The sequence below is a fragment of the Dermacentor andersoni genome, chromosome 5, assembly GCF_023375885.2.
Source record: "Dermacentor andersoni chromosome 5, qqDerAnde1_hic_scaffold, whole genome shotgun sequence".
NCBI classification, from domain to species: Eukaryota; Metazoa; Arthropoda; class Arachnida; order Ixodida; family Ixodidae; genus Dermacentor; species Dermacentor andersoni.
This window is the reverse complement of record NC_092818.1, coordinates 16415349-16487437: the sequence shown is the minus strand read 5'-3', so window position 1 is coordinate 16487437 and position 72089 is coordinate 16415349. Positions and strand designations below refer to the sequence as shown.

Below are 72089 nucleotides of genomic sequence, written 5' to 3'. Positions count from 1 at the left end.
CTGCCCTCGGTGGGCTTTCTCTCGTAAACTCGGCACGGTCGCCCGCTGTGTCCATGCACCACCGGCGTTGTATGCGTAGACCTTAAGCGTAGACCTTAAGCAAATATGCGTAGACCTTAAGATGGCGATGCGCACCAGCTCCGACAATTAGACCGAAAGCTCTTTGCTGCAATGAATGAATGTAGTGACAGTCTACCGGAGAATCCACACCAAGAATGACCGAGGGCAGTCTTAAAAGCATACCGGTTTTCATCAGCCTCCCCAAGAAAGGTTTCGTATTCGCCGCAGGAAGGCAAGAAGGCGGAGAGCGTTGTTCTCCCTCGCCAACGTTCCGTGCAGATCACGTGCTGTATCACGGTTCCCCTATTCGGATTTTTATATGCGTGATTGACAGTTCCCGCGCGAGCGCTCCGCGGGAAGTTAAGCGTGTGATTTGCGTTTCTCACGTGCAAGCGACTCGTTCACGCTCAAAGACTGAACCATGGCACACAGACTTGTCTTCACGCTTACATAAAAGAACATCACGCTTATTTCCGCTCACGTGGTGCCTGAAATGTCATCCACACCTCATTGACATGCGTGTAACGCTTGGGATTAGTTTAGCGTGGGATTAAGCGTGGGATTTTTGCAGAGTGTACGGACGATTGTGCTCAGCGTATGATTCTTCTTCACCTTGCAGTAAATGCAATGAAGCGCGTAATATAGAGCACTTCATCGGGTCCTGCAAGCGCTTTTGTCCTTTGTAAGAAGGAGGCTTCGGTGTACTGCATGAAAAGAAGGTTTCCCCGCGAACGTCTAGAACAGTTAGTCTTCCCGGAAGAACCACCGTTCGATCGCAAGGAAGTGTCGCGCATAGTTCTCACATTTCTGTGAGAGACGGCACTGACTATTTCATTTCATTTCATTTCATTTATTTGTACCCTCAAAGCCCGAGGGCATTACAGAGGGGAGTGCTAGGATTGAGAAAGACGATTGAAATTTCTGGTTATACAGCACTAGCTAATTACTCACCACTAATCATGTCTTGCATGAAGTTCGTGGTTGTATATGAAAATTTCTGGTTATTGAATGTTAGCTAATGATTCACGAAAACGAGCAACGTCTCGTATGGAGGAGATACCTTCGGGAGGGTGATTACAGTCCTCCAAAGTCCGTGGAATGAATGAATAGCAGGAAGATTTAGTGCTACATGTGTTGATGCTGACTTTATTACTATGGTCAAAGTGTGAAGAAATAAATGTCGGAGGGGAAAGTAGATTAAATCTGAGCTATGGGATATAGTAATAGATTTTGTGAACTAAGGAAAGCATGAAGAGCTTGCTGCGGCATGCAATTGAGGTCAGTTCGAGGGCCTTTTTGCACGAACGTGGCACTTGCTATGGTGTTATAGTTGGTTAATGGCAAATCTAGCAGCGTTACTCTGAACAAGTTCAATTACATTAACAAATTTACTAATAAATGGATCCCATATAGACATTGCATATTCAAGTTAACTTCTGACAAGAGTTTTGTTGAGGAGTTATTTGAGAGAAGGGGCAGAATTTACGGCGAAGGTGACCTAACATCTGGTTAGAAGTTAAGTTAGAAGGGGGGGGGGGGGGGGTTAGAAGTATCAACAAAATCATTAGAGAGTTTTAGAATAGGGGCCCCAAACGTTTTGGGGCCCCAAAGAAATAGCGTCGAAGCCACTGCGCATGCGCGAGACGCAAACTGCGTTTCGGTTTTGCGTTGGCAACGCTATTTCACCGATTTAGCAGGAGATCAAATAGCGTTCCCAAAAGCTTTGCGTCAACAAACATGGCGGCACCCATCGAAGCGACGGCTCTAACCTAGCACCAAACCGGGTTCGATTCGCGGTAACGCGTGAAGTTCGCAAGCTAGGAGAAGTGACTGCAGTTATCGCTTTCTCTCAACTAACGTGTGTTATGAAGATTGATTCATTAGACGCCGCTGATTCCGAATTCGTGTGTGGATGTTATGGCTCGTAGGCCTAACACGGCTAAGCTTGGCTGGTGAAGGCACGTAAAGTTGGTTTTGTTGCTCAAAACTAAGCACAACTAATTGTTTGCTGCTTGAAGAATAACCTCTACATTGTAATTAAACGTGAAAACACGCAAGTCAAATTTACTATTCATATCATAAAATTGTATATTTTATTTAATTATTTCTAATAGCTTTTCTTTGACGCCGTAGTGGCGCTCTCAGCGCAAGACGCTATCCGCAAACGTAAAACCCTATTCACTCCTGCGTGCCCCAACGCTAACACCCGCAAAGCTCTTTGGGGCCCCAAAATATTGGGGCCCCTATTCTAAAACTCTCTATTACAAAATGCATTGTTAAGACTAGACGGACATTCGCCTTCCGGTTTAAGGTTTTCAGCAGAAACACACGGCTCATATTGTCATCAGCAGAAAGAATAAGTACGTGCCAAAGTTTGTAGACTGTAAACATGGATGGTAATGTCGCGTTTAGGAAGTTATTTTTTCCTAGCTTTACAGAATTTACGTAAGTGCGATTGGCGCTGTTGTAGACGCTCCAATGGGCTTCTGACGTGGAATTCCTGGCGGTGCGAAATGCGCGTTTCTTTATTTCAGCTAGTTGTTTTAAATTCACGTTGTACCAGGGGACTTCTTTACATTGCAATAGATGTTGCGCAGGGGGACACACTCGTTTGTGTGTTAGTGCACCTTATATTTAAATAATTACGAGTTGGCATTAAATCCGTCCAAGTTGTCAAGAAGCAGATCAAGCGATTGGGAGAACAAGTGGTTGATGCTGTACAAATAATCTTTATTATAGCTTTAGTGCAACAGGCTTTGAAATAGAAATATTAATCCTGAATTCTAATGAAAAATTATCACTCCGGCTTGGCATGTACAAAATATCAGACACTAGTTTGGGGCCTGGTGTACGTAGTAAATCTTAAGTGTTTGCCGTCTCTCCCGAAATTCAGGCCGGTTGGGAGATCAACTTTGTTAGCGGGGATAATGAACAAAGGTTAAAAAAATTACTGGCTTCAGCCGAGGGTGAAATAGAATCAGGAAGCACAGAAGACCACGATCTCTTGGGAAAATTGAAATCACCCGTATGGAAAACGGGAGCATTCGCAAATTGCGTACGACTAAAGTTAAGGACATCATGTAGTTCCTTAATAAACTCAGATTAGGAAGGCGGGTCGTAGCATGTAGGAAAATTTTCCAACGACGACTCGAGCCGGCGCCTGCCGAGACATATTTACGCTGGGAATTGATATGAATAAGGGAGATGTAAAGGATTGTTAAAGGCCAACAACCACCCCCAACATGTGTAGTTCGATCCCAACGATGAATTGTGAAACGCGAAGCATCATTAAAAATTTCATGGTGTAACCAAGGTTGGGTTAGGGCAATAATGTCTGCTTCACAAGAATCGAATAAAGAGTTGAAAACATCCCGTTTGATCAGTACACTGCGTGCATTGCCAAGAAATGCACTGACGTGTGTGAAGGATAGAGAGGCCCCACGTCCCTTCGCGCAATCCTGTTGAGATGCATTGAGCGATTGCGTATGTTCCCGTGTGTGGCTAGATTTGCAAAGTGCGCGTGGGTGGCCGGAAGGCTCCTCGGCCTCTTTGACACTATCCTACGCCGAGCCAAACATGAATGAATTGAATAAATTCTGGGGTCTTACGTACCAAAGCAACGACTTGATTATGAGGCATGCCGTAATGTGGGACTCCGGATTAATTTTGGCCGATTGGGAATCCCTAGGGCACCACCTGGCGACCTCATCGAAATGAAACGAAGTAAGCAGAGCAGGTGAAAGGGAGCAGCTGCTGCCGTGCTAGGCGTTGCACGAGGGGCCATCGCTGCGACGCCCCGTCACCCTCGCTCTCGGAAACCTGTGTTATCCGCGCGTTTATTGTCCGCGCAAGCTGTCGCCTGCGTTCTAACTTCGCCTAGGTAATTGCTGTGAAGAAATTAATATATATATAAAACAGAATATATTCGAGAGGGAAAAGTTGGTGGTAGTATGTTATGAATATACGACCCCACGCTCAGAAGCCGAGTGCCTCCCCCACTGGGCTAAACCAGTGCCTTCTGGACAGCAGCCTTGCGCACCCTGCCTTATGACATCGTGATACTTGGAGCGAAATTTTCATTGCCAAGCCTGCGTGACGAAAGCGGGGACGTAAAAATCTTCGCGGCTTTCTCGGGAGCATCCCCATTAGATGGCAGTCGGGCAAGCTAACATGACATCACGAATCAAAGTGAACCGGCTTTTGCTATCGAGGAGGCATTGAACATGCGTCTCAACGTGCTCACTTGCCAGCGAGTTCATAACTCGAAGGACCGCCCAGCGGCGTTCAATTGGACGTCAATGAGGTGTCCTCGGACTTTTTTTTTTTTTATTGCGAAAATGCTCAGACACAGAAACGTTTAGTGGTTTCAGTTTGAATCCCTGTGAGCGTAAAATTTTCTTTGTTTTAATATCTTTGAATTTCGGGGTAACTGGGCGGCATTTCGTATTCGTGAACACACCCCAGCGATGAGCACATTCAACGGCACTGGAAGGCAAGCCATTTCCCAGGACCGAAGAAATCGCCGCAATAATGTTTTGTTCGTCTGTCGTCAGGACTCGCGGAAATCAGGAATGGCATAAAAAATCAAATTGTTACGCCTTTAGTGGTCTTCAAAATAGCACATCGAGATTCAAGTCTATCTCGCCGCAATTTCAGGTGATCAGTCAAGTCCCTCCTAACATCATCGAGCAGCTGCGTCTGGATTTCGAGCAAATCGAGGCATTCGAATATGTTTATTATTTTGAGTTGAATGGCTTCCTGCCTCGACTTAACACTAACATCAGACTTTAGGTCTGTCTGACCTCGGGGACGTTCTGTCTTCTGTTTTTAATGTCTTTTAACAATTGAAACAATTCCGCTATTTGTTCGGGTGCATCTGCGCTATCAATTGACAGTGTAGGATTCGATCGAGGGCCAAGGCTTCTCTCGATCGACGTTACCTGACTTAAGCAACAAGAGAGCGACATCAACAAACTCCAACAAAGTAAAAAAAAAGGAAAAAAAAAAAAAACTTGGACATGGTAGCAACAATAAAAACGATGGTCTTATCGGTTAACGTAAAGTGCAGTCGACTGGTTACTCACCTGCGGAGCGTAGAACTTCAAAACATGAGACATGCTGGCAGAATAGCCGTTCTCATGCCCACTGAAGCATGGACTAAGCGCCGGCAACTTAAAAGCCAGTCGAGTGCGGAGTGTGCTGTCGAGCTGATGACGTCAAGACGACGGGCAGGTCAGCGATGGTCCAAGCGTTGACATCAGCCTTGCATGATGGTGACACATAATGGTTGAAGCATGGTTTACGCATGGTGACATAGTTCCCAAAGAATGGCAAGTGAATGAAAACAAAAACAAACATGGCTTAAGTGACGCGGTATATTGTTTTCTTCATTCTAGCATTACCCTGAACCAGACTTCACAATCTCTAGTAGAAAAGATGGCTGTACGTCACTGGGCATAATGAGCGCTAAAGAAACATGTCGGCGCAGCACCGTTCATACGAGTTTATGTCACATTGTTTTCCACCAGAACAGCAGAGGCATGATCTCTCATGAAAACGGAATATTAACCACGTTTTTAGGGCCTATTTGCGCAGTCGTTAAAGCTCCCGCTATAAATGTAGGCATGGTGTAAATGAAACCTGCTAAGTTTAAGTTCTAATGCGTGTCGTCGATTGCCCGCACTTTCTCTTCCTCCAGCATGCATTATTTTCAACGGTTGGCCTTACAACGTGTGTCCGCTTCACGTACCCGTGGACGCATGGCAGATAGGGACATAGTGGCGAATACACAGAAAAGGATGGCTTTCCCCCCAAAGTGCTCTTTTTAACAGCGGACGCTCTTGAATTTATTTTATTTCGTGGGGCTTATCTGTGTGCTAGTTTGGGCCAGTCGGTGCTTTCGGCGTTAAAAGATTGCGGGACGCTGTATGTAAATAGTACTATCGTAGCCTTGGCGTGCAGTTTCTTATAGTAATTTCCGGTCGCTACTAGTATACTCGAACATTAGCTGATACAGTTGCGAAGACATGTTGTTCGGAAATGTAACTTTTCTTGAAGCCCACGACCCATAGTGTTTGACACTGACTACGTACTTGGGGGAAGAAGCAGACATCCCTTCAGAACAAGGCGTCCATCCAACCATAGATTGTCTTCTGTTGTATGTCGTAGATGGCACAGTCTTTCATCGCCGCATGTCTTGTTCTGAAATGTTGCTTTCATCCTACCCCCCCACCCGCACCCCATGTATATTCTCACTATATTCTCTCTAACATTCTGCACTTTTCCCGACTCTTGGTTTACGGCGAAATCACGCTGTCAGATCAATGTGACGACACTATAATCACCGCGCCATTGTCATCAGTAGAGCTATATGCACCCAAACGCACCAATTATAAATAAATGTAAAATAAACGCAGGTTGTGCGCTGATCGCTTTGTGTTTGACCCTCTGAATCACCGTGCACATGCCTGCTTCCAGATAAATTTTTATGGGTCAAGTTCGTTGGCTTGGAAATTGGTGCTAGTTCCTTAGACAGGCTCATTATTCTGATCGAACACGCGCATGTACAAGCAGAGGAACTGTTGGTTTGTTCGATGCCACTGTTCTCTGCCAGCCCTGAGATGTCAGCAATGCGAAGCTTTACATTAATTTTTATTCACGTTCTGCAAGACGTTTTTGCATTCCGAGTACTGTCAAATACCATCCCTCTTTCTTAAACACAAGCTTGGAGAAAGAAAGAGGGGAAGCGGAGTGGATTGGCGAGGCATGGTGTTTACAGTTGAGCAAATCGAATAAGTAGTGCAGGTAGGCAAAGCAATATATTTGCAACGATCAAAACTTTCTGAAGCGCACACGCTGAATAGGTGCCTGGAAAGTGGCGTAACTGCCCTATGCCAGCTCGGCGCCAGTTTTCTGGATCAAGGTTTCTCACTTCTTACATCTTCGTGCACCCAGAGGCACTTCTTCATTGCTTCACGTCAGAGTTCCGGTGAGCTGACGTGAAGCAATGCGTGAGCGATATCGCACCATTCCGCGCGCTGTGGAAAGGACACTTGTACCCGCGAGCTACCCCGCTGATATCGGAAATAATATCGTATTGCTGCTTTTTAAGAAGAAATGCCATTCGAATGCAGCGGTCATAATGAGTCCAGACTCCGTATTTGACGATTCCTGAACATTACGTATTTCTCTTAGGTATCGAACAAGGGCCATGAATTCAGAGCTGGTGGACGTTAGTGCCACTTCCCGCCTTAGAAGGAAACCACTGGGAGAAGAAAAAAATTGCACCAGCAATTGTAGAAATGATTGAAAGAGGTGACCAAACTGGGCGAAGTGAGAGAATACAAAAGAGCTATACGTTGTGATTCTGTCAGCGTGCGTCTGTTGGCGGCGGTGATCGGGAAGAAGAAAAGCACCGGACAGTGCTGCTCAGAGGTACGCAGGCCGAAAGCGATTATGCGCATCGACACGCCGAGCAGCATCACGGCGCCGTTGGCGGCGTCGACGCAACGGGCACTGCATACGAGATGAGGGCGCGGAAAAGAAGAGGAAGCATATCGTCTATGAGCGCACTGGACGATCGCCCAAGGTTCCTTTCTTTTTTGCTTCCAAAAGAATGGAAAAGAGAGGAAAAAGAACGCTCGAGGAGTAGAGGCCATGAACGAGATTATAAGACCCGTAGCAGCAGCCGGGACAATCTCGGTGAGATCTGGCTGGGCGGGAGAAAGAGAAGCGTGATGTATTCGGTCCCGTTGCATCTGTTTCTTCTCTTTGCAGCTTCTCGACGGCGCCCAACAGGGCCGCCATCGCTTTCCTGAAGTGCAGCGTCTTCCGAAAAGCAACTGCTCTCCCTCTTCTCAACCTCACGTAGGCACGTGGAACAGCAGCCAATGCATCGCACGCGTCCGTCGCTGATGATTTTAGTTTCCGCAATTTATCGCCACTGTCGCCCTTTCTTCTTTCGGCCCTGAAGTTATGAACGCCGATGTCGGGCGGGTGTTCCGTTATCGCCTCAACTTGGCGTGTTTACTGTGAAGCCGTTCGTAGGACTATTGAAGCCGCAGCCGAAAACGCTCACTTGGACAATCCTTAAGCTTTTCTTGTTTTTGCTTCCAATGAGATCTGCATTTTGATCGGACTTCAGCTCTCTTAGCTACTAGCCTGCAAGTCTGGATGATGAATTAAAAGAGACAATGAGAGGTTTATTATGATTAAATATCTGAGTGGTCACCCTGAATTGAATTTCGGAACAAATGCTGAGCATTCGGGAAGAAAAACTGGATTAATAGGAGAGAGAAAGGTGGTGATGGCGGGGAGGAAACTGGTCGTTTGAATGAACATAAACGCCGAGATATTTCCTCTGAACTCTAGACTACTCCCGTGAAGGAATTTGGTGATTGAATTGGACGTGGTTACGTGGAGTTAATGCGACTCATCGAGTCTCCAGGCTGTGCAATGTGCATGAGTCAATAAAGCGTGTACCATATGCCTTCAGTACTTGGAGCAGCGACAGAGTATAACTAATGATCTTGCCGGCCTCGCCAACCACCGTTGTCAAAGAAGTTATATGGGGCCATTGGCGTGGCTACGGAACTAATTTAAAGGCCATTAAAGCCTTACTTCACTTTTTTAAAAAGTACGCGTCTGAACTTTAGGCTATCAGTTGATTAGCCCATTGTGTGTTTTTAATTTTATTTCTGTCTGTCGTCATCGTCGCCCATCATGTTTTTCTTTTTTTCTTTCTCTCTTCACCTTTTCCCAGTGCAGAATAGCTAGCTAGCCCTTTACTGACGAGTGTTGCCTACCGGCCACACACACACACAAAAAAAAAAAATTATTTTATTGCAGAGTTTCAGATCTGAGTACGAAGTTTCTGGCTAAATGTATTTGACCACCCCTGAATTACAGGTAGCAAGCGCCATTTGTTGGTTTAGAGCAGGAACATTGGATGAGGAAGAAGTTTGACACCCGACTAACCGTCTTGCGGGAGCAAGGCCAGTGGAGAGAGGCCGGTGCAACATATCCAGCTGAAATGGCGTGACACATGTGATGTAAAGCAAATGAAATGTACACCTAGGGTTCACTTGATGAGAGCTGTCTATATAAATGAAAAACAAAGCCTGAGGTGGCTTGGAGTGAAGCCCACTTCCAGTTTGCTGCCGGGGGTTTCCCCCTAATACTGAAACAATTTCCGCAATATATTATTTTAAGCATGAAATAATTTTATCTACTATTGTTGGCGACCTTCAAAAGACCTTGAGCGAAATCCAGAGCCGTTATCCAGGCACTAAAGACGAGAATGGGAGAGCGAAACAAAAACATCCGGGCATCGTTGCGAGAGCAAAACGATATCATCCGGGCAACCAGACAAAACTCAAGAAAATGCTGTCTCTGGGCCCCAACCACATCTGCAGCACCGCATCACATACGCCAGTTACTGCCCCCAGTTACTGCCCAAACAAGTTACAAAAATATTGCTTCCGATTTCTTCCTAATGATTGCCCATAATATCACTCAAGCTGTAACTTCTATAGTACGCTGAAGATTAATTTGTCATTTCCAATAGCGACGTTCAAAAGGCAGACCCAGTGCACCATACACTTGATTGCCATCTTTTGGTGCTCAGACAGGGTTGCCTGTGCTCTTTTCAACGCCAGTGGTCCATGAGTTCCGCGGCGCGGGCTTTGCGCCTCTTCCAATCGACAGATCGCACCACGCTATGTGACCAGGTAGGGCGCCTCGTTGTAGCGCACTGCTGTAAAGGGTGGTGGCACCTTTTGGCCTGCGCCGCGCCGCCGTTCCGCCGTTTTGCTCCTCGGTCGCCATATTGGGGTGAGTCGCTTGCTGCGCCCGTTCCTTCCAGCGTTGGTAAAGCAGCATTGTTGGCGAGTTTGCGAAACTGCTGTATTGTTGGCCAGGTGCCGGGCGAGTGAACTGTGTTCAGTCTCACAAAGCAGCATGCCAGGGTGTTGTGTACCGCTGTGTGCCGGCTCGACAACGAAAGGCATGCGATGTCATCGCTTTCCACAGGATAAGGAACGGAGAAAAGTATGGGAGGCTAAAGTGAGGCGTGAAGACTGGAATGCGAATGATAACTCGAAGATCTGCGTAGTAAGCCGTAACACCTATGCTGCTTGTTATAAGACTATTGCACCTGTCCGCTTTTAGGTACCAGCATTGTGTGGTTAAAATAATGCCGCGAAGCTTGCTTTTATTTGTTTGATCATTCTTAAAGCGTCCGGCACGCCGCATTATCAATTTTTCGGTGATGCGAGATGCGACCAGATTTATCTGGGTTGATCCGAGCCACACGCGCCTATGTCGGGTTCCAGAATTTTGTCGTTGCCCTTAGCATATTATCTCGAAGTTTCCTTACCGGCTTCAAATAGAGCTCACCCGAGAGCGGCGGGCATCGTGTTTATCGATGACCTCCGAGCACGTTTGCTGCTATCGCCACCGCGAAAGTGCGCAGTTCTTAGAAGGCGCAAGTTAGCCTAATAAAGCGTTTCTTTCAATAATGTATTTGTTCTCTCATTTATTTGCGTGCGCACGACATTAGGCGTAAAGTGACACTTTCTTTGCCTCTCATATTAGCGAGTAAATGTGCAAGACTTTTATACACCTGAATTTGGTGGCGCAAGCGCATGCTGAACAAGAATATCGGCCGACGCTCCATTGCCCGCCCTATCTGCGCTCGCCCCAATATGGCGGTCACGAAGGCAGTGTCTCCACCCTGTACGGCGGCGCGATACATCGAGGCACCCAATGACCAGCCCGACTGCGTCCGGCGCGTCGCAGATGGTTGTGAGATGGTTGCGAGTAATCGTAGTTGTTACTCTAACAAATCTTTGCCGGTAGCCATTCCATGCTTACTTCTACTCTCGATTGCGGGAGAGCCAGTTTTTGTTGATTATGCTTATTCTTGATGTGCTTTGCATATTTAGATAAAAAATATACATTTTGTCTCGGTATTTAAATGTCTCGTCATTAAAGGACCAGAGGAGTGTATCTCAGGCCAACGCCTCTGCCTTTCATATCGTTAAACTTCTTTTTTTCTCTCTTTAAGAACGTAAAAATTTTTAAGATAGAGAAGCCTTTAGGTAATCCTGCTGGCGTCATGGATCCGGTCAAGGCCCCAAGACTACCTCATCAAGCGAACGTTGACTGTAGAAATTCGACAAATGCACTGACAGAGACTACCTTTCCACTGCATACAGCGGGGACGACATGAAGAGCACGCATTTTTCATTCACGGGTGTAACACATTTCTCAAGGTCAGTGCTGCTCCCAAAGGAAACAGGACGTAGCTAGCGCCATGCAAAGGCCACAGCCAGCCCAAATTTTTGCAGCAGGCTTGCGAGATTTCTTCTGATGACGGGCAGCAACACAAGTACGACGCGTGGTGCAGTGCTAAGCGGGACAAGCGACACATAAAAAACAAGGACAGGCGCTTTACAAGCAGGATGTTTGGTTCGAAACCCCGAAGACGATGATAATGGTGAGTTGACGGGAAACAGGAGGAGGCAGAGGCTTCAGGAGGGCACATTTTTTGTAGTAACTTTTCTCGGCAAATATTAACCTACTTCAATAAAAAAATGTCGCCTTGTGCATGTTGCTATTACAGAATGTCTTGTGAACGCAGCACGTTTGCATTTACAATAGGATGCCGCTTCGTTGAAGAGAGTGGCTACTGCATTCTATAAGAAATAATGGAATAAAACAACCTTCTCGCTTAGTTGGTGTATGGCGAGACCTGGACAAGTAACGCTTTAGAGCACAGTGTCATCGCAATCTTCCTTTCATTTTATAGTCGAGGGTCTCGTGAAAGGGGCAAGACATTATCTTGCGTGAGAGCTATCTGCGAAAAAATTGTCAGTTTCGCCCGAAGGCGATGCATTGTACACGATTGCAAGGTTTAGCGTTGCGCTGAAGGCGTCTGAGAGAGCTAGCGTGATAAGGAGAACCGCCAACGGCGTTGAAGGCGTCGCGTCCCGATGGTGCGCGAGATGTAACCGAAGAAAAACCATCGGCTTTCGCCAGCGCCACAAGAAAGGAAGATACAGATCTACCTTGACGTTTATTGTCAGTTCCGCTCAGCACAGTGTATAAGCACTGCGGTATGGTTTGCGCCCAGCTGCTCAGTAGGAACGCTAATGTGTGCGGGCACAGCGTTGAAGCCAGCAATGTAAGCAGATACGCTTTCTTGTTTCTAGCGGAGCAGATTGAGCGCAGCTTAACGCTGCGTCCACTTGGCTTTCCCACTTTTGCAGCCAAAAAGACCGCACATCTCTGGAGGCCTTTTCAGCTGCGGAGTGCACATACGCGTCGAAACTGACAGCACGAGAATGCCAACGGCAATGGCGAAAACGCACCTTGAGCGTCTGTACAAATGGTACTACAATAAAATATGACCTGCTGGAGAAAGCAGGCATTCCTTAGCAGGACTCGGCCACGAGCGGAGCATGCCGGGGCTGCTGGACGGAGCAGGAGAGGAATGTATACACTGCTTTATCTCCCTAACGGTTTCAGTGCGCTTGAAATAAGCGTCCTCAGTTCTCAACCACCACAGCTGAATTCTTGGGACGCTGCAGAGGCTGTATTGCGGTACTCAGAACATGGAAAGTTAAAGCATATAGTAGCACAAGTGGTGGTGTGCTATAGTAATTATTGGATTGGAAATGGAGGAGACGTAGAAGACTGGAAATACACACGGGACGCAAAAGGACGCTTGCATCAGAAAAAAATATGGTTCATCCTCTTTCATAGGAATCTGTAGAATACGAAAGTGAAACGTGTCTCCACAGAAGTTGCTGCATGTTTGCTTTGGGAACTGACCGTCCGCCGCAGCGAAAGGCGCACGATTCGCGCATCGGCGACTGTGTTGCAGGATTGCATGGCGTGCGACGTCCTGCGAGCGGCTGCCGAGTCGCTTCGGCGAAAGTACGAGCATTTTCGTCCGGCTCCGTTGTGTCTTGGGCAGCCAGTTGAGCTAAGACGTGCTCAGATTCAGGACCACGTGTGGCGAAGTTTCCAGCGTGCGCCGCCAACGGGCAAAGGCGTTCTGTTCCATGCTGTCGCGCCTCTCGCCGGACCAAAGCCTGTCGACGTCGTCGCCTTTCTACCGCGCTTAGCGCAGCAGGTTTCTTAGTTGGTGTCATCGCAAGGGAAGCAGTAGGAGGCGTGTAGGCACTGCTGATACATCTTGAAGCTGCACTCCATAGGTGACGATGCGTCACATGATAGTCGGACGGGGAAGACAAACAATGTGCGGAAACTGCGTCGACACGTCAGCAGGTCTACACCACCAACTCCTGGCTATACCTAGCTATACCGAGTTTGAGCGTCCGCTGCGGATGGGTGGAAGGAAGGTAGGAGCGTGCACTTTGAAACGGGATGATGGCAGTTGCCACCATGCTCAGCTTTTTATTTTTGTTTAACTGTGTTGTAAGTTATTAAAATTCGCCATTTTCTTTAAGTACGTCTTCCTACGCTTTTAGCCTTATGTCACCTCTCTGCTTTTGAGCCACCAAACCTCCAATCGCTTTTTGCTAATTTCCACCGCATATTTATTTACATGGCTATTGTTATCTCTGAACCCTAGGCCTCAGGAAGCGTGACTGTGCCCGCATCGACATCGGTATGGATACCATCACATTTTAATATGAGGTGTTCTATTGTTTCTACAGATTTACCACACACAGTACATGTGTCTTCGTCTTCGTTAATTTCTTTTTATAGCTCCGCGTTCTAAGACATCCTGACCTAGCTTCAAAGAGTAGGGCAATTCCTCTTGAGTTATCATAAAACGCTTCCTTCCTGATCTGCTGTTTCCAGACTCGATATAGTTCAACACTATGCTTCTTTTCCATTCAATTTATCCAATTCTTTACCTTTCGCGTTTTTAATCTATCGTTTAATGCTCTGTCTTTCTCCGTCCTCGTGTCTGGCATACTTACTGGTTAGCTTCCTAGTTCTTTTCCGCCATTGTGAGCCAACGCTCTTTCTGTATAGGTATTTAAATACCTTAGCGGCCCACCTGTTATCGTCCAATTTCCCCAGACTACCAAAGCCCTCACTGTCGGTGTCCGTTGTTATGATGCAGTACTTCGTTTAACCGCTCCTAGATGGCAGCGCCATCCTGTCAAGAGAGCACATTTTACGCATTCGCGCCGACGTCACATCCGTTACAGGAAGTTGATGGTGCACCCCGGCATAAAACACTTTCGTGTGAAAAAGAATCTTAAAAGAGCAACAGTTATTTTACGCTCATTTATGCCGACGTGAGCCTGGTCTCTGTCCTTCTGAAACCCAAAGTGATGTTGCGTGAAATGCACATGGCCAGCGGCGTTGCGTTGTGCCGCCGACATTGGCACTAAATCTGTGGTGGTGGAAAAACGTCTTTATTTAAACAGATGTGCTTCTGGGGGTTTATGAAAAAAACAGTGAGCATAGGTAACGCAAAGCAAACGTTCTGTACAAGCATTCCATTATTACGTGGTGTACAGCTTGAAGTGTCTTGCGCAGTTTTTCTCGTCGCCAAGCAAGCTACAGAATTGGCTCTCGGTCGTCTGCCAATAGCATAAAACGCCCCTCACCAAGCCCCATAGCAAATTTTAGTTGTACGCTGGAAGTTGTTACGCGTCCTCTAGGGAGAGTTCTGTCGCAAACATTATTCAAATCGGCTCATTAATAGCCGAGATAGAAATATTTCAGTGCCGCGAACCCACGATTTCAGCAGGCGCGCTCCTCTTCCAAGCAAGGCGCTCTGTCCACTCGCCCCGTCTAGCCTACGCAGGCGAAATTCCTTCGCTGCGTTCTCCCGATCATCAGCACATCATCGCCACCTAGGGGCCCAAACTGTTAGACAACTTTGTTCACTGTGTAGGCGTGAAAGATGTGACGACGACAGCATGGCGGAAGTCAGACGACGAAACTGGAATGATGATGATACAATGACGACGGCGGCATCACGACCACGAGTATACTTAGTGGCCCAAGCTTGTAGGCAACTTGGGGCGCTGGGTTGGCGTAAGGCAGGCATTTCAGTGTCTTTGTGTGCTGCCCTCCGAAAGTCGTGCCTGCATGCCAGTGGCGTACCAACTATTTCTCGAGGGGGCGCAAGCTGCAAAGAATCTCAGACTCCCCCTCGTGCTCTCCCTGCATATATTCTTACGGTGAAAGGAAAGAAGAAGGTGACATGAACTAAAGGAAGACGACGGCTGGCCGTTGCCTGAATGCCATGTACACCAACCTTAAATATACATAATTTTACACTCGCGGCCCTCCTTTCTTCCTGCAACATTTTGGTGGAGGTGCGGGGTACAATCACGGAACTTCGCAGCGGACGTCATCTACCTGCCGCTACAATGGCAAATCAACCCACACAAGCGACACCGCCTCAGCAGCCCGTGCCAACGGTCATCCTCAATCATCCGTGGGACCTGGGGACATTTTGTGGCACGGACAACGCCGACGTCGAGGACTGGCTTACGATGTACGAGCGAGTGTGCAATAATAAGAGGTGGGATCCAACAATGATGCTAGCAAATCTGATATTTTATCTGAGAGGAACTGCGAAGCAATGGTACGATACACATGAAGCTGACCTAACGAGCTGGCATGTCTGTAAAGACAAAATGCGAGACCTCTTTGGCAGACCTGTCGGTGGTCCGCTGGCAGCAGAAAAAGAACTTACGTGCCGCGTTCAGACGTCCATAGAATTCTATGTCGTGTACATACAGGATGTGCTGGCCCTCTGCCGCAAGGCTGATAACAACGTGACTGAGGCAGGCAAGATTCGTCACATACTAAAAGGTATTGCAGACGATGCCTTCAATCTCCTGATGTGTAAGGATTTTGCCATTGTGTATGCAATTATAAAGTAGTTTCGGCGCTTCGAACAAGGGAAGGGCCACCGCGTTGCTCAAACTTTCCACAGATTGCCCAATACCGCCGTGACATCGTTATGCGAAGATCCGCCGCGGTTCGTTCAGCCGACAGGACCGGAAGATATAACGCACATCGTTCGCCGTGAGCTTGAGGCCATGGCGCGGGCTCCAGTTCTTTCCGACTGTCGGGAAAGCGTGCCCGCTATCTCCCTTATACAAGCGGTCGTTCGGGAGGAAATAGCAAGTTTGGGCATTCCATCTCTCTGCTCAGTCCGCCATACAAACACCTACCAGATTTCTCGTGCCGCTCGCTCCCAGACGCAAAGCTTGCCGCCACTCTGTCGCAACCCAGCTGACTGGCACACAGCGGATGATAGTCCCATCTGTTTTAATTGTTCCCGTATTGGACACATCGCCCGTCATTGCCGCAACCACTGGTCGTCGCTTCCTCGGTGGTCGTCTCCGATAAGGAAAACCACTTCAATAAGGAAATCTGGACACCGGGTGGAAAACTACCCACAGAATGGACACTGGCACAGATCGTACTGATACCCAAACCAGGAAAGCGGAAAAGCTTTGATCAGCTACGACCAATCTCACGAACATCCAGTATGGGCAAAATCTTTTAAAAAGTCGTACTACCTCGCCTCGAACAATTAACAGAAGGAGGGCTCCTACTAACATCTATGTACGGATTCAGACGAGGGATGTTTCTCCAGGACATAGTCTTATTGCTCGAGGAGGAGGTGCTTAACCCACCTCCAGGTAGCCCCAACAACTTACTCCTTGGGGTTGACATCGCAAAAGCCTTCGACAACATCGCGCATTCTACCTACTAGATGGTCTCACAGCCACTGGATGCGGGGTACGCATATTCAACTATGTATCTGCATTCCTTCGCAAAACACAGATCGCAAAGCACAGATTGGCATGGCCCACACTAAGTCACCACCATACGACCTCCTACTGAAAGGCACGCCACAGGGTTCCATCCTGTCCCCATTCCTTTTTAACATCGGGCTCCGAAAACTAGTCTACAACTGGAGGATATACCGAACCAGGCTGTGGTTTTTACGCGGACATCACACTATGGGCAACCAAGGGCTCCTATGGAGAACGGCAATATGTACTGCAAACCGCTATAGACAACATTCAAGGCTACCTTCTGGCAGCAGACCTGCGCCCCAAACAAATTCGAATACCTGCAAATAAGACAACCGCGCACCCAGTCCAACCATGCACTCCTCTTCACCTGACGATTGCCGGACAGGGCATCAACAGGGCCCCGGTAGCACGAATCCTGGGCATGCATGTACAAAAAAGTAACAGCATAAAACGGCAATAGACAAACTCAAACACACCGTCAAGAGCATTACAACGCTCATAGTTAGAATAGCAAGAACTAAAAATGGGATGACAGAGGTCGAGACACTACGCCTCGTACAGGCCTTCGTCCTCAGCCGAATCTTCTTCGCCCTACCCTTTCAAACTACGCGCAAGACCGAAATAGAACACTTCGACAAGCTCATATGAATTGCATACAAAGCTGCACTGCATCTTCCGAACACCATGAGACTCATGTCGACGGCATAAATAACACAAACTGGCAGCCGCCACGCTAATCGCACAAACAGAACGACTGCAAACACTGGGATACCCCCTCACCCCCAATACTGGGGAGACGATATGGCCATCGTACTGATGCACCTACGGGCACGCATAATCATGGAACCGGTCCCCAAGAACATGCATCCGCTCTACAACCAAAAGCGGCGGCAAGCGCGAGCACGAAAACTCCTCCAGAGAACGAACGATCCTGATACCTACTACGCCGACACTACCCTTTACTCCACACCACCACAGGTCCCCAGGAAACAGGCATATGCAACGCCAGTAACCAACCAAAATAAGCTGGTGGCCTGCGCGTCTATACGGACCAGATCAAGCGCCACCACAGAGACAGTGGCCATAGCCCTCGCAATCAGAAAAGCAGAAGGAAAGGGTCGCTCCGCACACATCCTGACGGATTCACAAGCCGCCTGTCGGTTATATCTCAGCGGCAAAGTACCCAGGTGTGTCACCGATATCCTGGGCCCCAGATTGATTGAGGACCATGCCATCGTCTTGTGCCCAGGGCACACGGACCTGGGTGGCAACGAGGAGGCGGACTGCTGGGTCACGGACTTGCTGGCTGAGCTGCAGAAACCTCCTCGGGACCCCCCACAGATCACCATGAAGAAACCATCACGAGCAGGTAGATTTTGAAGAACCAGCGCGTGACCAGACGGAAGTGCGCTCCTCCCGATCCCAAGTTTCTTAAGCTGCACTAAAGGTTTCAGTTTCTTGTAATTATATCGCGTACTTTAAGAAGTTGCCCGTATATATATGACTGTACCATTTTAAAACTTGCCCGCATGTAAAGCTTTTGAGCACTTGGTAGGAATTTTCAAAAAGCCAGTGATTCATCAATGCACGTGTTACCTCGCGATAGCATTTACCATAGTCAAGAGATTTAGATGTGTAGCCTACCTACGCTATGCAGGCTATCTCTGGACAGAAATAAATAGTTGCCGCATTTGATAATCCAACTATTTCATGCCGTAAGGCACACCAACTGTTGGTTGCGGCTGATTATAATACTTTATCCGGACCTCCCCTCACCCACAGGTTAAATGTAGCAAGGTGATTCGAATACGGAATTAGCGGTCCCAAAAAGCTGGGCATGATGCAAGTTGCGCAAGCTGACATTTGTTACGGCAGGAACTGCCCAGCAACGCGAGCGTGTATAGCCAATCCCGTGCGTCGTCCGCTGCAGGGCGTCCCGAGAAGGCACAAAAGACAATCCTCGCTGTCCAAGCAGGGGATGCGTATTAAAGGTAAACATTACTTATGTGGTAATTGCATTTAGAAAGAAAATTTTGCTACAGCTGTACTTTTGTTGGACTTTCTAGTGTGAAACCGAGAGTGCGCGCTATGAAAAGTGAGGGAGTGTGCAAATGACGAATTTTTCCCCGCCCCCCACTTTTGACAGTGGGGGAGCAGCTGCCCCCCTCGTCCCCTCGGTAGATACGCCTATGCTACATGCAACGCCGCACAGCTTCGAACATCAGATTAGTCACCTATTGGCAGCGGAATTCTTTGAGTTGCTTGTTGGTGGGGTGGCCAAATCTCTCCTGCAGAAGGTAAAGAACAGAGCTGGAAAGGAAGGGGCCCAGACCCAGTCACAGACGGTGAGACCCTTAATCATGCCTTATATGCATAAGGTCTCGCACAACTAGAAGGTCGTGAACAGGCATCGCATTCCTGTGGTCTTCACGGCTCCTAATAAGCTTTCTAGGCTCTGCCCTCGAATTTGCAGGGACAGCAAACGAGGTTGGCAAACTAGGCATGAATGCCCCTACGTAAGGTGGGCGAGCATGCGCTAAAAGCTAAGGAGAAAAGATGAGAAATCTGCACATTTAGTTGCCCATATGACGTGTGGTTTCGAAGCACGATTTTGTGGGATCATCATCTTAGGTAAGTTTGCAAATTACACGGTTTGTGTATCTTTAGAAGCCTTCTTGATCCAGAAGAATTCACCTGTCTGTATAAACAAAGCGTCTATTCTTTGTTCACAGTGCTGAGCTGAGCTTCTTGAACTCAGTTGTCTGAAGCAGGTAGCAGTAATGTTCACCTTCTTTAGATTAGTCCTTATCACGTTCACATGGGGAAGGGGGCGTGACACTTGTACGTGGCTCTCCTTATGAAATCGGAGGGTGTGTGTGTGAAACAAACATGTGTTCTTCACGTGTATGCGTCCTTTTTCTTGCTATATCTGAAAGTAGCTATGTTAGACCAACTAGCCCAACATACGGTTCTTCTGATTTGGAGTCTGCAGTACAGAAAAAACAGACAGTCAAAATAGATCCACGATGTAGAGCTAACACCTGCGCATGCCTTACAGAGACAGTATCAACATTCAGAGAGCAAAGTACATTTACAATAACAACTTGTTTTTAAAGTCGCAGTTTCACCAAGAAGTCGAAGCATTGATTGCGATTAGCAAATTATTAGACAGCTATACAAGGTAAAGTTAGTAGTTTTATCGGCCGTATAAACTGCAGTAAACATTCGTTTGCTAACTAAATTAGCAAGCACGTTGTCACGCAGGCACAGGGAGATAGTAACACTCCTCCCTCGATGACCCTGGACGCTTGCTGTCAGAACGCTGGCGTGACGAAGAGCGGCAGCGGCGGTGAGTGAATTCCCCTTCGTGCTGCCTCTCGCTTTAATGTGAACTGGACAGCGCACACAAAGCCATCAGTTATCTCAGGTCGCATATCATTACTGTAATGCTACTGTGGCACCGTGGGTAAATAAATAAATAAATAAAGCTCGAACACACCGGAGGCCACCTCCAAGATAAGGCGCGCGCGGCGGCGCTCAGCTGTCGCAGCCGGAGTAGAAAAGGAGATGCGCAGTGACAGGCTTCCCCCCCCCCTCCTCTTAGCGCACGCACACCTCCCCGCTACACTATCCTCCCCGCCCCTTGTGCGTGTGAGAAGACGCCACCGTATCAAGCCACTATCCTACTCGGTCGCAATCCTTCTCTAGCACCTGCAGCATGCGCACGTAGCCGAGATATTAACGCACTTGGACTTTATATAGAACATCACGGTAACGCAGACGACGACGAATACAGTGAAAATTCGCGTGGAGTATAATTGCTATCGCAATGGCAAGGGCACACACAATTTGCAATGCATGTCATTGGCAGCAGTAAATATTACACGGTTTATTTCTTGACTTTTCCAAAGCCTTTCACTTTGCTGACCCCAACGTTTTGCTAAGAAACTTGAACCTTTCTGGCAATAAAGGCATTGTGTGACGCTTTATTTGTGTTGTTTATTGAGCTCATTTATGATATTGAGAAGAGGGGTAGCCGGCACTCTCAACAGGCGCCAACACCTTCTTGCATACAGTTATTCAAAAGAAATTCACCGACGGTTACGATACTCCCTAATGAGAAATTTGACGATGCTCCCTAATGAGAAATTTGAGCGCAGCTGTTTACGTGTTTTCATTTTACGATATATTGGCTTGCGCGGACAATCTGGCTCGTGCGGTACGTTGCAAACGGAGCGAATTGTGGTGCGACTGCCGCGCTAGTCTGGAGATCGCGAGGGCCAGCGCGTTGGTGACGCGTGGGCGCGATTCGCAGCAGCCGCCACCCACAGGCCTCCCAGACGCGCGCTCAAACTCTGGCGCCATCTACAAGCCATCGTCATCTCACTACGCTTTTCTTATCACCCTTTCGCCATACCCTCCTCACTTGCTTTCCGCCTCATTGTTGCACTCCACCCTCCCCCTCCGCTTTCACCCTCGCGTTTTTTCCATCTCCGCTGCTCTCCGCGTTCCCTTTCATCTTTCGCTGTGTCCGTCCGTTCGGTTACGCCGACGCCGACGCTCGCTGCAGGACCAGGCGCCTAAGGGCTGCGCTTTAGAAATATAGGCTTAACTGGTGAACGCCTCTATTGAGAGGGTTCTGGTGTACCTCAGAGGGGGATTCTCGGACGGTTCCGTTTGTGCTTTATTTTAATGAGATCCCCCCATCAATAATGAACGTAAACCTGCTGATGAAACTAGTGTTTTTTTCATTACACATTTAATAACGAGATATAATCAAGCACTATCTAATATACGTGTTTAGGTTACTCGAAACGATTTAGAAATACGTTACCAACACTAAAGCAGTCTTATTCCATCTACGTAAAGTTTGTTGAGCTTCTTCCACTTCAGTTAAGGGATGTGCAAATGGAGCTCGTACTGTTAATATTAACAGTGGGAATTACTTTGAAGAACAAATTACATGGGATGACGACGTCAGCCATAGAATCAGTAAACTCTCTAGAGCGATTAGTACGAGCATCCACTGCTATCTTTTCAATGCCCTACATATATAAACATGCTTCTTTACAACGCTGTAACAATGAGTTAGCCTTCTTTGGGTACTTTACGCACATTCCAGGGGCTACTTATTTATGTATGTTTCTATGTTTGTATCTAATCATCTTCCTGCCAACCTCGGTCAGCGGGTAGTCAGTGGTCGAATATGGTTAGCGCATCGGGCTCCTGTGCTGAAGTAACAGGGTTCGAAACCAACCATCGGATCAACTTAGGTCACTGAGTATTTAGGTATACCAAATACCCTCAAACGCAAATGCATTGCAGGGGGGAGTGGTTACAAAAGAACGGTAGGTTATAGAAAGCTATACAAAAGAAACGGTAATACAAAAACTAATAAGGCAGAATACAAGAAGTAACGACAAAAAAAAATACAAACAGCGTGATACAAATAAAATGACTCGCAATATGGCACAGTTAGTTACAAGGAAAAAATGCAAATAATGATTGAACAAAGCATGATCCGTAATGGAAACAAGATTGGCGGGAAGGTCGTTCCATTTACGTGAGGTGTTCGGTATGAAAGACTGTAGAAATGTCTTTGTGGGAGAAGATGCACACCCGACTTTATTAATGGGGTCAACCCGACATGAAAAGTACGTAGGGGGAGGGATGAGGCCAGCGCGTAGATGATGATGATGGTAGACTCTCTGAAATAAACATTTGCCCATGTATACATACATAGGCTGGATTTCATGTCGATGACACTTGTACTTCGAGCATAGCTAGACATCACAAAACGTGCATAGTTATTCTGGAACATTTCGAGTGATTGTAGTTATAAGGGTCACAGACTGAGGCTCTGTATTCCAGCATTTAAATTATTAATGTTTTATGTACACGTATATAATACACATATGCATGCTTATTTCAATATATATATGTGTTGCCAATGTAGGAGGCATTCTACTGAACAAGCAAAGTACTTTTTACATTGGCTACCACTATGCCGATGTGTGTACGAGATGGACAGTTCCTATCAAGCTGTTATTCAGCTTCTGCTTTGCCTCACGAAACATTTTAGCAAAAGAAAAAAAAGATACGGCTGAGTTCAGTTCAGTTCAATGTAACGAGAATACGATTCGTTCTTCTAATGTGTTGACCTATCTCATTACAACAAACTAAAGGCCCACATTCAAGGCTTTTAAGTTTGATGACACCCTAAATCCACATTCAAGATTCTCTATACTGCTAAATATTTTGCGCATTCGTTCGTTATGCGCTACGGGAAAATCCGACAGACAGTAAATTGAAATATTGAAGCAACTGTAACTGATTACCCAAGTACTAATCATTATGTTATAGCATCGTAGTAAACACCAAGTAGGAAAAAAATTAACCGTTTTACTCAGGGGTAGCGATGCGAACTATGCTCATTTCTTAAGACGCGCTCGGAAATAGGCCGTCTATTCAACCACTTCCAGTCTATATAAACAGAACTTTTTTTTTCATTTTATTTATATAGATATGGGTGAAAGTTTTGTGATATCAGGTGTACGGGGCATTACACTCCCAGGTAAACTAATGCCTGGAAGGTCGCAGCCGTTGCACAGCGGCAGTGTGCTCCAAATCCATACATTTCAATTGCGGGATCCAGCCCATGGGTAGTGCTGTTTATTGCATTCATCCGTTCGTCACTTCGCCCTAGGCAATTAAACTGGACCACTTAATTCATTCTATGATGGCTAACTTCAAGGTGTGTTGACAGCTAGTTTGCTTTGGTTTCAGCTGCTTTAGACCCCTGCCCAGGACGGCCCTCACGAACGACCACCAATTTGGCACGAGTTATCCATATGTTTCACGTCTGCGCCAATGAACCCCGCCATAGATAATAATAATAATCGGCGAAGCTAGGCTGAAAGCCACAGAATTGATGAACTTCTACTCTAGGTACCACTGTCCGATAAAAATTACTTCACATCTTCTAAAAGCCCCGTTATATCCTAGGTGCAAATTCGCGCTCCTAAATAAGCGTAAACGTGCAAGACCCAGGATAATATTAACAAAAATGACTATTATGGGTGCATGCTAATCTAAAAATAAGACATATGGAAGCACGTATGGCACTTTTATTCGGAACATCAAGTTTTGTCTTACTAGAACTTCATTTGAGGCGTGAAACTTAAATTATATTGGTTCTGTGAATTGCACATTGACGTCATAAATCTTGTGAATTAAATAAACGAATCAGCTTAAAAAGCAAATATTGTTCTTTTCACGTATATCGTACATGACCGATATCTACGTCATCTTTTCTAACGCAAATAAAGCCACGAAATATAATCTGAATATCTACAGGCATGAAGAAATACGTTAGTGTCAAGGAAATGAGTAAACCAGCAACAAAACTTGTGTAGGGGCAAAATGCCAAGGGGCGGTGGCTGCTCGAAAACAGAGGACAAGCAGTCTAAGCCCCCTCATCTAAAGCCGATAGAGGCAGTTTGCAGTAAAAAAAAAAAAAAAACCTTAAAAATGCACGGCGCCAACAGGCATACTGAGTCTGAGGCAGCGGCAAGGACTTACTCCTCAAATAAGAAGATTTCATCTGTCGAATAGACGCGAATGACACTGCCAGTTGTGACCCTTGGCACACGAAACCATAAAGTGCTTACAAGAATCAGCTGCAAACGCCGAGTTGGAAACAACGTAAAAGAAGCACGAGAAAGAAATAATGAATAAATTCCGGGGTTTTACGTGCCAGGATCACGATTTGATTATGGGGCAGGCCGTAGTGGTGAACTCACGGTTAATTTTGACCACCACGGGATCTTTTAACGTGTCCCCAATGCACAGGGCGTTTTTGCATTTGGACCGTATGAAAATGTCGCCACCGCAGCCGGGATTCGATCCTGCGACCTCGTGCTTATCAGCCCAACACTATAACTGCTAAGCCACCACTGCGGGTCAGAAAGAAATGAATAGTGTTGTTTAGAATAATGCGTGTGCTATGCATTATTCTGTGCACAAAGAGTTCTGCCGGAATTATAAGTGCAGTCATATATCTTGAAGTAATCGATATAATCGCAGTCCAACTTGAACCAAAGTCAAGCTACTTGGGAACAAAGAACCAACAAACAAGCGGTTAAACAAAGGAATAAAAAAAGCTGTAATGGAGTCGCTCGAAATAACTTCGATAATCTGGTCTTAAATTATTCTTTTTTATACATACCGCTGCAATTTTACGAAAGGGCAAGGACAAGCGTGGCAATTGTGTTAAGAAATGAAATGCCCCAGAAAAACTTAATGTCTCAAATAACGGCATGAAATTTTTCCTATAGTTTGAAGAACTACTATCCATTTGCTTTTGAGATTTTGAGGCTTGATTTTGCAAAGTATATACACGCAGTGTTTCATTAAAGTTAGGCCACAGTCTTTCACACGTTACACACGCTGCCGAAAGGGCCGTCCGTGAAGTCGCGGTGAAACATGGCCGTTGCAGTCGAGCTTGCCTCCAGCCCAAGGGTGTGGTTCGTCAAACGTTCGTTATGGGTACTGTTGCTTGTATGCACGGCTTCGTCTCCTTCTTGTTATTCGTGTTGCTGAATGACGGCGGCGCTTGCAGTCGCTTCGATCTTGGCACGCTTCTTCGCTTGGTAAGCTTCTCTATAATGTGCTAATCTGGCCTCCCTTTGCTCCGGTATTTCAGCAGGCAACTTTGTCTTTGCTTGAGATGTCGCAGCCTGCCGTCTAGCTATATATACTGGATGATTGGATTCAGCCTGTCACTTTCGCCGAAGTGCACGCACAGATGGCACAGCCAGTGCGCCATCCATGGCAAGAGTGAGCGACCAAGCGCTGGCTTGGTCAGAAAGTGCCCTTTCAGAAAGTGCCAGCCGCTATGCCGCATTTATCTCACTTGTAGGCACTTTTCGCCCTCTCGGCCTCAGCTTCGGGCTGAAGAACGCCCCGTTTAGCTTCTCTAAGCTAATGGATATTGCCCTAAAATACTTGCAGGAGTTCGCCTTGCCCTATCTTGATGATGTAGCAATTTTTTCGGACAGCTGGAAACAACACGTATCGCATCTCAAACAGGTGTTCTCACGGTTGAGGGAAGCCGGGTCAATGATGGAAGCGGAAAAGTGTAGATTTGGGTGTTCACAGGTTACTTATCTGGGCCGTGTTGTTGGCCAGGGCACGAGACGGCGGGCCGAGCTGAAAATAGCTACGATTGGAGAATTTTCTCAGCTGCGTACGAAAACAGACATTCGTTCATTTTTGGGACTTGTGGGGTACTATCAACGGTTCATTCCGAATTACTCGCAAACGGCAAGTCCATTAACAGACGCTCTCCGAAAGGGAGCACCAAGTAGCGTACACTGGGATAAGGACAAAGAGAACGCTTTCCAAAGTTTGAAAACGCTATTGGTTTCTCGTCCTGTGCTTCGCGCGCCAGACTACACAAAGGAATTCATAGTTCAATGCGACGCATGCGACAGAGGTATGGGCGTGGTACTTAGTCAGGTCGGCGACGATAACGAGGAGCATGCTATCCTCTATGCCTGCCGTAAACTAAATATAAGAGAGGAAGCCTACAGCGCTTGAGAGAAGGAATGCGCTTGTTTGGTTTGAGCCGCCCAGAAGTTGTCTTGTTACTTGTACGGAGCGAAGTTCATCTTCAAGACCGACCACTGTCCTCTGACGTGGCTCAATCAAATGTCACACAAAAATGGCCGCTTGCTCCGATTGAGCCTCACTCTCCAAGAGTACAACTTCTCTGTTAGATATAAAAAGGGAAAGTTGCATAGCAATGCGGATGGTTTGAGCAGGCTAATTTGAATTCTGTGTTTGAGGGTCCCGCCTAAATTTTAGGGTTACTAGGGTTCATTTTGTTAAGCCAAGAAGATCCGCTCTCATTTAGCAGGATTCCTTCCATGATTGCTGAATTTGTCAGCACGAAATTGCTTCAGAAATTGGCATAGCGAAACGCAGCATTTTTTGTTTCTGCACTTATGTTTTCTTTGAAGCCTAGCGGGTCTAAAGTGAGAGCCAAGGTACGTCATCTCGGCGCAGAGCCGTGTTGTGGGGTTCGTTTTGCAGTTGCCTCTCCTTGTTGGATGTTTTGGGGCGGTGACATCATTACACAAGTGGTTGCTGCGAGTCAAGGCATCACCCCCTGGCTACCAGCCGTTCTCCTCCTGCCCAGCGGTTGTCAGCGCTGGACAGTCGAGATTTTTCGGGCCATGGAGGCGCTGTTAAGACCGGCCCGCTGATGTGCAAGTTTTGGCAACCAGTTGCGACTGCGGGCGTTATCTTTTCCTGGAGCGTCGCCGCAAACCTCTAGCCACGGCGTGACTAAGTCGACTGTGTATCGAGAACAATACGCGCGTCCTCCACTCTCCGTCGCTGGAGCCGAGTTCTACGAAGCAGGCTTTGTGCCTGCACTCGCCACCTCCGCCCTGGTCTGCTGCGAGCGGGGAAATGCCGCGGGAAGGTCGACGAAGACCTCTTCTCGCGCACTTTGATGCACACCAATCACCGGCAGACTTTACTGCTGCATTATTCACCTATGTACCCTCATGCTCTGTCTACGTGCATGTGTTATTTAAATTATGCGGCTACTTCAACTACTGCAAATCTCATTATCACACACAGTACACTTTACTGTTTCTGGTTTCACCTAATTTAATCTTATGTCTTTGTATATGCATGTGAACGAGAAGGGGGTTATCCAAGGGGCCCGATTTTTATTAGTCATATCATAAGAAGCCAACAAACACTGAAACCGGCGGATGTGGAACATCCTTTCTGCCGAAGGCGTCACGACAATGTGATCTTTTTGGGTGTGATATTGACCAGTTGCCTTCACACAAAAAGATCACGTTCTCGTGACGCCTGCGGCAGAAAGGATGTTCCACATCCGCCGCAAAGGTCTGTGAATGGTGGCGCTGGCTAACGCTCCTAGGGTTCTACTAGGAAACATAAATATCCAAAAAAGTGGATGGGGAAGTAGCACCACGGTAGCTCGATTGGCAGAGCGTTGCATGCGAAATGTGAAGGTTGCGGAGGCTTCCCGACCTGCGGCAAGTTGTTTTTTCATCCACTTTCATTTCCTATAATTTATCAGTTGTTTATTTTGTTTATTAAAACACAAGTAATTTCCCTTATGTTGTCCTTGGTGTCAGTTTTTGTTGGCTTCTTATGATATGTATATGCATGTAGTATTTTAAGCCATGATCCATTTTCTAAGGACATGCATGTGCTGTACCATCTCAGACATTCATGCTAAATAATATTGAACAACCAACACTAACATTGATTGAAATCCACTCAAAATACTCAGAAAGGCGACTAATACTGAGCCTTTGCTCAGTAAGTGTGAACTTAAGATCATGCTTATTGGTACCACTCCACCTTGTACCATGATATAAAAATATTTTAAGCACACCTTCATGTACACAGGGGACAACACCTCCCATAGCACATTTCACGTCAGGTGGATCGCCTTGCGTGCAGTCTCCAGCCTCACTCTGAAGGACATTGCTGCATCTCGCTCGAGCATACCGGACGACAGGTATCTGAAAGCATACAAGACCTGGATTCTCCTGGACAAGGATTCTGGACCTGGACAAGGATTCTGGCAGCGGTTGCGACAGCAAGCACGCGCAATAACCAAGCTACTTTGCATCTGCAGGATAGCAGCATCGGCCACCCGTCTGGTTTCCTGCACTCCCGGTTTCGTGCAATCAAGTACCACATGTCTTCACCCTTTCCTGGAGGACGTACCAAGACACAAGTCAGCATACCCGGGTCTGCACTTCAGCCAAGTCATCTTACCTGGTCCACCGGAGATACTGCTGCGCCTGCGCCTAGCATACACCAGGAGTACATAAGGAACCACGACGACAGCGGGTGCTCATTCTGGCAGCGGTTGCGACAGCAAGCACGCGCAATAACCAAGCTACTTTGCATCTGCAGGTTTGTCATAAGCTCATTATCTCTTTGTACCATTGCCTGTGTCACCGCAGCTGATGCCAGAATTCTGCAGAGCGTATTTATTTGCGCAAGAACCCATTCAGTTTAGTTTTATTATTTACTGCAACTTTTTTTCTTGTGCCGCCTAAACCTTGGCCTGTCGTCCCGAACGCAATGCCCTCAAACGCAGAACTCGCAAAACGAGTGGAGCAACTTGAATCCAAGCTTGAAAATTTGAGTTCCAAGTTTCTTGATGACGTGTATGGTAAATTATTACTAAAAATGAGCACTTCGGGATTGGACGTTGTTGAAATGAAAAAACAAATGGATAATTTGGTGGGCAGTGTGGAATTCCTCAACAATCTGGTAGAGGAAATAAAGGATGAAAAGGCTACTCTGGTAGCTGAAAATAACGCTCTAAAAGCTAGCAACAGTATGCTCACAAAAAAAGTAAGCGATCTAGAACAGCACTCAAGGCTAAACAACGTCGAGGTGAAAGGAGTTCCTTGTACACAAGGAGAAGACTGCCTGGTGGTAATGCAAAGCATTGGCGACAAAATTGGTTGCTCAGTATCACCAGATGATCTCGACGTGGTTCACCGTGTGCCTACCAAATCTAACAACAACAAAAACATCATTGCCCGTTTTATCTCGCGAACGAAAAAGTCCGACTTCATGACAAAAGCAAAGAAAGCGCGGCTAACTCTAGGTGACATTGGCTTATCGGCAAGCAAGGAAACGCCGCTGTATGTAAATGACCACCTAATACCTGAAAATAAGGCCCTCTTTTCTAAGGCCTTAACCCTAAAGAGATCTAAGAAATGGCAATTCCTATGGACTGACAACTGCCAAATAAAGGTTCGCAAAACAACTGGCAGCCGCGTTTTTCGGATCGTCACGGAGGCAGACCTTTCTGTGATCACTTAGCTACCTTCGCCTTTGACAAATCGCATCACCACACAAATTCACAATGTCATCATATTTTACAACTAACGAGCTAAATAATTATATGTCCAATAATCAAAAATCGATCATTCATTTTAACGCACGAAGCATACGCAGACACTATGATGACTTTTCAAATCTGATTGCGACACTTCAATTCTCATGCTCAATAATTGGAATCTCGGAAACTTGGCTAAGTGACCACGACAAGAACCTGTTTTGCTTTCCTAACTATGAAGCAGAATACTCAAATCGTCCGTATAGCTGTCATGGCGGTGCCGCTCTCTATATTTTAAGTACTGTTACGTACAAAAGAAGGCACGACCTTCTTCTCGGCGTACGTGACTGTGAATCAGTGTGGGTCGAACTTAAAAGTGGCTTTATTAATGCGGACAACAAAAATCTAATAATAGGTTGTGTATATCGCTCGCCTTCATCGTCCATGAATGATTTCTGCGCCGCACTTCATGACGTGCTAAATATCCTTGCAGACGAGAATAAAAACGTTATAATTATAGGCGACATTAACATTGACCTCGCAGACAGCTCGTCTGCATACGCCTTACAATATTCAAATTGTTTCAATAGCTTCGGTTAGGAATGCTTAATAAAAGTACCTACGCGGTGCACTAACTATACAGATGGTACAATAATCGATCATGCGCTTTCCAATTTGCTGTCTCCACCAGACGCAGGCGTCCTGTTTCAAAATCTAACTGATCACTACCCGATATTTTTACGCTTTCAGAATAATGAAGACTCTGTCAAAGCCACTTACACAAAGATGATACTTAACAAAGATTTCATTGATTCACTAAGCCAAGCTGATTGGTCTTCTATAACAGATATGAAAGATCCACAAACGGCCTTCTCGTTCTTTATATTGGTACTAAAATCCTATTTTGACTGCCACACCCACAAAGTGAAATGCAAAAAGAAGTTTGCGTCACCACAGAATCCTTGGCTGTCAGATAAGCTTCTAGCCTTGATGCGGAAAAAAGACAATCTGTACAAGAAAACAAAATTACGGCCATTTAACAGCAATTTGACCAAGAGGTACCAAAAATTTTCCAACTTTCTTGCTATCGAACTAAAAAAAGCTAAAAAACTTTATTACCAGAAAAAATTATTAGAATGCGGAAGCGACAGTAGTAAGAAATGGAAGATAGTAAATGATTTTTTAAATAGGCGAAACAATCGCGATAGTTTCAAGGAAATTATTCATAACGACACAGCTTACACCTCCTCACAAGATATTGCTGATGCTTTTGCAGAATTTTTCTTTAGCAGCGATTCGCATACACCAGCGCAATATAACAATTTATTGCGACGCCTACCTCACTCATTCTTTCTTTTTCCAACCACGCCACAGGAAATAGAAAACACTATAAGAAATGTAAAAACAACAAGTGCAGGTCTTGATAATATGCATTCAAATCACATCAAGCTAATTGCCCACCTAATCTCAGATGTTCTCGCAAGTATTATTAACCTATTATTTAAGACTGGAACCTTCCCACAAGAACTAAAACAAGGTAGAATTACTCCTGTATTTAAAAAGGGTGACCGTGCCTTGATTACTAATTATAGGCCCATTTGCATTCTACCCTTCTTTAGCAAAGTTATTGAACGGCTGGTAGAAAAGCGCCTAACTAATTACATATCTAAATTTAGTATTCTTTCACCGCTCCAATCCGGCTTCCGCAAGGGCTATTCAACCGAACTTGCCCTTATCGCCCTAACTGAACAATTAAAGATGGCAATCGACAAGGGCATGTATGCTGGATCAGTGTTCGTGGATCTAACTAAAGCATTTGATAAGATTAACCACCACATTTTATCCTTTAAACTTGAATCTATCGGAATAACAGGTCTGCATTAACTTTGATACAAGATTACTTAAAAGATAGAACACAAAAAGTTAGAGTTAATGGTGTTCTTTCTAAATCAATGACAACAAACATGGGTGTACCTCAGGGATCCATACTTGGCCCACTTTTGTTTTTAATATATGTTAACGACCTGCCTAATTGCCTGCTTTCTTCTAACTGCATTCTTTATGCAGACGACACAACTATCATTAACTCTGACATTTGTGTACGGAACCTAGTTTCTAAACTTAATACCGACTTAAACAACGTGTTAAATTTGTGCAATATTAACCAGCTCAATATAAACTCGTCTAAAACTAAATTTGTTTTATTCACGTCCCACCAACGCTCATCCGCATTCATTCCTTCGCTCTACCTTGGTAATAATCTTATCCCGCGTAGTACTTCCTGTAACTACTTGGGTGTAGAACTTGATTCTAACCTTAAATTTCATCAACACATAGCCAACGTTAGGCGGAAGGCAACATATGGAATAAGGACACTTTTAAAAGCTCGGTATGTGTTTAACCAGGAAACACTACTCTCTTTATACTACTCATTTATCCATTCACATATAAAATATTGCATTGCATGCTGGGGCAATACGTATCGTACCCACTTACCATCATTACAAGTACTACAAAACCAGGCTGTTAGAATAATTACATTTAGTCCTAACCATTTCAATTCCAAATACTTATTACACAACTATAATATTCTTACTGTGGACGAGCTTATTAACTTTAGTCTTGGTACGTTTTTATATCGACAACTAAATAACTCTTACCGCAACAGTCTGATACCTCAGTCTTGTCTACTGAATACTAATCTTACGCGATTTGCACTAAACAATAACTTTATTCTTCCCATGGTTCGCACAAATTATGGTAAGCAGAGTGTCCATTTTTCGTCTGTTTCCTTCTGGAACACACTACCTCCTACTATCAAGTCATGCAAATCATTTCAATTTAAACGACAACTAAAAGACCACATTTTATCATCTGCAACCACTTAGATAAGTATTTTCCCCTGCAAATGTCCATTTCGCTACGCAACACAATTTAAAGTTCATTTGGTTAGGTCTCATTATCCATTTACTTTCAAAATGATGTTATAGTTCTGTAATTAGTCTAATGTAATAATTATTACACTTTTTTGCTAGCATGTCTGCTGCTGATTTGTTTAGTACTGCCAAACCTAAAACAATACTAAGTTTGTTATCTTTTGAATATTTTACGCTATTTGTTGCAACTGTTTTTGTTTATATTCTTACTTATATGCTGTACAGGAGGTCCCATTACAGTCTTTGACCTCGGGACCTCCTCCTGTATAATACTGCCTTGTACTACTATATCTTGTCTATTAATAATAAAACCTCATTCATTCATTCATTCATTCAAACCATATAGCACGATCGACGCACTAAAGTTTTGTACTGGTGAACGGCGAGTTTCTACCCAATCTAAGAAGTACTGAAGTGACAAAATGGTCCTACCGCAGCGTCAGTGCGAGGCGCTGGCCACACGAAATCGGTTCTCGGCAGACCCATTCCTTCGACAGCCGGTCCCGCACCATGCCGTGGAGAGCGTCGAATGTCTCCGACGATATCCTGTAGAATTTGAAGAACAGCGAGTCGTCGCCGTTCTTCATGAGCTTCATCTTTAAAAGGCAATGAAAGCGCATGAAGTTGTACTGCGTTGACGCATTAAGTCCTCTGTCTCTTACCGCTGTGAAGAACTCGCTTTCGTCCGCTCGCTTCGTCCAGACCGGCCAAACCCAGTGCTTACGGGACAGCGCCTGCCTCCTCTTCATTATCAGAAGTAGCTGTAAAGCAGCTAGTTTCCTACGCCGCTCCATCACACGCACAGAAAACATTACAGCAGGGACAGAAAAAAACACTCGCACGCTCGAACAGAAGAATGACACCGGCGGTTCAGGTAGCGCGGGCGGGGGAGAGGAGGCGGGCAGCGTTTTGCGGCGTTGGCCGCGCCGCACGTCGCGGACGGAACGAGCGAGCTACCAAATTTTGATATGTAAACAAAAAAAAACCTACTTCAAGACCTTCAGAAATACTTTATGCTGGTTTGTACAGCCAAACAAATCAAATTAAATTATTATAGCAAGTGCCACGCCAGGTTAGGCGCAAACTCGATCCCCTAATACCGGCAACACTGGAAAGCCGTCGCGCGAAGCGGTCGCTCCCTTGGAGCTGGACTTTGGGCGACGAGCGAACGCGACAGCCATCTCCATCGCGTCGCTCGTCGCTGTCGCGCGAGAAATCTCTTGCATGGGGTTTATACTTTAAACGTCCGCGCTTTGTTGGCCGTATACAAAAACGAATCCATTGCATTTAGCGTTCTTGATTGCAGCTAAGCGTTGAACAAGACCCTCTCACAATAGGAATAACTGAACGTGCTTTTGCGCTGGATATACTATATTTGAGTTGAAATCTGCGATCGTTCACCTCGAAGCGCTATAGTGTAGCCAGGTTTAGTATCGTCAATCGACAAATATATCATACTATGCAAAAATACTTCGCCCTGTTGTGATTAATGCGTGTTGTTTCTGTCCCATTCCTCGGATCTGTACCCACGTGTTACCGATGCTATTGTGGAATTTGTATTGTATCGGCGCCTGTGTTGAATTTCGCTGTGAAGTAATCATTGCTGATCTTATCATAAGCCAAATCTCTTCTGTTCATTTTAAGGGATAAAACTGATATGGTCCTTCCCTCTTGAAATTGCTGCGAAGAAAACGAACGCTGGTCTTTGTGCGCTGGTCTTTGTGTCCTTTTCTTGTCTTCGTTCAATGTTCTCAAAAATTGTCCACAACAACAACAAAACAATCTGGAAAGGCTATCAAAACTGACGGCATAGATTTAATAGGCTAAAGGTGATAGGAAGGCAGACACATAAAGGCAAAATATAAGCGGATCGCATGCGCTGTGGGGGTCGGTTTAATTGTCGCATTCATTTATGTTCTTGATTAGTGACCATTAGCAAGTGTAGAGCACACGAACAGGTCGGACACATTTTTACTGGGAACCGCCTCGCTATATATAGACTTACGCTGTTCAGTTATGCGCTTCCCAAACATGACGACGAAGAGATGACGGTGAAGCGATCACGATGGCATGACGGTGAAGCTGTGACAACAGTATCACAACACTATCACGACAGTGGCAAGACGGCGCTTAAATTAGTATGACAAAATACCGGCAGCGGAACGACGCAATGACAGAACATGACGACGATGGCGTGACAACGAACGCATGGCGACCGTGTTGTGATGACGTTAGAATGACGGCGATGACGGCGTGACGGTGACCACGTGGCGATAATGGTAGGATGACGCTGTATGACGGCGTGACGTCAACGGCATTGCAACGGAACGGCGAGTGTGAGAATGAAGGCGACGAATTGACTACTAAGGAACGGCTGGGACTACGTGAAGACGAAGTACGTTTGTGTTGGAGCTCACGTCTGCGCTTGCGTAGATCATTTGCCTCCCCTGGCAGCCATGCTTTGCACAGAATCAGGCACCTGCCTGCGCATACCCGGGACTGCAATTGTGCAAGACGCGGCTAGCAGCGAGCAGTAGACACATGCATCGCTTTTTACTAGGTGTAGTACAGGTTTGCACTGTGCCGAAGTACACTGTAGCCAGTAAACAGCACCCGTCACATGGCTAATGATATATGCCCAGTGGCTCAAGTTGCTCTATAATAATCTAAGACAGCAGCAGCCGGCACCATAAAAGTGTGTTGAAGAGGCAGAGAATGATTCGCTTTAGAAACATGCAACAAATAATAACGACCATCAGCGAATTTACACGTGAGGAAACGCTGTCTCAGAAAAGTTGTACGAAATAAAGGCCATGCATAGAGTGCAGTCATGTAGAAGATGAATTTATTCGTCTAATGCACTTCGCCTTAACCACTCATGTACATCAGGTCTGATCTCCTCAAGAAAAATGGCTCATTCTTTTCATGCTCAACTAATAAGCGCTATCGGGCGCTTATTAAACGTGTGCGCTATCTAGTCAAGGGTTGTCTTCACGGAAGGAGACGGGAGTGGAGTTTCATATGAGTTGCCAATGTTGTTATGGCAGTCCAACTCGCTAGCTTTTCCGCCTTTCTGCAAATAATAAATCTAATTTTCGTCTCCTCTAGCGTCCCGTTGTCCTCTATCGGTTCGTGCTGATCATCGCAACTATGACAAACCAGATAGTCTCCACAGAAAGAACTGTACCATATATCCAGCACAGAGAAAAACTAAAGGTAGGATTCCCTACTTTTGAGGCACTTTCTAGCCAGAGGTTCTCTCTAAATACTTTCGAGCCATGTAATGCCACTCACTATAATATCAGTGAAAGAATAAATATATGCAGACATATGCTTGAGCGGAGAAATAACCGCAGCACCGAAATCCTTTAAGAGGCAACACTTAGAAGCAGCAGCCCGTCATTATGCACCAGGAGTTACGCTACGATCAGCGTTACTACCAAGTATTACGTTACCACCGATGACAAGCCAAACTACCTAATAAAATATGAATATTTGAAGATTTATTGCCACAAAATGACGCACAAGTATACTCCTATACAAATGAAATATTCTTAACATAGTGGGAGGTCGACAGGTTTATTTGATCACGCAGTGGAAACCTTTGGGTTCAAGCAGGGAGATAACACAAATTGGAGATAACACAATACACAAGAGGAGCAAAAGAACATGCTTATTCGTTTCTGCAATAACAGCGGTTCCATAACAAGAAATGTGTCGTTGCTTCAATTGTCGAACTTTGGTGTAGTAACCGTGACAAAGGAGATGTCAGGATTAATAGGTTCCAATCCGATGCCATTTTCGGAAAATGAGTAAAGTGACAGTTCTAAAAACAATATGGGGTCATGCGTCGTACCGATGGTGTCCTGTGGTTTTGATTTGTTAGGGTGAAAATATGGCATGCTAAGTTTACTGTTTTTGTAGTAAAACACTCCTTGAACAGAAACTTGTCAAGCTTATGGCTAAAGAGAAGAGAGAAGAACCGAATCTTTAACTGTATTTCACGCGTTTTAATAATTCAGAAGAATATTGAGATGATAACTTGTTTTGAACCAGGCTGCTTTCATTTGCAGTCTTTCGAGGCATATAATCTGTAGCTGTGTAGACCAGTTCGACAGTACGCGCGCATTCTAGCTTAGGTCTAATGAACAAATTGCAGTTTGGCAGTCAACGTTTCTTGGATTGCATTTAAGTGAAAGCTTTAGAAAACAGGCTTCGAAAGATAGACAAACAACTTACACTTTACAAAGATGTAGTTTTATATCTATTAGCCCCACACTTATGCAGCTCTTCATACAAAATTCTAACATTGATCGTGCTAGAAGTGAATGCAAAAGTGGGGTAGGTCGGTAAGGAAAACCTCTGTAATGGACTTGCAAGTCTTATTCAAGAAAGGCTATGATGTCATTGCCGGCCTTTTGCATCTCCACATATAAATAAGAAGGGTGCCTAGAAAAGGTGTGACATAGCTATCAAGAAATAACAGCAGGGATGATTCGTAAGCTCAGTCCTCATGAAGGTAAACAGTGCGAGACCCTAAGCCATGTCTATATTTTAGCACTTGCGGTCTTCGTAAAAAAATTCAGCAGTCCTTCTAAAAGCCACATGCCCTGCCAGCGAGTGTTGGGTTACGAAAAGAAAGAAAACTCCACTCTAGCTAGCGTGCTGGCGTGCCAAGCAGTTATTGCATTTCTTGCCAAAACAGTGTCAGCTTCGTCAACAAAATCCGCATTCGGTCCCTTAGCCAGTAATGCGCACTCTGAGGTATGAAAGGCATGGCTTTCACGTACGAGTAATAGCATCCTTCGAAGCTAACCATTTCTCCTCTCCTCGCGCCGATGGCTTCAGCCAGTGTTCCTGTCACGTACACATCTTCGGGAAGAACTGGCGGGTGAGTCGCGGAGGCCTTCAGAAGTGGGCGCACCACCCTGCGTGTCAGCATATACGCGCATCCGGAAAGAAACCCATCGTGGTCCGGGCACCGCCTGACCGAGTGCTGAGCCGGGGGTTCACTGCACGCTTCGCCGCGAAGAGAAACGAACGAACCGAACATGTCGAACTCTTCAGCGAGCTTCACGTTGAGGTCGTAGGATGCTTGGAGAAAGCGCGCGTTCACACGACCTTCGTCGGTGATTTTTATCACAAACGGCGCGGTCGTGCAAAACTCGGCAACCCAACGTAGCAGCACGAGGGTCGCGAGAGAGGCGCTCTCGGGAACGCCGTCCAAGTCACTCAGCACAAGGTCGGCGTTCGAATCCCGCTCGTGTTTCACACGCGCTAGAAGCGCCGCGTTCTTCGGTCTTCCGGAGAAAAAAATTAGTTTCACGCTAGACGATGCGTTTCGTATGTACCAGAGGTCGGCGCGGATGATGTGTCTTTGGTAGGCGGCGCTTGGTAGTGAGCTGACCGCAATGACGTAGTGAACCGGGGCCAGAGATCCTCTGCATATGTCCTTAAGCGAGTCGGCGTAGGTCCATTTCAAGTGAGCGGTGCTGTTTAGTATTTCGAGAGAAGCGTTGTCATTACTGAGAGCTGCCTGCGGAAACGCACACCCCAGGCAGCGGGGAGAGGAGCAGTTCTGTGTACGGCACGCATTGCGCGCTCTTGAGAGGTGCGCTCGCGTACTCCAGGCGAAGCAGACGAGCCCTGTCATGCAGGCCGCGAGAATTAGTACTCGTATCTGAAAAAAAAAAAAAACACATGCGTATTTATATTACATGATTGCTCGTACGGTAGAGTATGCAGAAATGATCAACAGTTTCGCAATCCACCTGACATCTTGCCCTAGTTTCAGATCATAATCTCTTGCGAACCTGTCGCTTTTGTATTGCAAGACATGCTTACGTTACTATCATACTAATATCATACTTCCCTCTGACACAGCACCTAAAGGAAACAACGTTCTCGTTATGCACTCGCTAGCATTATACACTAAAGTGCTACTGGAATTTCCATTGTTATTATTTACTCAATGCATTTTTGTTCGGTTCATTATTTAAGGAATGCAAAATAGCGCGACGAGGAAAAAAGGACTTAAGCAGGAGCGAGTGACTGCGTATTAGATTTGTTATTTAATGATAGTTCTCGCTCCCGCGCTCGGTCATTGACACGGCGTCCAGTTTGACCAACGTCGTTCTTGCCACACGAAAGAAGTATTCGCATAAAAGGGCAGACGCGCATTTCAAGTAAGGTCCGGCGTGCCTTTTCTCGCATCTCAGCAGCTTGTCAACGTGTCTGACGCACGCACACAATACAGCCAGATTGAGTGACACCGAGAAGACAGCCAACGACGCGCCGTGCCTATTTTTGACTTTAAGATAGTTGGGAATTTTGCGGACACATGGCACTATAGCAGGCTTGCGTCCTTCTTGAATAAAGCTGGTAATTCCTCGCTTTGTGCGCTTGATCCTTCGGAGGAGGGTTTCCGAGGCCACAACTAAGTGCGAGCTGGGGTAGCCTCGCCAATTGGCTGCCGAAACTAGCCTGCATGAGGACAAGATTTCATAAGAGCAGATTCTAGGCTGATGGTGGCTGTTCCTCTCGTAAACAACTTGGAGTGCTCAGAACCTTAGGGCAGAAGGTTTTTCTGCGATCATGGGCTATATTCCCTGCAAACATGGTTATCGTCAAAACATAAACAAAGCTCTCAAAACTTAGTAGAACCGTGAGGTTTCATGGTGAAATTTATAGCGCGCCCAACAGACAAGGACGCAGAGTAGGTGGACCTACGCGCGCTTATTTACAACTGTTTATTTTTCGAAAGAGACAGACAGACAGACAAAGACCTTTACTATTGGTCCTGAGGAACCGCGTTAGGGTACCTCCCTTTTCAGGGAGTCCCCGTAGCCGTCGCGGGCCGCAACTACGTCAGGGTCGGAAGATCGTGGTCCTATGCCCTGTCGCAGGCCCTTTGGACAGCCCGTGGTTGCTCTGAGAGGTCGCCGCTCTTAAGGGCTGTCTCCCAGTCGGCTAGAGTGCTAAGCGATGAGCTGCGTAACGCAGGGCATTGCCAGAGCATGAGATAAGGAGCAGTACGCCTCCCCACAGTCTGGGCGGCGGGGTTCTACATTAGGCGCGAAGTGACTCAATCAGCCCCTGGAGGGTAATGACCCCGTTTGGAGCATACGAAAGGCCGACGATTGTGGTTTAGTAAGTTTAGGATGTGGTAGCGGAAAAGCCCACCGAGCAAGTTGATAATGTGCCAAGATTTCATGGACGGTGATAAGCGAATCCCTGTACAGTCCTAAGTCGCCGCCCTGAGTCGACCGGAACCGCCGCGGTGTGTAAGACCTCGCGCACAGTCATGGGCCAACTTATTGGCGTTAAGAACCTCAGGGCACACATTGATTCTCATATGGGCCGGGAACCATTTGATGATATGAAAACCAGCAGCCCCCACGCTGCCGAGGATGGGCGCCGCCTCCTTTAAGATCGAGCCGGAGGCGAACGCTCGGGCTGCAGACCTGGAGCCTGTAAAGATATTGGGACGTAGAGGGTCCTTCAGTGCTATAGCTATAGCAACCTGCTCGGCTACTGTTGCAGAAACATTCCGAACGGATGCTGAGTCAATGAGAGTGCCATTGGAGTCAACCGAAACTACGGCATAGAGATCAGAGTGCATGTACTGGGCGGCGTCAACGAAACATGTCAGATTCGGAGTGGCCGCAGCCACTTTTAACAGGAAACTGTCACGGGCTATCCCGGGCTATCCGGCGCCCTACATTGTATTGATGATGGTTATACTAGGAAAATTCCAGCAAACTTAAAAGTAGAAAAAATCGAGAAGCAGACATAGACAAAGAGACAGGAAGGTGGCTGGAAGGTGGAGGACGTCGTTTTCATGATTTTTTCTACTTTCAAGTTTGCTGGCATTCTCCTAGTATAACCATGTACCAACTAGCCCAACAAGCCACTCTTATGAGGGTGGACGTTGCGTGGCATTGGAACTACCTTGAACGTATCTCGGACCATGGGTGATAGGGTCACGTTGCGCTCCGTGATTTACTGGTGACCGCATCCAACGAATTCGAGGATGCGGCTCCCCGCTCGCGATGATGAGAGTCGTATTATTTGGGCCACTCGTTGGGCCTCGATCCCCTCTGACAGCGTGTTGTACATGCCTAGTTGCATGAGACGCGCGGTGCTGGTAGTGAGTGGTAAACCCAGCACGCGCTTGATGCTTTTGCACATGAGGGCGTCGATTTTGGCCTCACCCCGTTTAGGCCAGCGCAACGCGGAGGCTACATAGTTAACGTGGCTCATAAGAAACGCGTGGTAGAGTCTGCGGATATTGCTCTCGCTTAAACCCCCCTTGCGGTTCGATACCCTGAGGATAAGCCAAAGCATATTCTCCCTCTTGGAGGTAATGCGGACTATTCAGGGCGAGCTCCACCAATGGAAAAGCTGGCGCCACCGTTGGCGTGACGTGACATGAGGGGTCACGGGGACACATCGGCCGCTTCGGCTGCTTCGGAAGCGCCGAAGCGAGTTGAAAACGAAAGTTCAAAGCCCCACCTGCGCCGCGGTTCTGATTAAGTGGTGAGATTTTACCGCCTTGGGTGTCTGCTTGACAACATTTGAAAGTACTATAATAGGAAGTGGCTGCCTTTGGAGGCGTGCAGCATGGTAGGCTATTGCTCGGTACCGCAGTGACGGACGTACGCAACGGAGCCCGGTGTCAGCCTTATTCACACGTAGCCGCAGGACAAGGAGCTATGAGAAACTTGGCTGGCGAAACTTAGAACCGGCAGACAGCCATGGTCTACAAATCGGGTATGCAGCAAGCACAGACGAGGAGCATTTCTGCTACGGCACCGGGGCCGCGCGATGTTCGGTGAGTATCATAAAACGCGCACTGAGACGCTCGCCCGCGCCCGCTGCCCGGCTAATCTCATGACGGATTGGTCTATAAACTTGTTGATGCTATACACTGGCAAGTTCACTGGAACGGAAAGGGAGCGGTAAGACGCACATTAAAAAAGGGCTCGGCATATGGTCATGTTTGTGTTATTAATTAATGCACTGTATTACGAAAAACAAGCAGAGGGAAATCGCGCGCTGAGAAGACCGATAAACATACAGTGTGACGCAACTTGATAAATAATATTGAGATGTCCAAGAATTTAAAAGACAAAAAGAAAAAAAGATTGAATCGTCGCGACGGCACATCACACTCGCCGTAGTTAGGCGTCGAAGTCTCTATAACGGAATTATTTTTTAACAGTTCTGATAGCGTCCACATAACAATGGTTGCTAGTGTACTGTCAAATGATTATATGCCGCGGCCTAAAGCTCACGGCATGGTGCGGAAAAGCGCTCACAGCGAAAGCAAAACATTGTGCGCAGACTTGCATGCAGATGCGCAGTCGGTCGCTGCTGTTGCATCTGGGTCGCAAGCCCCAAGGGTAGCGTTGGCCTGGCGGCCTGGGGCACAGCTGGAAGCATCCGAAGGCCCTGGCAAAGGATGAGTCGACTGCTAACAGAACAACTTGTTTATTCTAGCATCGCAAAAGAGCGGCCGGTCAGGTCGACCGAAGTGAGAGACGGGAGAGCACGTTACTCGACGGAAGAATTCGAAGCCTCTCTCGGCGTCTCTCAGCTCTCTCTCAGCCTCTCTCAGCTGCTTTTATACTCTCGGAGTCGAGGGCAAGAAGGAACGGCTCGGGATGAGGCGCACGTGACGGCGGCGCACGAACACGTTGAGACGAGAAGTGACGCATCCGCCGGGCCGGCGCCGGTCAGACCTCCTCGCTTTACAGTTGGGGAGCTCCTCTCCCCGGCTGCCGCGCTTTGACAAGCGTGGGCACCAACATGTACACACACACACACACACACACACACGCACACACACACACACACACGCACACACGCACACACACACACACGCACACACACACACACACACACACACACACACGCACACACACGCACACACGCACACACGCACACACGCACACACACACACACACACACACACACGAAGACACGTGGCATTGAAACATGCCTGGACGCGCTTGGGAGGAAGCGTTGCGGCAGCGCTGAACGGGCCAAAATATCCGCCGCTTTGAACGAAGCCCCGGCGTCCGTTGCATCCGCGCCGGCTATACCGCGCGTCGGAGGCGAAACGTAACACTGCGAACCCATGCGATCGCTGGGTTGAGGCTCCATTCTGTTATGCCCTATTTGGGTATACAGGCAGCCCACTATAAGAACATATTTCACATAGTTTACTCTCAGCGTTTGGCTACCTTTCACGCAAGAAGCCGGTTCGGGAGACTCCATCGCGGCGACCGCGCGCAGTGGCGTTCGCTGTACGTATTCGGTAAAGAGATAGCGTCTGTAAACGATCGTGTGCTTTCAGTTTGCTCAAGATTATTATATCGACAGCCAAAAACCTTCCTCGTTTTGAGAGCACCTGCATAAATGTCCAGGGGGGCTGCCCCGTGGTGTTCTTATTGAGCGCCGTAAGCGAAACCTATGAGGAGCGCGTCGCGTGATCCCTCATACTACGCAAGGGAGGCGCTTCCGACAGATGGCGACTCCGTAACTCCTCGCCGCCAATAGTCTGTGAGTTGCCCCCGCGAGATTCTAGCAAGAGTCCGAGGACCCTGATGGTATTCACTCTGTGGATTTGTTGTCCGTCCCTCGTATAGAGGGCTATGAGAACTTGATCTAAGGATGTGGAGCACCTAACCCCTCGTCGGGTGGGCCTATGCAATAGAAGTTGGAAAGACACCGAACATAAAAGTGCCAGCTATTTGCACTTAGCATGTGCAAAACGAGTCATCGATCTTTATATGAACGGATTACAAAGGTCCAAGCAGTATTCAAGAATACAAATTCTTTGTCAGTGATAGCAACCGATGGCTGACTGATGCATATTTCAGCACACTTTATTACATGGAACGGTTCTGTAATTTCACGTGTTAGTTTATCTTTATCTAAAACCAAAATATCAGTGTCCAATACCTTCTCTGCATCCTTGTCTATTGTGGGTGCTACAAATTTCACCATTAATACTGAACAACTCGCCCAACTATAAGCTCTGATGAGATGTTTCACGCGCAAATAAAATTATGTAGATCCAACGCCCATATTCTAATCTACGCGAAGCGAACCTTTCATGGAAGCGGTTAACGAAATGCTATAAATCTGCCACTTTATTGCCCGCGTCTTTGGCGTAACAGAAACTGGCGGGCGCAGGAGCTCACATTGATGTTGAGCTCATGATGAGCTCACGCAGGAGCTCATCTGCGCTCCACAGTGGCTTGCATTTCTTCGTTTCTTCTGATCTATTTTAAGTGTATACCGGCCTCTAAGATATTATGAAAATGATAATCATCATCAACCCGAGACGATCATATCCAAGAAGCTAGTCGGTGGCAGGATATGCACCGCCCTCTTTCTAGCGAATCCTCCCCGTTGTGGGTATGTGCATTACTATGGAAACCACCAGCATCATTATCATAATCAACACGCGTAAACGCTTCGTTGCCGATTCCTTGTTGTGGATATGTGGCATAGTATGGAAACCATCTTCGTAAACAACATGCTGACACGCTGCTTGGCCGTTCCCCCGTTGTGGGTCATAGCATGAAAATCGTAATCATCATAAACACAGTGCGATCATTTCAAATAGCTAGTTGTTGGCATGATATGTGCCACTCCCGTCTTGGCCAATATCCCTTTGTGGGATTGTGCCATAGCATCGAAAGCTTCGTCATAATAAACACGTGGTGACAATCTGAAAGAGCTAGATGGTGCTATCACAAGAGATGTAGTATACGTGCGTTTGCGGCCTAATGTAGTCTTTAGTTCCCTATAGGTTTGCTGCGGAACTATAGCCGCAAACATCCACACGATGAGACCAGTACTTGTATGCTGTGATGCTTTGAAGTTTCGTGTTGCGATACTCCAGCTCGATTTGGAGAAAGCTTTTTATTTGGTCGCACATGATATGAGCCACGTATTGGAGCACACCAACGTTGCATCCATAATCATTGAATCACGGCCTTGGCGAACCGGAGCTGCGGTACCAGGCTGATGGTCATTCGGGACCCCCGCAAACTTTCAGCGTTCCGTGCGTCACTGAAAAGGAGCGTATCTGCGGGTTTTCTTTGAAATCGTCGCAGGTTAATTTCCTAGCGTAAACAGACGATGCCATTGTTTTTTGCATAGACTAAGAAAATGTTTTATAATCTGTCCATGTGGTTAAAAATTTTGGGAGTATCACGGGTAGCCGTGTTAACGGGGGCAAGTCTTTTGACATTTGGCAAGGGGAATCGCCGTCGGCTCTTGTCGTGTTTTCTAATGTAAAATCGTGCACAAAACCTTCAAAATACTTAGGTGTGCCGCTCGAAGTGTACAAACAAAACGACGACTATGCAGGCAAGAAAAAAAATCGTTGCGCGAGAAACCAGAAGCATAGGAGTTTGACCACCTGTCGATATTTGAAAGGGACACCATGTGCAACTTATTTTCGTTGCCTGGCTATGGCATGTCATGAAATTTACTCACTGCAATAAAGTAAGTGTACACACATTGAACAGGATACTTGCCGTTGCTATCTGGTGGTTGTGGTGGGAGAGATGCAGTGGCACCAACTTTTTCCGGCGAGTGATGGACGGGGAATTGAGACTGGCTCATTTATTTCTTAGGCAGTTAGTAAACAGGTTCTTTTACTTTAGCGAGAATAGCCATCCTTTTTTACAAACATAGTGTGTCAAGTAGGACTTGAACGACTGTTGCCAGAATTTATTGTTTGCACGCTGAGTGTGCCTGGAGTGGTTAGAGGTTATGTTAAGAGGAAGCTTTAGCTCGGGCCCAACTCCGACGCGGTCTATTCAAATACATGTAAAACGCAAGAACGTTTTTCTAAGATAACCCCTGGACCGATTCTAATGAAATTCGTAGCATTTGAGAGAGAAAGCTAAATTCTAGTGACTGTTGGAAGCGGAATTTCGATTTAGGGCCAGAATATTGTTTTAAAAGATTTCAAATATTCGACCGTTCGAAAAAAATAGAAAAACGAAGTTTACAAATTCACACCTCTGCATCAAGAACAGGTATCGCGGTTCTGCAAACGGCATCCTTTAGATCAATGAAAGCGGACAAATTCCGTGTGTCAATTTACATCTTACGTGAATTTGTTACGTTGGTTACAAGGGTTCTGCAAAAGATGTATTGTCACGTTACGAAATTTTTTGACATTCATGTGTAACATATGAATTTTGTCCGCCTTAGATGTACTATTATATGCGATCCACATAATTGTATTATCCATTTTCGTTATTGAGTTACAGAGTTGTAAATTTGATAGTTTAGTTGTTGAAAATTTTCGCTTTTTGCCGTTTTAATAAAAGATTGATGACCCAACTCAGAAATTCGAAACCAACAGTCACTAGATCTTAAGTTTTTCTTTTAAATGCAACCAACCTCGTCGAATTTGGTGCGGTGGTTGCCGACAAAAACGAATTCTCCTTTTACATGTATTTAGATAGGAGCACTATAGCTAAAGCTTCCTCTTAAGGAAGTGTTGTGAAGTGCGCATTTCTGGATTGTACGATTTTCCCCTGAATACCTTCTTGCGGTCAACAGAAAAGGCTGTATAACGACGTGTTAGATAATGTACTCCCTACCACATTGTACAGAACCTGCTACAATGGAGGCCAGGGTCAGAACATACTAAAACGGTCCAAAAGAATACAGGTGCTAATAGGCATGAATACTTTCGTTTTTAAATTACGCACATGAACGCATTCCGTCGCAACTTTACCCCTAGGATTGTCAGGCAGGATTGTCCTTCGACTTCAATAACCAGGTTAGAACTCTGGCAACCTTAAAAGAATTTTAAATGTCTATGCCAGTCGCGATGTGACTGGAGGCTTTAGGCACTGGCTGCCTGGTACGTGTTTGAAGCTGCATTGATTTGCAAACATTTTTGTATACGCAACTCACTTGCTGGTGCGCTGAAATCTCACAATAAAGAAAAAAAAAACCTTCTTGGCCTAATGGTTTAGAGCATCGCCATGCTACACGGGCGGGCCGAGGTTCGAATCCCGCGGATGGACTCGCTTCATTTTCTTTTCGCTCTTTCTTTCTTCAAGCGGGAGGCTGGAGCTACTGTCAAGAACCCGACCGGAGACCGACCGAGAGGAAACCGCGGATAAGAGGGAAAGAAAGCTTTGCTTTAGAAACATGCCCTTCCCATGTTGCCGAAAAGCACCTGAAACATCCTTAATGGGCTTGTCAATAGTAAAATCCACACTTTGGTCAATGTTACTCCTTAAAACAATTTAAAAATCGTCAACATATCTAAAAGCCTTCAGGTGAAATTTTTCGTCAAGAGCACGTTGCAGCTGACGGTCAATAAATGCCAAGAGGATGGAAAGGTGGCCTAGTTGGTAATGCATTATAATAAAACTCTGAGAGCTAAAAACACAAAGGGCGTAAGAAAGCGCGTGTGGTTGATGTTTCGTTTTCTATGTCATTTTTGTGTTTTTAGCTCTCTAAGCTTTTATTAAGACGCCAGGAATTTGCTACATGCACAACACAGGAGGGGCATAAGAATTGACACACGTTCCTTGGCGTAGAATATACATCCCATCGTTCAAAGAAATACAGGCAGAATTTTATTAAAGTTACAGAAAAGCCGAAAAGCCATAAAATTGTCAGTTGATATGCCCACTAAATTCTGAAAGCGCCCTACATTACTACTGTCAATACATTGCCTGACGGATGCAAACATTTCGCTCTGAGGCACAGAATAATATATATATATATATATATATATTGAGCATCTACTCAGAAGGCTTCGACCAACTCGCCCAGCCACACATTTTACGGAAGCTACTATTATTGTATTATTGGTATTGTTCAATTATTGCAGACTCCCTTCCGCCATGCCTTTGTCATTCAGGGTGAAACAAACAAGCAAATCAATATAGTGTTGCAAACACTTAACAATATTTTCACTTTAGTCGGCAAGAAAAAAAAAGCGAGGAGAGACGAGACGGAGACACGCCGCGCTACGTGTGTCGTCGGCACTCAGCAGCGACGTTTGACGGCTAGTTCCTCTCTTCTTCTTGTTCTCGTTTTATTGCGATAACTATTATATCGACATTCCACGCTCATTTCTGTCGTCGGCATCGCCGTGAGGTTCCGCATAAAGCCCAAGGGCGATAAAACCGTCGCCGCGCGCCGCGTGCTTGTATGTGCGAGTGGAAGCGTGCGAGGGTCAGCCGGCGACCGCGGCTTAATCTTGCGCACGCATGCGAGGAAAGCGGGGAGGAAGCGCGCAGTCTTCCGTTGCGCGCAAGGATCCGGGGGGGGGGGGGGGGGGGAGGGCGGTGGAGTGTACGAGGAAGGGCACGTCCTACCCCGGGCATCATGAGAGCCATCTGAGACGGGGACAGAGTCCCCCGCGAGCTGTTTTCGCGGCTTAGTTCGCGTTGTTGCGAGACGCAGCACGAAGTCTGATTCGCGCGCTGCTGCGGCTGCGCTTCGCCTCTCCAGCGTTCTGACGGCGAGTTTCCGCGGTCATCGAGTGAGGCGTGTTCATGTGTGCTTTTGCGCGCAAGAGACCATGCTTGTTAATTTACTTAGTATGCCTGTGTTTACCAGTTTATACGGCCTATAAAACTGGCATCCTTACTTCGTTAAATTAGCCCTAAATAAATTTGCTATCGCAAATCGATGGTTCGCCTTTGAGGCAAAACTGCAACCTTTTTTTTCGCTGTTTAGCCAGATTGAATCATGCATTATACACACTGCCAAGCCGATGCGCTAGTCATATGACGTTCCCATGAAGACATTCTCTTTGTTGACGGCGCAATAGAAGCCGCCCCTCCTCGGTGGTCGATAAAGATACGTTAGAAAAAAGTCCAATAGATGGCAGCAAGATACATGCTCGATAAACCAAGATATGATTTGGATGTTCAGCGCAACATAGGCCAGAAAAATGTTAAATCGGTAAACGTTGAAGCTGGACAGAGCGATGCTCCAACTAAAATTATTTCGTGCGACATACAATTCACTAACTGGTTTGTTACGCCACAGCTATATTTTCGTACCCTCTTATCGGCGCGTGTCGATCACGAACACAAAATCAAGGAAAACAATTGCCTCACTGCAGCCTACGGCAATACTTTTTGTAAAACTATCCGGCAATGGAATAGTTTGCCTGCTACTGTCGCCACCTTTCTTCTGATGAAGCGTTTTATTCTGCGCTACAAAAACAATAAATACATAAGTATGACACTCCAGACGAATTGAACGTGCGGTAGCAATCGATTTGGATATGGTGCTTCGTCTTGGGTTTGTGCGTAAGGGGCAACTGCGTCTGTGCTCTATCATTGCATCTCATTGACGAATAAATGCTTATCACATAAAAATAAAGACTGAATTGAATTGGCTCTTCAGCGAGTCCGCGTACACCACCGCATTCATTGCGCCGTCTGATACGAGTCGTTCTTACTTCTAGTACTGAGAGCGCGAGCATGGGATTTCACGACATTGTGAAACCACGTTGTGTTGTGGGCTTCTGTGTACCTTTTCTTTTCCTTTCTCTAAATGCAAACTGTTTTATTTTGTAGCTGGAATCGTGACTTCATCTCGGCAGTGATGTTTTCTCTGGTAGATCCATGCATGTAAAACGCTTTGTTTGTCTTTTATTGCTTTCTTTTAATTTTCGAAGTCGCACAATGTTTTACTTTGTGGGGTGATTTGTGACTTCATCTTAAGCAACATTATTTTCACTGGTGTCTGCGTTTGTTTAATTCTCGCTAGTTTGTATATCACTCTGCATTTGTAATATTCCTCCCCACTGTAATGCCGAGTGGCGCTGTGGGCATGTAATGAATGAATAAATAAATAAATAAATAAATAAATAAATAAATAAAACAATGCGAGAAATAAGTTGTGTCAATGCGCGTGCAACTTGTTGTTAGGATCATTCTGCTGCTCATTGTGGGAACATTCATTGCGATTAAAGACCGCTTATGCTGGGCCACTGTGGCCGCTTTGTGGATAACTCTCTCATGGTATGCCACTCGCACTTTGAAGACAATACCGGCCATAATACAAGGACAACGACCTTGGGATCATGCACTCGTAATATGTCAACAAATAATACTCAATGCACCTTATGTACAAGATAAAGAAGAGGCACTGCACTTAGCAACAAGATCTTCCCTGCAACTCTAATGTTTATTTTTCTAAACAAGTTTCATCGCACAGAAAACATTGAACATGTGCAATGTTAAGATTTTACACCAGTAATATGTATTCACCTTGCCATTTTCACAGTTGGCTTTAAATTGTCATGCTACAACCCTCTCAGAGTGGAATTTTATCTAAACGGTGCTAATGAAGCCCCGCCAGCACAAATCTGTTTTTTTATTTTCCCGGCTGCTATCTATGTTCGAGTCCTTGTTCCCGCTTTATACAGGGATTCAGAGGAGCCCTGTTTTTCCACATTTCCCCTATCTGGCATTTATCCAGCCAAAGTAGGCAGCAGCAAGTGATAAAATTATACAAAGGCGTCGCGCATTGGCACCATGTAGTCGCAACTACACGAAATACACAGAAAGATGAAAAATGGGCAGGTGACCATACATACACCTGATGAAACTATATTAGCAGTATGGAATTAATAGGCAGCTAAACTAGGTGATGATATTTCGAGGTTATGTGTTACCGCCCTTACGGTGGTGTATGGTAAGAATTAAGAAAACAGGAAAGACAGTACCGCCTTATAGTTGGGTACCGCTATAAGTATACACTTATACATTGTACCCTACAGTGCTCACAGTTATACAGAACATCGTTCCGTTTTGTACTTGCAATAAGCGAAAACGTGATACACGCACAACGGTTATGAATAAAGAAAACTGGCCGAAATACGTAAATCTCAACAACGCGAATCAGGCAGACGTAAATATTTTCTTTCCGGTTGCTTACAAGCGCACAGACAGTGATTACCTCGAATCTCCTTGCGCAGATACTCCGAGCCCTTCTGTCTCGTGCACAGTTCAGTCCAAGAGAACCCATGACAGTTGAGACGTGGCGTCTGATATCACACGGAAGAAGAAAGGAAAATCTGAACACAACTTTTGATGAATGGGACACTGAAGTTCATTTTGCAGTAACACAACTTCCCGCCATCACTAAACGTCTACAGTTTAGTGCACATATTGAACTTAACGACAGGCAGTCTATTGCTTGTGTGTCAGTGATTCCTAACCATTTCATTGTAAAGACCCGCGTGTCGCGGCAGAGACGTGCTCACAAAAGCGACGTATTACGCACAGCAGCTCTAGCCGGGTTTTGACGGTTACGGTGCAGCTCCACTTTTCTACCACCGTAATAAGATCTTACAGCAGCTGTGTCAATTAAAGCAGTGCAACGATAAATGCAGCGATGGGGCTGAAGAATAAACGAGAGCAACGTGTGTGGCCTATATGGCTCAGCCGAGGCGGAAGCGTCGTTTGACACAAGTATTGTAGGTGAAGTGCACGTTCTCAGTATGCGCATTTTTTTTTTCTATTACAGGAAGTTCTTTAAGAGCAGTTTCGAGCCACCCTTCTTGGACAGCCAACACCCTTAATAAGTGCCGCAGCCAAAGACGAAACTGTCCCGTAGGCACTTTGCCAAGTCATATACACAAAGGTCGCAGGCATGAATTTAACACACAGGCCATGCTTTAGATGGAAATACAATTAAATAAGCCCCTCTATCTCAACTCACGTCAGGTAGCATAAACGAATTAGAACTTTGCTACTATGCACGCCGCGGTTTGTAAGATGCACGGTGAACGGCATTGTGACGCAGCAATTATGGACATGGACTAGCCCAACAATATGCCTTATGCCCGATGCTTGTTCGCACTATGCGGCCGGGTGTTTGCATAAAAAAACGTCGGAACCACGCGAACTGGCGACGAGCTACTGTACTCACAGTAATTGCGAACGCCTTGACGGACCAGCCATTGTTGCGTCTTCTTTCTCTTCTCCACGCAGCAGTGGCACGCGTCCATGCGCTTTATGTACAACTTCGCCCACGAAGTGTTTCTACATGGTTCGAAAAGCAATGAAAGAAAGAAAAGGACGAGGCAACTATGGTAGAAAGCGAAATATTTCAAGTTTCTTTTACAATGCTTCAGTGCTGTAACCCACAGCTTAATTTTTATTTGCGCAGATCTGGTCTACCGTTGTCGTCTTAATATTACCTCTGCGAAGAGCCAGAATCCATTGATAACTTATTTCTATCTTGCCGGTGGTTTGCAAGTCAACGAGAACTATTTTTACAAATTCCGTTTCAATATATCGGACCGACTTTATGCAGTGCTGTTGTACTCTCACTTGGTACATGGGTATTAGGATCTAGCTACAGAAACGTTTGCCGAGCCATTATCGACGTTGTTTACCGAAGCACTATTGATAATGCTTGCTCATCTGCCTTCCGCAATCTACGTGTCCTGAAACATCGCACCTCCCACCTATGTTAAGCTCCTCTGCTACACTGCTCCTGTGCGACCAAAACTACACGATGCGTGCATCGTATGGGACCCTTATGGAGCTCTTGCATTGCCCAGGGGGCGCTGCGAAAATGGTGCTAAAAAGCGCCCTCTGTCCTGAACTGGGTAGTACCAAGCTCGGTCGTCTGCTTCGGAAAGCACGTTTACAATATGGACCCGCCACTTTCGGTTTTGTTGTACCACGGCTTGCAGCGAATATCGGGCACCGAATATTTTTTCAGGGGTGGCACGCTGCGTAAAGGCAATAAATTATGCAACGCGGAATACGTGTACACCGTTCAAGAAATAAGCGGTGAAGTTTTAGCGCGGTGTCAATCGCAAGTAAAGCGAGTCGCGCACGAAGTTGAACTTCAGGTAAGGTTTGCACGCTGCTAGATTCAGGCGCACAAACGCGAGGAAATGCTTGTTATAAATGAATTCACAGCAGCGACATGCGTACGGAACTGCTCGAGCGCATGACGGTACGCACCGCGACGGCAGCGGTCTTTCGACATGCCGCGATGTCCGAACTGCTCGAGCGCACGATCGTACGCGCCGCAACGGCAGCGGTCTTGCGACATGCCGCGAAACGGCGAGCCTCCTGCAATCTTTGTTGACTGCATGCCGCTAGACAAGTAGTTATGCCTGCACTGTAGTAGCTACCATGTCTCCCTTTGGTAACTGATAAATAATTGATGCAATGAATATGAGCTCGCAATAACGTACGTGCGACTCGCGCTGCAGCGCGAGCTCGTGCGCTGCTCGCTTGATGTAGCTGTTAATGACAGCGCTCGAACACCGATGTGCTGCAATCAATACTACCTTGCTGCGCTGCCTCAGCATGCTGGCTTGAGGTCAAGGATAAGCACATTTAACTCTCTAACCTGTGCTGTTTGTAGTGGGGTAGTGAATTGTCACCGAGTCAGCCCGACCATTTGTGGTCATTTGCGCACACCTGGTCACTTCACCACTTCGCACCAGTCGAATTGTTAATTGTTGCTGTGACTGGGTCTCGAATCGTGAATAACCAGCCATGTCTCCTGCTATGTCGGTCTGCCGTCGGGACTGTAGGTGCAAAAGACTGAATTTTAGAACGCAGATAATCAAGCAAGCTTCAATACAGGCGAAGCAGTCAGCATGGCGCGAAGTTTCGCTTACCCAGCGCGATTAACTGCAGCTATCCAGCGCGCCCGACGCTCCGCTTCGTGAGGCCTTGAAGGAAAACGGTAGAATCTGATGTTGGGATTCAGGCCTTCTTGTTCATGGCAGCCCACGACGCTGAAGTAACGAAGGTGATGCTTTTCCGAGGCTGAGCTAGGTCTCACCCGATCGGCGTCGCCGATTCCTTCTGCTTCCAGCATTACGTCTCAAGGAGAGGCAGTTTTCGTTAAACTATAGGCTGCGGCTAGCTCGCCGCGCGGTCGACGTGGTCTATGAGAAGTGACGAGCCTTTTCGCACTCGCAAGAGGCCAGAAAAACGTGCGAATTGACGCAAAACTCGGGCTAGAAACATGCTTCGCCACAGCCGGGGTTCAATACTACTCAAGCCGGTACTACCCAGATAACGTTTCGCGCGCCGCCACCAGGCGCCGCTACTATACCTCAAACTACAGCGCAAGGCGCCCATACTACACGTTGCATTGACAGCCTTGAGCGTATATAGAGAAAGGCTGTAAGGTTTATATTCAACAAATTTACCGCGTTAGGCTCACCCTATAATGTAATGTAAGCTAATGACGCACCACTATTACAGGCGCAGAGGCAAAATTTTAGATTAGAATTTCTTTCCAATCTTTTGAATAATAAACAAGGTCTAGTTAATTAAGCGAAAATGAGACATCCACAATATCGCAGCAATCGCTACAAAGGAAACTCATACGGCTTCCTCGAAAGAAAAGCCTCGCAGTTGACGAAAAATTTCTCTCCATCTTGCGGGTTTCCGCATAACTATTACGTCAAACTAGGTCTAGCTTTATCACCGTACTTATCACACTTAACTAGCAGGCCCACCCGAAACCACCAACAAAACCCGATAAAGCCAAATTTTGCTCAAACTGACATGTTTAAGTTTCCTTATTTCCCAAGGACCATACATAAATGGAATTGCCTTACTGAAACAAGGGATCAGACTGCTAATTAACTTTTTTAAGGCTGCATCGGTATTGTACTTTTGTTGCTGCTTTGCCTGTATTTGTATCGTCTACTCTACTTGGACCTCCAGTCCATACTATTGAATAAATAAATAAATAAATAAATAAATAAATAAATAAATAAATAAATTGATTTCAGACATAGTGCCAGTCCCAACGGGGATTTTAGCAGAAAGAGCATACATATAATATGCATATTACACAAGTGTAAAATGGTTGCACATGTCATAGCAAAAGGGTTTTATTGCGTGTACGTGCGTGTATTCAACAAGCACATATGGTATAACATGTATAATGAATGAAGTGTTTATACAGTAGTTACAAAGTGCACGCCATAATTAAAATAGAATAGGTCGTAAATCCTATACGAATAGGCCGTACCGGATTTAAGCAGCTTCTTTATACAAAGAAAACGGTAAGGTTAGAACTTTATAAAATAGTGTATATTTGGGAAAAACGTAGGTAGTTTTCAAGTAGCGACAGGAAATTATCTTGGTTATTGCAAGTAGTTATATATGTAGGCAGGCTATTCCATTCCCTCATCGCCTGTGGCAAAAGAAGGAAAACTTAAAGCAGTTACTTTTGAACCACTATTCCTGAAGAAATTGGGGGTGTTTATGACGTGAGGGTCTATAGTTTCTGAGTTAGATATGTGTATGGTGCGGTCAATACGAAGCACATTGTTAATAAGTTGAAACACAGTTTTCTGGCGTGCAAGTATGGTACGGTTACGGAGGGTCAGTATTCCAGCTTTTTCCATTAGATCGTAGGGGGAGTCAGAGATGCGGTATTTGCTAAAAATAAACCTTGCTTCTTTTCTTTGCGCGCTCTCTAGTTTATTAATTAATTTATTTGTAGATGGGAACCAAACGACGTTAGCGTACTCGAATACTGGTCAAATGTGTTATAGGCAAGAAGCTTTGTTGAGTGCGGTGCTGAATGAAGGTGCCTTTTCAGGAAGAATAGCAGTTGTATTGCAGATGACGGTACTTGATTTACCTGTGCCTCCCACCACAAGTCATGTGATATGATTAGTCCAAGATACTTGTGTGCTTTAACTGGGGTTAGTTGGGTGTTGCCGAGTGTGTAAGAAAAGTCTGACATGATCTTTTTCCTGGTTATTCTAAATAAAGCTGATTTACCTATATTTAATGTCATTTGCTTTGTCCATGCATCATTGCCATAGTGATTTTAGATGATTTTGGAGGGTTACGTGGTCACTGAAACTTAATTTTTTACAAACTATGCAATCGACGGGAAGAAGCCTAATGTTAGTCTTAATAGCTGCGAGTGGATCATTAATAAAGATATGAGATAAAATTGGAGCCAATACACTACCTTGAGGCACACCTGATGTAACTTGTCTTATTTCAGATTTTTGGTAATTAATTTCGGCAAACTGTGTATGATTTGTTAGGTAAGCACTGATCCAGTCACTAAGTGGTCCTTTACCAAATATTGATTCAATTTTTATAGTTAGTTTTTTACGAGATACCCGGTCAAATGCTTTGGAGAAGTCAAGCAGAATTATATCTACCTGTTCTTGGTTGTCAATGGCTTGTGACACTTCGTGTATTAATTCGGTTAATTGAGTTACTGTAGTCAGACCTTTGTGGAAACCGTGCTGGAATGGTGATAGAAAGTGTTTTTCTTTTACGTAGGTAGTAATGTGTTTAAGGATGATGTGCTCAAGCAACTTACATATTGTGCTAGTTAGTGAAATAGGACAGAAATTAGAAGGGGCAGTTTTAGTACTTCCTTTGTGAATTGGGATTACCTTAGCCATTTTCCATTCACTTGGGAGAGAACATTTTGGTAACGATTTGCTAAATATTAAAAATTTATATTAGGTCATCCATTCAGCATACCGCCTTAAGAATTCGTTTGGTATGTCGTCATGTCCTGCTTTCTTTTAGCAGTCTATTTTTAACAACAAATTTAGGATTCCTGCCTTGTTTAGGGAGGCGGTATCTATTCTATCCGAACTACGTGATTGAACGTGGAATGGGATCATGTTGTCATTGGTGAAAATAGACTTAAAATAGATGTTGATTAAGTTTGCTCTTTCTTCACTTTCTTCTCGAGACATAATATTGTCATTTTGGCTTTTAAGCATAAATCCTTAACATCACTCGTTAACCATGTTTCTGTTAGGGCGATAAAGTCTGGTTCAATGCTGAATATAAAAGATTGTAGCCAGTTTAGATTTTGTTGAATGCTGCGAGCATTTGTGTTAGCACATTTTATTTCGTGCATAAAGGATTGTTCCGTGGCCGCAAGGTCCTCGTTAATACATCGGCGTTTCTTTGGAGGGAACTGCGGAAAGCCGGTAGAATACAGTTTGATTCATCATCCCAAGAGAATAAATTATTGTTAATCTTTAGTTTCTGTATATCAGAGAAACCTTGTCACCGGATGGTCTTTTCAATTTGGCTGCGTTCCACAGGTTCCTTCTTATTTCACGAACCCGAGGCGAAAAGCCTTCTCCGATTGAGGAGGATGATCCCTTGAGTTTGAAACAATTTGAGTAGTTTATTTTTGTCATGGAAATCTAGGAGTTTCAATATCACAGGCCGCGCCTCGTTTGTGGCCGCTTTACCCGATCTATTAATTTGCTCTATGGCTACCGGCTCAAGCTTAAGTACATTACGTATTATTTTTTTGTTAGTTTCAACGTGACGATCTTTCTTATTTTCCACGTCGTCCTCTCAATACCCGTAGACGATTAGGCTTGATCGTCTAGATCGGTTGTCTAAACCAGGGATTTACCAGAGATTTACAAAGGATCTCACCAGGGATTTACGAAGTAAAAGTTCACACGGGTAGGGGCGACACGGAAATTTTGGCCCAAGTAGCCAAGCATGCGGCTGGCATTCCTAATTGCAAAATCAACATGGATATATCATGACAGGTTGCGCGTTATGTGTATCTCGAGTTATTTATAAGACGAAACAGCTGCTAGGAGTGTCGTCGAGGGTGTAAGTGGGAGGCTGGCTTGAGTTAAGACGTCGTGATACTCGCATTGTTTTACGCTTTGAAATGTTAAGCCTCATCAGTCACTTATCACACCCAAACGAAAACTCGCTTATGTCACTTTGCAAAGTAAGAACATCGTTAGTTTGACCCGCCGTGGTTACTTAGTGGCTTTGATGTTAAGCTGCTAAGCACGAGGTAGCGCTATCAAATCCCGGCCATGGCGGCCGCGTTCCGATGGAGGCGAAAGGCAAAAACACCCGGGTATATAGATTTGGGTGCACGGGCGAGAACCCGATGTGACGACAATTAATCCGGAGTCCTCCACTATGGCGTGTCTCATAACCAGATCGTGGTTTTGGCACATAAAACACCATAAATTAACATGGTTAGGTTCATTCATTACCTAATATAAGACGCAATCATCGTCGAAAAGCTGAATTGAAGAGTTCATTCCAGCAGACAAATCATTAACATATATGAGAAATAGCAGTAGTCCAAAAACAGATCCTTGGGGAACTCCTGAGCTAATTTACCCTGACGTAGAATCAAAGCCATTGGCATGCACGTGTTGAGAACGGTTTAACGAGAAGCACTCTGTTCAGTCTGAAACGTTAGCATCTATTTTTATTTTAGAGACGTTTAAAACAAGGAGATTATGCGCGACAGTACTGAAAGCCTTCGCAACGTCTTAAGATATACAGTCAGCAAAAAAAAAAAAAAATGTTTTCGTCTACAGCTGCGAACAAGTCGTTCGTAACGGTAACTACTTCCGTTTCACAAGGAAGAAAAAACTTCCTAAAACCATGCTGGCATAAAAATGAAATGTTTTACATTCAAGAAATGAGATGAGGTGAGAATATACGACACGCTCAAGGCGTTTGCAGGGCGCGTGTGAGTTACCTGATTTATGCAACGGAATCACCTTTCCCTCCTTCCAGACAAGGAGTAAAATACAATCCTGCAAGGACTACGTAAAGAGTGCTGCAAGAATTATGGACGAATAAAGCTTGGTGCCCTTCAGGAACTGAATTTATATCGTGAACACCAGCAGAAACGAATAACATCAAATTTTCGATCAGGTGTTCAACAACCGTGCATTAAACTGATATAAAGTTCAATTTATATCGTCAGCACCAGCAGAAACGAATAACATTACATTTTCAATCAAGCGTTCAACAACCGTGCATTAAATTGATATAAAGTTCATTGGCAAGAAGTCAAATTCAGCAACAAATAGTTCAATATCAGCGGTGGCACGTGGAAATCACAAAGCAAATATGTCACTTGGTATCTTGCAGCAGTCCTCTTTACCAATAGATTGAGCATCTGCGCCACAAAGCTTACGGTATGAGGACCTTCTTGCATTGAGCACGCGCCAGTTTTTCCGGGGTTGTCTTCAAAAAGAGATAGAAGTGTGCTTACATAAAACGTGTCTCCCGCAAGAGCAATAGCAGTTTTCTGCTCATACTCAGTGCTCTTGTACGCAGACCAAGGTTTGTACGGGCATTGCCTTTTTCGGATTGCGAAAAAGCATTTTATTTTTTCTTAAGGCGAAGGCCTTAGCTGTCTATGTTGGCGGTGCCCTCGGCGAAACTGCGCCGTGATGAAAAATAATTACTGATAGCGCAAAGAGTAAAAACACGTCAAAAAATGCTCGGATTGAAGTCACATTTCTCCCCAGGGAGGTTCCTGTAAAAAAAGTACATTAGTTGCTTTGAAAAGAAAACTCGATACATTTCGGTCTGGTTGGGAGTCGAACAGGTTTCTCTGAAGCCACGGTTACTAAAGGTGTGCCTGGTGCGTGCCTGATTGCACACGTCACGTCGCAGCCATCTCGATGACTAGTGCGCGCATCATTGATCGGCGCATGTGACAGTGTGGAGCAGGTGGCGCCACGTCATGAGTGTATAAAATTAGCGCGTTGATTACGTTCCGAGGTCTACCAACGGTATAATGCTTTCGCATTCCCACACGTAAGCAGCCTTAAGTGTCTGCTCAATTTTAAACTTAGTGATTGCAATCGCGCCAGGTGTTGTTGCGCTGAAAAGCGGACGCGCGCGCTCTGCGCATTGTCGTCACAGTCGGAACTGCCGCGGCGGCGGCGGCGGGATATGAAGGAGCGTGCTCGCTCTTGCGGCTGGCGTGGACGGCCGCGGAAGCAAGCCTTTGCGGAAGAAGTGCGTGCCGCTGCGCCTTAGTGAGGAGGTCGCGTTAGTGCCACACGTGTACTTCCCATTGAGGCTCGTTATGCTCTGCAAGAAGTCTAGCCCCGATTGTATACAGAGAGAGACAGAAGCAAGGAAGGAAAGGTTAACCAGACTGAGTTCAGTTTGCTGTACCCTATACGTGGTGAGGGTAGGGGGAAGTCAACGAAGGAGAGAGAGAAGACAGTTTATATCGCACTTTCACATGCACTAAGCTAAGTGCAGCATGCAGTTGGGCACTCACGTCTCTTGCCTTTCTGGGCTGATGAACTGTGAGGTCAGGTTCACAAGACCTTTGCTTCCATAAATGGCCTACTGTACAGTCCTTTCAAGGCACACTGGAGAGTCTGACGTTGGTTATCGAAGCGAGAACAGCGGCACAGAAGATGATTCATGATCTCTCCACACTTGCACTTAACGGACGTTGTTGAGTCCGCCACTCAACACGATAGCTGTAGGAGATAGTGAATGCTACTCTTACCCACAGCCGACACGGCAGTGTTGCGTCACGCCCTGAAAGCTTTGCTGGTAGTTTAAGTTTCAAAGTTGAGTCGAGTCTGTATAATCGACGGTTAGAGTTCTTCGGTGTGTGCCATTGACTCAACGTGGTGGTACGCGCGAGATTGAGAAGCTCTCTTGCAGCGTCTACTCTCGCTAAAGGTATAAGGAGTGTCGGTGCTCCAGCTTGGGTACGTCGGGCAGCGTCATCGGCGAGGTGATTGCCAACGACGCCACAATGTCCCGGCAGCCCCTGAAAGAATATATAATGTCCTCGTTCGCAAGCGCAATGGCAAATTTCGTTGATTTAGTACACCAGCTGGTCGCAATTACCACGTCGAAAACCTCGCAAGCTTCGGAGGGCTGCTTTCGAACCACAAAATACTGCCCGTTTGCCACGCGGTTCTTCAATGTATTCCACTGCAGCGCGAAGAGCGGCCAGTTCGGAAGCTGTAGATGTCGCGACGTGTGAAGTCTTAAACTTGATGACGACCGACTGAGATGGAATAACAATGGCGCCAGTCGAAATTTCCGAGACCTCAAGCCTTACGAGACCTTACAGGGGCGGTTCGTCCGTATAAACATGTATTCGGTTAGCGTACGAACAATGAAAAAGTTCCAATGCGATCTGCTTGAGCGCCGCGATTGTCAGGCTTGCTTTCTTCGCAATTCTTGGAACAACAAGGCACACAGGATGCGGCTTCAAGCGCCACAGAGGGAATGGCGTTCTTGCTGCGGGTGGGTATCTCAATGACGGAGTAGTGGTTAGCCGCAACTGATCTGGAAAATGCTGCTTTGTGTCTTTTCTCGGGCAAGCGAGCGAGATAGTGGTCAGGAACTTTGGATATATGGCGAAGATGCACCCGGAGTGTGTCGACAGCTATGTAAGTCGCTATTTGGTTGTCTCTCGCAGCGGCGATTGTTTCTACGGTTTAAGTACATCGAGCTAGCACCAGACATGTTCAGTAAATGTTTCAAACTAGCATTTTACTATAGTGCCCCTGATCGGGAAGAAAAAGTATTTTTTTAGTAATAGACCTATGGATTAGAGACAGTATTTTCCGTTTGAAAAGACACGAATTGACTTGAACTGTCGGTTCATTAAAATCTGGCACGCAGTCAGTTAACAATGATTCAAGCTCTTTATTAATAGAGACAAAATCAGCCTTATTGTAATTCCTAATAACCTTGCCAGACATCTTCGCAGAAGGGACGACACACTTTATAGTGCAATGAATAAGATTGCGGTCACGTAAACCTGGGAGCAACTTTTCAGATGAAAATATATCAGGTGAGCTCGTAAGCATTGAATCTAATACATTAGATGAGTGTTAGGATAAATGAGTTGGTTGAGGAACAAGCTGACACTGGTTCAAATCAAGACACATATTCAAAAACGCTGTGCACTCAGAATGGTTTCCAAAGACACTGGGAGGGTCAGAGCACCAGTTATAGTTGTGGAAATTAATGTCTCCAAACAAGAGCACAGGGAACAAAGAAAACTGTGATACTACACTGTTGGGAGCATGATAAATAAAGTTCTTGAGACCTGCAGTTAGGCGCACACACTATATTCAGGAAATTTTCACCCGTGACCATGTACGAAGTAATCGTACCACGGACAGCGATTAAAGCTCTCCCTCCAGCACGATCACAACGGTCACAAGGGTAGAATACGTAACCGTATTGAAAGTGCTAAATTTCAATTTCTTACATGTTCTCTAAGCGCCAGGTTTCAGTTACAATAGTAATCATCAAAACAAAATAGTCGAAGTGTTTACCTACAGCAAAGGGCTGCTGCAGTAAATTTCTTAAAACAGACCTTAATCCTTCTCTCTCTAGCTCTCCTTCCTTCTCTCTCTCTCTCTTTATGTCTCTATTTTATTAACAGACCACACGTCTTCAAAGCACCCTTGCTGAAACCGAAGCTATATTCTACTCTCGCAATGTCATCGTTATCATTTTTGACGACCACCATCGCATTTTGTGTACACCGCATAACGAAGGTTATACCATTTATTTACAATTAGCACTCTTTTCGTCAGCTGACTTTATTTTCTACTTTAAGAGTTGGCGTCGAGCATGTCAAAAGGGGTAGCGGGCCCATGCCGTCGTCTGACTCATCCACACTGAAGAGGTCGTTGAAAGGAAGAACATGTTCTCGTCGAGAACGAGGAGCGTTGGTTTTATTTACATTAACTACATGGGGAGTGCAGAACTTTACGTCTCATCAGTCTAGCATGTCTGAAGTGAATCACACTGAGGAGCCGAAAAGTCTGCTTAAAGCCCTCTGCCCTCCCTAAATCCCTAGACCAGGGAAATCGGCCGCCCCACCTTGCTCTATTTGGAGCATCCAAAGTCGTCCAAAGTCGTTGAGGGCGAGGTTTCACACAATCACTTGCGCACCTTTGTCCAGTGAACAAAGGTGCGCACCTTTGTTCACTGGACTCACAGAAAGGAGGGGAGCTTCATAGAGGGGGTCGCCACGCTTGACTCAAGCTGGCATGTCTTGGTTCCTGATAATATACAATGGATCACATGCATGTCATTAATCAGGTAATTGAGAAATCCGCAGAATAAAATCAGTCTTTCTACATGGCTTTCTTAGATAACGAAAAAGCATTTTATTCAGTAGAGATACCAGCAGTCATAGAGGAATTACGTAATCTAGGAAAACAAACCGCTCACGTAAATATCTTAGAAAATATCTACAGAGATTCTATAAGATATTCTAGAAGATTCTACAATTCTACACATGCAAAGTAGGAAGATACCTATAAAGAAAGGGGTAAGACAATGAGACACAATCTCTAATGTTATTTTGGAAGAAGTATTCAAGCTATTAAACTGGGAACGCTTAGAAGTAAGGATTAATGGTGAATATCTCAGCAACCTTCGGTTTGCCGATGACCTTGTTCTATTAAGCGGCACCGCAGACGAGTTACAACAAATGATTGAGGACCTTAACAGAGTGTAAGACTGTGGTTGGAAATTATTATGCAGAAGACAAAGATAATGATCAATAGCTGGGCAAGGGAACAATAGTTCAGGATCACCAGCCAGCCTCTAGAGCCTGTGAAGGAGTACGTTGACCTAGGTCAATTACTCACAAGGAACCCTGATCACGAGAAGGAAATTCAGAGAAGAATAAGAATTCGTTGGAGCACATACGGCAGACATTGTCAGCTCCTGACTGGAAGCTGACTATTATTGAAAAGGAAGGTGTGTAGTCAGTGCATTTTACCGATTCTGACTTATGCGGCGGAATCTTGGAGACTGACAAAGAAGCTTGAGAACAAGTTAAGGACCGCGCAAAGAAAGATGGAACGAAGAACGCTAGGCATAACGTTGAGAGCAGAAATAGAACTGTTTGGATCAAAGAGCAAACGGGTGTAGCCGATATTCTAATTGACATTAAGAGAAAAAAATGGAGCTGGGCAGGTCATGTCGTGCGCAGGTTGGATAACCGGTGGACCATTAGGGTTACACAATGGGTGCCAAGAGAAGAGAAGCACAGTCGAGGATGGCGGAAGACTAGGTGGGGCGATGAAATCAGGAAATTCGCGGGCGCTAGTTGGAATCGGTTGGCGCAGGACAGGGGTAATTCGAGATCGGCTTTCGTCCTGCAGTGGACATAACATATGATGATGATGATGATGATGATGATGATGATGATGATGACGACGACAAGTTGCTTGTAACTGCATAAGCAGCCTGCATCCGGAGTGTAACAACAGAGTGCGTTCGCACAGCTGTTATTATTTCTGCTCAGCATGTTTTTTAAATATTTATGCTCTGTGGTAATTACCAGCTATATCAGATAAAATCTGCCTCATGTTAACTTGGCATCTGTCATCATTGATGTGTCAATCATAATTTCTTGTCAAAAAATATCTCGGCAAGAAATCAGTATATCCCGATTCCAGGAGTTCATTCAGTACCCGCTAGGGGGTGCAGGACGTCATACGGTCGCGTCGCAGTCCCCGTTGCAGCGCGGTTAACGCTGTCGTCTTCGCTCAAGGTCGTTGCTGTTTCCGTCTCGTTCCTGTCGCCGCGTTGTTCTCATCATTATCTTTGAGTCTGCTTCATGTCACCATCCTCGTTGTTATCCACTGTGGCGCCACCTATAACGGTTATGGCGAGACTTGAGACGTTCCTTTGAATGACCTTGTAGGCACTTCTTTTTAGTTCATATTGACAGCCTCTAGTTTCGCAAAGACTTTCCATAAATTCTTCCACATATTTTTCTACTTTATGAGAAACCGAGCAATCTGGCTCACATTTCCGCCTGCGTGTAAGAACGTTAAAGAAGAACCGGCAGAGAACGTGCTGCAATGCTTCCCTCCCCCCTCTCCTTCCTTTGAGCATCGTATGCCGCAGTTTCTGACTAACTAGGCGTGTGTCAATGTTGGAAATCTAAAATTCTAATTGAATAGCATCCTCATTGCGTTCGCACACGACTCGAGAAATTTCTTTTCGAAATTGTCGAATATCGATTTCTGTTCAAATATAAGAGTGAAGTACTGGTGAAAGTGGCACCTATTCCAAACATTGTCGCAGGCATAGGACAACTGCGACATTGTACCGAGGCAGTAGTTCCTGAGTGGACGCATGGAGGAAAATACTCCTGCTCAATAATTTAGTCATTCAAAGAGGATGCTTCACCTTTAGACAGCCTACGAATTTATGGTCTCAATTTACCGTCATCGTCAGGCCAGTTCAATTTATTTCCCTTTAGTTAAGCACAACAATTTGTTATACGTCCAATCTTACTATGCCATCATTTTAAGGCGATGCCGTAGTTTTACGTCTAGCTCGTTCAAAACGCAACACTCCAAATGTGCAACGGGTGATGCGCTTCGTTTGTTTCATAACTTCTAGTATTCTGGCGCACCAGATGCTATCACGTTTCAATTGTTTCTCATTTACAAGCTCCTCAGCTGCCCATATGTAGAATCGGAAGTGGCAGTCACGTATCAAATAAGCAAAATAAGTAAAGTTTTGCCAAATGGACTCTAAGAGACCTCAACATTTTGTGTTAGTCGGAAATGAGAAAATATCCAGCATTTCGTTTGATATTTGAAAGCAATTTGTCTCCAATATTATTATTTCATTTCATTCGGAAATGACCCTTACTATTAAGCTAGCCAGGGCAGCTAATGTGGGAGATAAGCGTCAGCGTAAGTTGGTGCATTTTTTGCTCTTGAGCTTCGTTTGGATCGGCTTATACGCATCAGTTGATCAACTACGCGGCAACAACCTCTCAGCGTTCATTAAATGGAGGAGAGCATCGCAAAGATTGTCCTACTTATCAAGTGAGTACTTGCGTGACACTGACGTATTGTTTCCGCTGAAAAGTACATGTCCGGCAGTGGTTCATTACACTTATTCTGAAATGCAGATGTTCACGACTGGAACTGGCACCAGAGGCTCAATATGATGGAATCATAATTTCGGTGACATCAAGTAATTAAATGAGAGCGCCGAGAGAATTGAGAGAGGTTTCCTCGAATGCTCGACTAATCGCTATTTCTAAGATGAATACATAGATGATGAGTTGGCATAGTTCCTGTGTATCTGCTAACAAGGAAATATGCGATCTTGCATAAACAGATGCTGGCCATGCTCGCAGCCGAAGCAGGTTTAGCCTACGTTATTGCTAGAATGGTCTCTCATATCATGTACGGCACAAAAACGGTGGACGTGTGAATTTTTTTATCCATGCATTTATCAGTGCAGATACACAAGCTTCTCATGATTAACTGTCGGCTAAATGTTTATCCGTTGTAGGCCGCAAGTTGTAAATTTCTCGACCTCAACAACAGAACAGCAGAACCCGACGGCACAGAGGTACAATCAGAGGAGTGTATAAAGCAGTACCACATACTGCACGTCAAGTGTTGTTTCTGTTCTTAACCTTACATTTATTTTCTCGTTCGGTGCATGCCACCAAACTAATTTTCTTAATGACTCACCTGTTTCAAACTGGAACTGAACGTGCCGCTATTCTTTTACGTCTCTGATTTTATGGCGGGAAGTTGATACAAGCTCTCGACAACCAAAGGAAAAGAGAGAGATAAGGAAGGGAGGAAGGGAAGGCAGTGAGGTTAACTAAATTTCGTCCAGTTTTCTACCCTGCACGTGGGGACAGGAGTCAGAGAGAAAATCACCGCGGCTTAACTGGACAGGCAGCACCTTACCTTTCATATAGTGTTTGAGTGTATCATGAAAAGCCAACAAAGACTCCAAGGACAACATAGGGGAAATTACTCGTACTTACTAATTGAATTAAAGAAATGACAAATTAATGGCAATGAAAGTGGATTGTGAGTTTGTGAGTGGTGACGCTGGCTAACACTCCTAAGCTTAGTTGTAGTAGTAAAACATAAATACCCAAGAGAGTGGATGGGGAAACGGCACCGCGGTAGCTCAATTGGTTAGAGCATCACACGCGTAATGCGAAGACGCGGGATCGTTCCCCACCTGCGGCAAGTACTTTTTTCGTTCACTTTCGTTGCATTAATTTATCACTTCTTTAATTCAATTAGTAAGTACAATTAATTTGTCAGTCAGTCAGTTTATTTCCTTAAAGGCCCCTTTATCAGGGTTGTTACATAAGGGGTGGGGTACACCTTGCGACAACAATTCAACGTGATAACACATTCCCCCTATGTTGTCCTTGGCGTCTTTGTTAGCTTCTCATGATATGATTAACAAAAATCGGGCACCTCGGTTAACGCCCTTTCTTCTTGTTCATATTGTGCTTGAGTAATACTTGTTGGGGGGCTAGTTGGTGCATAGTGGTATTTTTGTAGTGGTAGTAATAGTAGTAGTAATAGTAGTAATAGTAGTAATAATAGTCGTAATGTAGTAATAGTAGTATTTTTCAAGAAATACTGATATTCCCGCGCTCATTTCTCCATACTAGGCACGGAAGCCGCATGTTCATCTGGGCATATGTGCTGCTACTGATGTCGTTACGGCTACTGTTGCACGTTTCCTAATTTGGCCTGCAACGCAGAGTTTAGGTGTTCCAAAGAGAAGTACGAGCCTCCGTAAAAAACAAAAAATTCCGTTGATGCCACTGCACATCAACTAGTGGTTGTCAAGGTCAGCTCAAACCAGTCAACACCACAGCGTGAAACGCGCGACACCCCCGAGGCCGCCGTGCGTGGACGAGACGCACAGCGGCGTCGCGGATACCGGGGCGGTCAAAGCCACCGGTTGACGACGTGCCGCTCGCGGGAATCGCGCGGCCATGTATGACGCCAGGCGGTGTCGCCCCTTCGGGGGAAGAGCAGCAGCTTTCACCGCGTCGTCGCGTATAACGGCTCCGTAAGTCGCGCACAGCGAGGCGGACTGCGTTTGCTCAGACCTTCAAGTGCCGGGCATAAAGAGGTCCTTGAACCGCCATTCGACAGCACGCGTTCGGCTGGACGCAGCGGGAAGAACCATTCGCTAGTAGTCGTTACGCGGAGACTCCTTCCGCCCAGCTTCCGACTAGTGTGGGACACCCGCACTGTTCTGGCCCGGTTCATAGAAAGGCATGCCACAATACTTCTATGCCTCGGACGTCCGAAGCTGAATCGGTCATCCGCATTGGGCTCAGAAACAGTGGGACACAATTTATAAAGGTATAGCTTAGTTTTACTGGGTTGACTTTTTGTAAGCATGCCCACGCTGCATTCCAGGCCTTGCCGTTTCTTTCTGCCACCGTGGTAGCTCCCCAGTAATGATCATCATCGTGCCATCATGATTACAATTAAATCTTCGTAAGAAGGCAAGCACCGCAAGCGGTTTTCCACCTGGAACCATCCGCTTGCAAATGTTTAGACCCTAGCAACCTGCGTCACCACGCCATTTTTTTCGATATATTTAGAAGCACATGAACATAAGTGTGATAGTAAGGAGTCTGCATAAGAAATGACGGTACGCGGTAAGGAGTGGTGGCATGTAGTATGTTATCTCACAATAACCAGTGGGGAACAAGGCATGCACACAGAATTTACGTGGGAGCGCACAATACAAGATGCAGCAAAAACACAGCAGACTCGTGAAACCTATCAATATCACTACCACATTTCCGGCGATGCCGTTTGGCTAGATAAGTTGTATGTGTTATGTATTCTCATAACCTCATTGAAAGCGCACATCTTAAATTATTTGTCACCATATGACCATCACCACCTCCACTTCACGAAAATTTCAACTCGGCGTCACGTTTCGTTTTCCCAGGAAACTGAGAAAACGTGCGCGTTACGGTTTCACGCGGTGCGATAACTAATTTACTGCAAATGCTGTAATTAAACCACACAAAAATGTATTGCATGAATATCAAACACAATGTGGCCCTTATTTCCACCAACTATGAAGGCGGTGACGCATTCAGCACTGCCAGGACACTAGAAAGCATTGCGTGTAACAGCTCGATAACGTTCCTCAGCGCGCGCGTAACTAATTTGCTGCGAAAGACGTAACAAGCACACGTACTTTAAAATTGGTACGTACACTAGCTACAGTTTAGCCCGGTTTTCATCAAGGTTGGCTCGGAGGGAGTAATAGTTCCTTGGGAATGCAGGGAAACTTTTTACATGCTTCGTCAAACACACGCGCTGAGGCACTTGTAGAGGTAATTTTCTGCAACCGCCATCCTTAACGGGCAAACTATAAACTTTGTCTGCACATCACCCATAACCTGCTTTAGGGTTTTTTATAGAATATAAACTAGGTGTCACGTTCAGCTCACCGATGATACCGAGAAAGCCTGTCGCATACACGCTTCGTATAAGACCCGAAATAAGAGAGAAAATTACCCTTCAGCAATTCCCTGCACAGTCCACAATTAACTCAAAAACATAAACTTTCTATACACAGTGCTTACTAAGATTGTCCCATTTCCACCAAATGTGAATTCGGTGGCACATTTAGTTCTTTTATGATATGGGGAAAAATTGCTCATATTCACATATTCGAAAGTGGTGTAACGCTTTCGAATACTTTCATAAGTAATTCAGTGCAGAAGCACACGCAAAAGCACTAATATTGAACACGTTGCAAAGTTTGCATGAACATCAGCCATAAAGTACCCCTTATTTCCGAGACATTTGAGCTCAGTGGTGGCTGTGGTTCTCCCAAGAGAGCGAAATACTTTTTCTGTGCCATGCAAAACATGGTATGCTCTGTTCTGTTTGCACAAGTAGTTTGCTGCAGAGCCCACAACTATTCCACACATTAAATTTTGTCGACACATCAGCCATGGCCTCCCCTATTTCTACCAAATATGAAGCAGCTGCCACACTCGAGTCACAGAGCACACCAGGAAACATCCCAATTAGTGCTTTATACAACGCCTCAAATTTGCGCGAAAGCGGGCTTTGCATAATTTTGTGTGAATACCGCAGTTAGCCCAAAACCTCTAACGCCAGGCACATATCGCCCTTAACATTGCCCTATTCCTACCAAACGTGTACTCGACGCCCCGTTAGTTCATCCAGAGCACTAGGAGCATTGCTTGTAACAATCAAGCACTTGCATCGGCAAATTTTTTTTTGAAAGCCCGTAATTAATTGATATATTTGAAACAATTTAGTTCTTTCAGCATAACCGGCAACCGTCCTACGTGGTTCGCCCGAATTGTAGCGACTATAGTTAACCTACACAGCCTTGATCGTACATCACCCATAACAGGCCCGCATCTGCATGCGAAATGAATTTTTGTGCCTCGTTTATTTCTTCGAGGATATCCTGCATGTTCACTTCTTGCTTACGCCTCTCAAGATGAAGAAAACAAGAATGAACTAATTATTTTCGAATCTTCAGACTGTCTTACGTGTGTTAAACTTTCGGTGCACAGCACCCATAACATACCCTCTTTCTCTTCAAATATAATGTCGTTGTTGCATTTGGTAATATACGGGACTCGTCAGAAGCCTTAAAGCATTTCATATTAACACTTCTAAAAAGCCAAGTACGAGTGTTTAGAATTTGTTATTTAGCACCTAAATAGCCCACGCACTTCAATGTTTGACCGCACATCACACCTAACATGCCCCCGCCCCCCTCTTGCCCTTTTTAAGTTTAACCTCAGTGCGTGTTTTAATTCTCCAATGACACCTAACTAAAAGGGGAAGAGGAAGAAGCGCCGAGCAGTGCAGACGTGGAAGCATCGGCGCCGTTTCTTTTTTCATGCTCCGCTCGCCAATTTTGAGAGCACAATGAAAAGAAGCATACCACTGGATCCGCGAAGCAACGCCGAATCAACTGACACCAAGATGCGAGGTGGAGCTTGTATTTTCACAATTTTACAGAACGTTTTCTGCTCCTTAGTGAGGAGTAGGGCCTTTCTTGGGCCTAGTAAGCCCACCTGACCGCAGCCATGGCGGATACAAACATGGAAGATGAAGATTTTGCTGGAAACGAAGGAAACAATGCCCAGGACGACTTCGGCTGGCAAGTAGTGGCTGGTTGAAGATCACGAGCTAGCAAAAAGCCTGTGGACGAGGAGAGCACATTGCCACGTAATCAGCGAGAGCATGGAGTCAAGGGAACCGCCGTCGGTGGAATGGTTAAGAATCGGATTATCAAAGCTTTGAGGATGCCTCAACTGCCGGAGGAGCACAGCAAGATCATTATACGACTTCAAGGAGGCCTCAATTTGAACAAGGTGAGCACCACCCCGATTGGTTCCGCAGTCATCGAGGCGTCCGGCCTAACGAAAGGGGAGGCCCTAGAAGATGTTGTCTGCCCAAACTTCACTCAAAATATCATCGTAGTCAGCACACCTAAGCCCGAACATGCTGCGAAGTACGTTAGAATCAAGTCTTTCAATATTGTGGAAGCGGTATACGAGGTAAATGCATATGAAGCGGCAGCACATGCCACATGCAAAGGCGTCATCCGAAGAGTGGACATCAGAGACTCGCAAGCTATGATAACAAGAAATATCGTGAATGACTTGAACCCGCTTGCGCTGGCTGCCAAGCGCATCAAGACGTCGGTATCCGTCATTGTACTTTTCGATGGACTCAAAGTGCCCAATTTTGTCAGGTACGGATCCACACTAGTGAGATGCTACCTTTGCAGGAAGCAATTCGACGTCTGCTTCACCTGCGGAAGGGTCGGCCACCGCTCTGATGTGTGTCCAACACCTGACTTTGCTCAGTGCAGGGGATGTGGAACTCGCAACCCAGGAGATGAACATGTGTGTGTACCTAAGTGTAAATTTTGTGAAGGCGATCACCCTACCGGCGACTAGTTTTGTAAGCAAAGATTTCAAATCCCTTACGTCGTACGACTCCGTCGAAGAGAGCGCAACAGGACTCGGTCGTCAACAAGAGCGCAGTCGGAGGCGCAACAGCTGGCGCTCGACCATCGCCCCGAGGACAGTGAGCACTCACGCTCCAGGAGTCGCACCAGATCCAGGCATCGTTCACTATCCCGGGAGAGAAGGCGCTCCAAGTCATGGGAAGCGCAGGTGCGCTTCGTGCAAAGGGACTCAATGCCTGGCGAGAAGAAGACGCCAGGATTCGCCTGGGCTGACAAAGTGAAAGGTATGGCGAGGGTTGCTGGGGGCGCCTCGGCTGCTGTGGGTGATGACAATGATGCCAGAATAGAGCAATTAATTAAAGAAATAACTTCTTTAAGAAAAGCTAATGAAGAATTGACGAGACAGGTAGTAGAGCTTCGTAAAAAAGAGCAGTCGAGCCCTGCTAGAGTAGAGATAGATAGACCTGTAAGCAAAAGCAACGATCCAGGGGAATCCAGCTCTCCTGCCCCTAAAAAGAGGGCGGTGAGTTCCGAGGATGAGTCAGTCTTATCTAGCCTCAGTGAAATAAAAGAGCCAATTAAAGCGATAAAAGAGACAGTGGAAATGACCAACTTTAAAGTGGACAAATTGTGGAAATAGAGGCTAACGGCGGAGAAAAGACTTAGGAAAATTCAGACGCGACGGACGACGATGAGTATCTTCCATCGGAGGCTGATAGTATAAAGTCCATTCCTGGATTGTCGGGGGCCATCACAAAGAGGAAAATAGCGGGTAATAGAAAGGCAGCCTCACCTAATAACA

General features: G+C 45.8%; 1 protein-coding gene across 1 annotated transcript; it reads right to left on the bottom strand.

Moving 5' to 3' along the window:
• Nucleotides 1–36232: 36232 nt before the first annotated feature.
• Nucleotides 36233–38592, bottom strand: LOC129384519 (beta-1,3-galactosyltransferase 4-like). The gene has a single exon (XM_055070048.2). It carries the CDS (start codon nt 38332–38334, stop codon nt 37363–37365), a length of 972 nt encoding a protein of 323 aa, XP_054926023.1. The 5' UTR covers nt 38335–38592; the 3' UTR covers nt 36233–37362.
• Nucleotides 38593–72089: the final 33497 nt, after the last annotated feature.

What these genes read in the sequence shown, in the direction of transcription:
- LOC129384519 (XM_055070048.2), bottom strand. Translation starts at nt 38,334, where the DNA reads ATGACAGGGCTCGTCTGCTTCGCCTGGAGTACGCGAGCGCACCTCTCA.